Here is a 67,344-nt window from a genome sequence, read left to right on the forward strand (position 1 = left end):
CAAAAACAAACAAACAAAACTATATTAACCTGCTTGTGCATATGGGAATCAGAAAATTCTACAAGCTAAAAAACATTATCTAATTCAGGTACATAATTTTTTATGTACTCTTACTAAAGTCTTCCGGGCAGTATACAACTAAGGTATTTTTAGGTTCCTCTGCTCTCACTAACCATTAATTACCAGAAATTGTATTTTGAGATATTTCTCCTCAAGCATAACCACCCACAGATAAAAACTAGGTCATTTTGATACACATATTTTCGTAGGAAACTGGCCCTGTAAAGGACAAGTAGACTTCTCTGATCCACACTAAGTCTACCAGATGAACATGCATATCACTCATGTTGGCTGAAAACTACATATATTTAACTAATTATGGCGGTGTAAGTATCAAATAAATGCTATTACCTGACACATGTCTACATTTATTGATATTTTATTATTTCTAAAGAATAATTAAAAGGAAAAAGTTTTCATTTTGTCCTTTACATAACTCCAATAGTAGAATTTAAGTGTTACTTGTTTTCAAGTTTCTTTCCTTTAAAATTTATATTAGACATAAATTAGAAATATACTCTTGTTACAAATTCTTCTTTATTAATATGTTTTAAAATATTTTCTAGAATCACGACCAAAGAATGATATGGTTTAGCCACCTATGATGATGAGCATTGGAGGATAGGGGGAACTTTTATAAGACAGTTTGTTAAAAGAAAATTTAAGTATCCGTGTAGTAGGATGTCTAGTCTTCTGGACATATGCCAAGGAATGGTATAGTAGAGTCATACTGTAGATTTATTTAGTTTCTAAACAACTCAGGCTGATGCTTGAACATATAGTGGCTCTTGGAAACTGACAGTATAGGGTCATTGCCAAGAACAGCACTCACACAACTCAGTAAATGTAGAGAGGCAAGGTGTGCAAACATGGAGACTACACCCTATGTTCTAGTATCTTTGGCCAGGTACTCTACAGGCTATGTCTTTAGAATCCTGATTACTTACCTCACCAGAAAACCTTCAACATACATTCTGTTCTGTCTGTTAGATGTGTTGGGGCAATAGTGGCACAGATCATGTAGGAATGGCCAAGCCAACTGCTGTGTGCTGTAAATTGAACCCTAAGCCACAAGAAGTAACTGACACCTGAGACTGCCTGGATGGACAGGAACCATACTGGATAGCCAGGAGACCAAAGGTAGAAGCAAATAAAACTCACCCTCCCCCAAAAAATAATGAAATGACTTCTACTGCTATTATTCTACCATCGTGGATTTGTGCTTTTTCTAATCATCATCAGAGAGGCTTCTTCCAGCAATAGATGAGTATGGGTGCAGAGACACACAGACATACACTTTTTCAGAAAGGACTTTGTTGTGTCTCTCCCTTTGGAACTCAGGAAAAGGGAAGAGAAGAGAGGGAGCAAAGATTCTAGGAGTCACAATGCATGGAAGACACTAAGGGAATATGCCCCTCCAAATCTCCTAACCAGGGATCAGGGATCACAGAGACTGAAGTGGCCAGCACAAGGTCAGTATGAGTCTGCACCAGGTCCTCTGTATATTTTTATATCTGATACCTTGGTGGTTTTGTGAGACACCTAACAACAATGGTAGTTTAAGAGAAGCAAACACGAGATTAACATGGTACAAAATAACTCAGTTCATTTTAAGTACTTTATATAAAACAAAACTGTCCAACAATGACAACAACTCACTAAGTGAATAGTAAAAAATAAGCATCAGCAAGGAAGAAAGAGGATTAGATTAGGCTCCTCTGAGATGCTGCTGCTTCTTAAATTAATATAAAAGAGACAGGTATAAGAAAAGCATCTGAGAGGAAATAGAAAGTAAGAATACACTGAAGCAAGAATAAGGTTGAAACACTCTATAGGCAAAGAGAAGGCTGACTGATAGACTACAGCTTCATGAGTTTCATGTATCCTTGAGTTTATCAGGTATGCACCAAAGCAGCTTCAGAGGGTTTGCAGAAAATGTGTGCTTGTATGTAGAATGCAAAGAATTTATTGCAGGTGTTTAAATGTCCAATGTCATAATTTAATTCATAAATGTATATTTCCATTGTAATTATACTGGCTAATGTTTGAAAAATGGATAAGAATATGTTAATAGAATCAAAAATAACTGATTGGAGGCTGTGGAGTAAATAGAACTTCTCAAAGTGTCAGGTTTCAAATTAGATAAGCAAGACTATCCCAAAAATTGCCTACTCATTCCCAAGGCCAGGAATAAAAAAAAATCTTTGAAAACAAAACAAAATAAGGGTCTGTCCATAAATACAGAAAACGAAAGGGAAACCTGGCAGGCCATGATAGTGTAATGTAAAGGGGGAGATCATCTTCTGTGGGCTGAAGTTTAGCTGGACATGGACTCCTTTCCCTAGTGAGCTTTACTAAGTGCTTAAGCTTAAAGATGACGTGAGTGTTTAGTGAAGGAAGATGATAACCTACTAAATGGCCACTTTAGTCAGGTATGTACTAAAACGTATTTACTGCTTTTTGAATTAGATATCTAACTGGTTTCTTATTTAAGTGTTAAGTAGATTCACTTACGTTGATATCTGTCTAGTATGGTGTTTCTAGCATTGGAAGTTCTGTTACCCTTCTCATAAGTATCAGGTTAATTATTGATATTCCCTCCTGTCCTCTTTTCATCATTTCTCAGGACCATTTTTGTCAACCTAATCTTTCCCATGATTAAAACCATAAAACATGCTCTGAGAATACATCAAAAATGCTTCTGAACAGAAATTCTACCTGGTTGGGTACTAATACTGCCAATAGTTACTCAGATTATCTTTTTGCAGTTCCCAAAACATCTAAGCAAGATTTAGCAAAGACAGAGAAAAGGGCAAGTTCACAGGCATAGAGATTGGCAAAGATCAAGTGTAAAAAGCTTCAGCTGTCTGGAATTGAACATACTTATATTTCTCATGTTTACAATCAGGAATGGACACCTTAGCTTCTAAAAACCCTGATGTGATAGGAACTTGAGTTATGAGCAAATAGTGTGTCACAGGTCATCCACGAGGGGCTTCTGTAATCGTTATAGGGACCCTTGAACAAATACAAATTGTTACTCTAGGCTTGTATCCTCTTATACCTTAGAAGAAGACTCCAGAACTCCAGATGTTTTCATAATATTACCCTAGTATTAATGATCTGGCTGGATAGCAGTTCTCATCTTTAGCTCTACTCTAACAGGCCATATTCAGATGGCAGTCTACTTGTTTTTGTTTTGTTTTGTTTTGGGAAGGCATGGGCTTTGGTGTAGCCTGGGGTTTCTTTTGAGATTGAAGACTGGGAGGAAGCAGTGAATGGAGCCAGAGAGATTAAGAGGGATTGGTTTGTGGAATGCACAGTGAGGGGAGGGGTGACAGAAGATTGTAGCTGCTTAAATCTTGCAGAGCTAGGAATGAGACTTGGGGATTGGGTTTGGGAAACAGAAAGGAGAAGGTCTTTGGGCAGTCTACCAGTTTTGGCCTGTGGTTAAATTAATTTAATTTTTTTATTTGAGCCAAATATGTACTTATTTGGAATGTAAATGGCTTGGGGTCCACAGGTTAGACACTCCATAAGTTCTATAAATATATGTCTTTTTATGATATACATGTATTAGGATAGACATGGAAGAAAATCCCATCAGATCTATGGAACAATTAAAAATGAGAATCCTTAAAATATACCCAGAAGACTCTCTAGCACATAATAATATTTGTTCGACCATGTTCATAGCAGCCTTATTCATAATAGCCAGAACATGGAAACAGCCTAAGTGTCCCTCAGTAAAAGAATGAATAAAGAAACTGTTGTACATTTACACTATGGAGTTCTACTCAGCTATTAAAAACAAGGAATTTCCAAAATTTGTGGACAAATGGATTGAACTAAAAATGATCATAATGAGTGAGTTCACCCAGAAGCTGAAAGAGTCAAATGGTATATACTCACTTATATCTGGACACTAGCCCAAGGGGCATGTCCCATGAAAGTCTTCACTTACCAGGAAAGTGGGACAGAGGGAAGGACATCTTATTGGGACTGTAGGTGAGAGAAGCATGGGAGAATGGCAAAATAGAAGGATCCAGAGGGTCTTAGAAACCGACAAGAAGAACATTATAATGGGCAGATCTGGGCCCAGGGGTCCTATTCAATCTATGGCACCAACCAAGGACAATACGTGTAGTAAACTTCCATCCCCTACCCAGATTGAGCCAATGGACAGGACATTCTCCACAGTTGAGTGGAGAGTGGGGACTGACTTTCACACAAACTCTGGTGCCCCATATTTGACTACATCCCCTGGATGAGGAAGTCTGGTGGCACTCAGAGGAATGATAGCAGGCTACCAAGAAGAGATTTTGTACCCTATGAGCATATAAAGGGGGAGGAGGTCCCCCTCAGTCACAGTCATAGGGGAGAGGAGTCATGGGAGGGAAGGAGGAATGGGACAATACAGTGGATGGGATAACAATTGAGATATAATATGAATCAATTAATAAAATATATGTTGAAAAAGAGACAATAATCCCAGGAATTATTAAATGGGAAAACCATTTACTTTTGCATTAGTAGACGAGCAACAATGAGGAGGACCTCTGCTTTCTACTTTTAGATGAATGTAAAATTTAACAGGAAAGCAAACTTAGATTTTTGTACTCTCAATTAAGCAAAGTGCTAGTACTCAGTTTGTATTAATCATACTTGTTAATGCTTTTTTCATCTCATCTTTCCATTTTCTTTTCCATGTTATATAGCTATACTCCTGTGGTATTAATGCATATGTCTTAACACCTTGAATAGTGACTCATATGGCCTGTATATTAACTTTATATGCTTGGAATTAGAGTAAAATTATATGACAGCTTGTATATTTTAACACTTTAGGCTTTCTAGTAGCATCCAAGGAAAATTGTTTGCCATGTCATAAAAATCAGAGCACTTATTGGAAATTACTTTCTGAAAAGCATTTCTTCGGGTGTTTTGCATACATTACTTTTTCTTTCCAAAAGCATTTTCTCATATTGTAAAAGAACTGAATAATAGAGAGATATTTAAAAGCTTGCATGAATATTTAAGATTCAAGCAGATTGGTTGAGAGTCATCTTCTGCTGTGTTTCTTTCTCATTATAATATAAAAGAGATTATATTGTTGCAGTTACTTTCATTTAGTTAACATTTTAATTATACAAATCTAATCATAAAATGAATTAATGAAAACATCTGGACATAAACATCAAACCATGTTTAATACTGGTCATCATGGGAGCGAATTCTCTGAATAAAAATGCATATTTATTAAAAGATCTGTGTTTTCATTCTGACTCCTTAACATGATAAACTATGAATGATACAGAAAAATATTTGAAAATATACATCTAAATAAATATGAAGCAAGCATCTCCATAAAATATTTAGAAATTCTTATATTTTATATGTCTCTCACAGTTTTTGCTGTACATTAAGTATTACCTTAATCTAAATCACACTCTTCGTCAGCATACTTGTAATGCCACTTCAAATGATTTTTATGTTTGCCAGTTCCATCCAGGCAAACAAACATAAGGATCAAATGTTTTTCTTTCTAAGAGCTATAGCAGTGTTAATAGCACTGTTAATTATTAGTGCTAGATAAATGTTCACTGGTCAATCAGAATAATAACCATTCTTTTGTGAGAAAAACAATTGGAGTCAAGTACATGTTGATATGGAAAGTACATCAGTGAATACCTGTACATATACATCTATATGTATATATCTATATATATGTATATGTCCAGAAATGTAAAACAGAGGCTCTAGTTACTCTCTTTTCTATGCTTGAGTTGAATTCATGATTGTTAATGCATTATTTTAGGAAATAAATAGTATATTAAAAGAACAAATATATTTAAGACTCATCAAATAATAGAATTTGGTCTACTAGTATAAATGTATTCTTAGAGAAAACAAGAATTTTTTGCTTTGGGTAGCTAGATTGGCTCTGTAAACACTCATTCATTGATGATACATAAATTTGATTGGTTCTTCCGAATATACTAAGCCATTTAACTATGATAACATTCTAGAAGAGACAGGGTCATTTTTCCTAACTGAGCACCCACTACTTGGGCACATAAGCTCCCAATGATCTAAACCCACACTCACATATACAGCCTCAGCTAAACTAAGTGTGTTGCAAAACAGAAAACAAATAAGAATGTGAGATATAAATTTAATGGAATAGTAAGTATAGAGAGGATGTAATAAAGCCAAAAGAGCATGAGGCATGAAGATAATCACTGTATACTATATGCACTTAGTAATTTCTCTCTGAAGAAATATTTGCAGGAAAATATAACTTTAATATGAAAACATTTAAAGCCATATCCTGTAAGATGATGGCATTTAAAGAATCATTTTTATAGCAGTCTAATCTTAAAGAATAGGCTCTCATAATGTAATGTGCCTCAGAACAGTTCTGAGAATCTGTGAGTGTACAAGGGCTCTATCACATTTCATTAAAGCATAGATGGTACAGAGTACTTCTAAATAGCCATTCTTCTGAGGTTTCTTGTGTTCTACTATTTTTTTTTTTACTATAAACTGCTAAGCATTGATGCAAGACAAAACAAATCTTGAGTCAACCATCTTGTCATGTACAAAAGAGAGCAGCACAATGACACTTAGAATTATTTAGTTTTATGGTTGGATCCAACGTCAAATTATTTTGCACTACCAGCAAATACATTGCAGATCTGTTCACTTTTTACATGGTCTGTTGCATTATAATTCCTTCATGTCTGTAATGAGGTGACTGACTCATGATTACTGAGGCCAGTATCACTGTAACATCCATCCTTCAAGCTTCTTAGCATTCAAGTGTGACATTCTTCATGTAACTATTTAGTATAAATAATATATATATATATATATATATAGCAGTTTCAAGGTCAATACAACTCACTCGATGAGAAAAAAGACTGTTCTAAATTATGGCTTATTAAATACTTTGTTTTCGCAATGAGTTTTGTTTCTTTTTTTCATACAACTGTGGTGTGTTCTCTTCACAAATCTTCCTCATATTTGCATGTGGTAAGGTTGTGATTAGTAATTTTATCATGAAGGAATTGTACTTTTATCCAATCAGCCATATACTATTTGTTATCTTTTAATTTTTTTAATTCCTATAGCACAAATTCAATTTTAATGAATCACTGGCTTAGATAGATTCTCATGGAAAGAAAGTCTTCATCATCTTCAGTCAGGCTCTTGATGTTGAGCTCAAAATCTATTATGAGTATTTCTCAGTGAGAGAAAGTCTTCATGGTCATTGGTCATGATCATGACATTGAGCTGACAACCTTCAAAGGGTATTTCCAAGCTTGTGGTCCTGTAGATACTCCTGGTTAAAATTGTAAGGAGAAGAAAACAAAACAGAGTTTTGAAAAGGAAGTATTTAAGGTGTGTGTGGCAGCGATGGGGAGGACATAAGTGAGCTTGAAATGGGAGGGGGGAGAGTAGCCAGAATGGATTACCTACATGCATAAAATCATCAAAAAATTAATCAATAAGAAGATGAACTTTCACACATTTTGGCAAATGAGCTAAAATTATTTTACTTTTTTCTTTTTTCATACTTCGAAGCAAATCTGACATATTCTTATATATTCCGATGGAAAAAATAAAACTCCTAGGTTAGGGGTTAAAGACTCACAGCTTGAGATCTAACTCATGTTTGGGTTGCTTGCACCTCAAGTCCTGAGTGAGCTCTCGAGAATGATCAAGATGGAGGGTTTGCATAGAAGAATTCTACATTTATGAAATGAGTGTTCTGTTTTGGATTGTTTGTTGTTGGTTGATTGGTTTTGTCTTCATTGTTTATGAAAGTCTTCGTTTTGAACTGATAAATTTTATTTTGCTCTCAACATATCATTTGCCTTTGGAACTTTATTTTATTATGCTGTTGCACAAAGATTTTATGTCTTTCTTCCATGGCATGTTAAAAAAAAAAAAGACAATCCTCATTAAGAGAAACAAAACAGGAGGTTTCAAGATGGCTGCACTTAACACATACTATGTCTGATGAACAGAGCAGTAGTGACTGCTCAGCGACCCAAGGATGGAACTGAGAACTAGAAAACACAAGGTCTGGTGATTCCAAGGTGAGAGGGATCCACATTGTGTGGAACACTGTTGGGTCCAGCCTCTGGACACGCAGCTAATCCACATATCCCTGTGTGGGTATGCACATTTTTCAAGATCTAGCCACTTACCTGATTGCAATCTGTACCACACTCTGGGTGTCAGACTGAATTGAAAACAACAGAACACCAGTGTCTGGGTTTTCCTACCCAGAGAACTCCCTATAGGTTGGAACATAAATGATCTGACTTCAGGCTCCCCAGACTATCCACTGAAAGTTCCTGTGTCCGTGTAGACACAGGCATTGGCCCCAGGATTAGCCACACACCTGGAAGGGCAGACAGCATCTGAGTTATGCATGTCAGATGGAGCTAGTGGCCTACAAAACCACCAATATCTGAGTCTCCCTACCAAGAGGAGAAACCATGGTGTTGAGCACAGGTATATCTGAGCTCTGACCTTTGATCACCCATGTGGTTGATGGAAAATTCCAAGGTCTGAACTCAGGTCACCTACCTGATCCATCTGAAGAGTTCACTGATATTTGCAGATTAGAGGTCTCAACACATAGCCACTAATCTGAGTTACTCTGAATAAACAGTGAAGGACACAAGAAACTACCAACCAACGGCAGAGAGAGCAAGATGGCTAAAGGCCAGCATAAAAAACACAAACAACAAAAGTCTAAATATTCCCTTATCTCCAGAACCCACTTACCCCAAAGAAATCATCCCTAAAAACTCTAACACATCTGAGACACAAGAAAATGACCTCACATCTTTCCTAATGAGGATGACAGTGGAAGAAACAAATAAAATCTGTAAACAAAGACAGGAAGATACAAGCAAACAACCTTAAAGAGGCCATGACAGAGACCTATAGAGAGGAAATAAATAACTGATAGAATTTCAGAAAATGTTAACAATCAAGTGAAGGATATCAAGGAACTCAATAAAAATGCTTCAAGGTCTGAGGGTGAAACTGGAAACAATAATAAAAGCACAAACTGGGGAAAGCCTGGTTAAAAAAAATTACAGAAGAAAATAGGAACTGCAAAGGTAAGCATCTCCAACAGAATACAGAATATGGAAGATACAATGGAAGAATTTGATGCAACCATCAAAGAAAATGTTAATCTAAAAATTCGTGACACAAAACATCTAATAAATCAAGGACACCATGTGAAGATGGAATCTAAGGTTAATAGGAATTGAGGAAAGAGAAAATAAATGGCTTCAAGGCCCAGAAAATATTTTCAACAAACTAATAGAAGAAAATTCCCGTAATTTAAAGAAAGAGATGCCTATAAACACATAAGAGGCCTACAGAACACTAAATAGAATACACTAGAAAAAAAAAACCTCCCACCACATAATAATCAGAATGAACACTAAATGTACAGAGCAAAGAAAAAGTATTAAAAGCAGCAAGGGAAAAAAGTTCAAGTAGCATATCATGACAAACCTATCAGAAACACACCTGAGTTGTCAACAGAGACCATAAAAGCCAGAAAGGCCTATGCAGATGTCTTGAAAACTTTAACAGAACACAGATGCCAGACCAGATTACTATACCCAGCAAATTTTTCAATAACCATAGATGGAGAAAACAAGATATTTCATGCTGAAAAAATGTTAAACAGTACCAATACACAAATCCATCCATAGAAGATGCTAGAAGGAAAGCTCCAACCAAAAGAGGCTACCTATACCCAGGAAAACACAGAAAATAGATACTTTCACTTTAGCAAAAAATTAGACAAACACACAAATGTACAACCATGAGCAACATCAAAATAAAAGGAGGTAACAGTCACTGTTTATTAATCTCTCCCAACACCAGTTGTCTCAACTCTCCAATAAAGAGAAACAGATTAACATAATAGATACATTAAAAGGACTCAACATTCTGTTGCATACAAGAAACACACCTCAGCCATAAACATAAACATTACCTGAGAGTAAAGGCCTAGATAGAAAATCAACTTAAAAAAACAGTAGCTTGCCTGTATACAAATGACAAATGGGTGAGAAAGAAATTAGAGAAACTCCACTCTTCACAATATTCAGAAAATAATATAAAGTATTTTGGTATAACTATATCCAAACAAATGAAAGACTTGTATATATATATAAAGTAAAACAAACCATACAAACAAACAAAAAAACAAAACAAAACTAAAAACCTTCAACTCTCTGAGGAAAGAAATTGAAGATGATATCAGAAGATGGAAAGATATCCCACGTTCATTGATATGGAGAATCAATATAGTAAAAATTGTCATCTTACCAACAACAATCTACAGATTCAATGAAATCCCTATCAAAATACCTACACAATTATTTCCAGACCTTGAAAGATCAATTCTAAATTGGGTTATTTGGTTTGGTGGTGTTTAATTTCTTGAGTTCTTTATATATTTTGGATATTAGACCTTTGTCAGATGTAGGGTTGGTGAAGATCTTTTCCCAATCTGTAGGCTGTCGCTTTGTTCTCTTGACAGTGTCTCCTGCCTTACAGAAGCTTCTCAGCCTCATGAGGTCCCATTTATTAATTGTTGACATTAATGCCTGGGCTGTTGGTGTTCTGTTCAGGAAGTTGTCTCCTGTGTCAATATGTTCCAGGCTCTTTCCCATTTTTTCTTCTAAGTGACTTAGTGTCTCTGGTTTTATGTTGAGGTCTTTAATCCACTTGGATTTGAGTTTTGTACAAGGTGACAAATATGGGTCCAGTTGCATTCTTTTACACATAGACATCCAGTTAGACCAGCACCATTTGTTGAAGATGCTATCCCTTTTCCATCGAATGGATTTGGCTTCTTTGTCAAAAATCAAGTGACCATATGTGTGTGGATTCATATCTGGGTCTTCGATTTGATTCCACTGATCAACCAGCCTGTTGCTGTGCCAGTACCATGCTGTTTTAATTACTATTGCTTTATAGTACATTATGAGATCTAATGTTTATATGGGAAAAAGACCCAGAATACCTAAAACAATCTTCTACAATGAAAGATCATCTAGTAGAATCTCTGTCTCTGATCTCTAGATGTACTATAGAGCCAGATTAATTAAAACAGGATGGCACTGGCATAGATATAGTCTAGTAGACAAATGAAATTGCATCAAAGATTCAGAAATAAATCCATAATACCTTGGACACTTGATTTTTGTCATAGGAGCCAAATCCACACAATGGGAAAATATAGCATCTTTAACAAATAGAGAAGGTCTAACTGGATATCTACATGTAGAAAAATCCAAAGAGACCCATATTTATCACCCTGAATAAAACTAAAGTCCAAGTGAACTAAAGATCTCAACATAAAACCAGACACACTAAGTCTGTGAAAAATAAAAGTGTGGAAGTATTTGAAATCATTGGCACAGGAGACAAATTTCTGAACAGAACACTTATAGCTCAGGCTCTAAGATCAACAATTAATAAATGGGATCTCATGAATCATGAAAAGCTTCAGAAAAGTAAAAGACACTGTCAATATAACAAAACCACAGCCTGCAGACTAGGAGAAGATCCTCAACAACCCTATATTATACAAAGGGCTAACACCCAAAATATATAGAGAATGCAGAAAATAAAACAACACCAAACTATATAATCCGATTAAAATGAGGTACAGAGATAAACAGAAAATTCTGAACAGAGGACCACACAATGACCGAGAAGCACCTAAATAAGTGCTCAAAATCCTTGGGTAGCAGGAAAATACAAATCAAAATCACTCTGAGATTCTATCTTATACCTACCAGAATAGCTAAAATCAAAAATTCAAGAGACAGCACATGCTGGAGAGGATGTGAAGAAAGGGGAACACTCCTCCATTGCTGGTGGGAGTGCAAATTTGTACAGCTACTTCTAAAATCAATCTGGTGTCTTGTCAGTAAATTGGGAATAGTGCTACCTCGAAACCCAGACATACCACTCATAGGCATATACCAGAAAGATGCTGCACCTCAACACAAGAACATTTGCTCAGCTATGTTCATAGCAGCTTTACGCATAATAGCCAGAATCTGGAAATAACCTAGATGTCCCTCAACCAAAGAATGGATAAAGAACCTGTGGTACATTTACACAGTGGGATATTACTCAGCTATTAAAAACAAGGAAATCTTGAAATTTTCAGACAAATGGATGTAACTAGAATACATCATATTCAGTGACGTAAGCCAGACCCGGACTCACGGTACGTACTCACTTATAAGCGCATATTAGCCCAACATAGTTTTCCTCTGAGAGGCTTCACCCAGCCTGGCATCTGAACAGATGCTGGAACTTGCTGGTAAAGTCTAGGTGGAGTGCTGAGAGCGGTATGGCAGAAGGACCCAGGCTAAGCAGACTAACTGGATGAGAACTGATAGGTGTAGTCGTATGGTAGGTGTAGTCGTATGGTAGGTGTAGTCGTATGGTAGGTGTAGTCGTATGGTAGGGAAGGAGGTCCCATTCACTTAGAGGTTCAGGGGTGGGGAATAGGATTGAAGAGGGAGAGCAGGTGGGAATGAGAAGATACAAGTTAGGGGATAGCAACCATTATGTAACATGAATAAATTACAATGAATTAAAAATATCAAAAGTGAAACTAAACAGATGCTGACCATGCTTCTGCCCATAAACCACCCAGGTTGCATGATTTCTAATATTTGTGGCTTCCCCAGCATGAAGCTATTGTTTTATTTCATTGTTTCCTTTGCTTTCTTGTACCTCTTTGAATGCCGCTCATTGGCTTCACATATCCAAATGATTCTGTGTCTGCCAATCATTTTATGTGCTGGATTCTAGGAGCATTGTTATGGGAAATATTAAATTATAAGCACCATGTTTCCCCTGTGAATAATGTATGTTGCATGAATCATTAAGATTGTTTTTCATTAGTCATCAGTAATTTTAATTAAGCAGGTCTTAGTTTGTGTTGTTTTCTTTGATCTTGCCTGGACCTGTAAATTTCATTGAACATTGCAGTGCTTACTTTTTAATTTCCTCTGACATATATGTTAATTATTTTCTTCTACATATAATTCTTGTTTTAATTTACACTAATATTTTATGGTGAGTTTGTGTGTGTGTGTGAGGGGGAGACAGATGCATACAGAGGCATAGACACACGCACACACACACACACACACACACACACACACACACACACACACACACAAAAGAAGCCAGATAGTTTCACAGATACAATTTTTCAAAAGAAAAGTGACAAATAATCATAATAACTACTTGTTTCCCCCACAAAGGTAACTTATTTTCTTTATCTTTTTTCCAGAAAAAAATGTTCACTGAATCTTGTCTTAGTTCTTACTGATGAATCTAAATAGAAATGAATTTCCCCTTTCATTATGAATGCAGAATTCTAGATAAAGTCACATTTTTATGCTCTAAGATCATTATACCTTGTAATATTTTTTATTTATGATATATTTTACACATACTTGCTTTAGTTTGTGTTTTGATTTGAATTTTTATTGTTTATTAATAACAACAAATATCTTTCCTTGAGTTTCATTAACTCTCTTAGGTCAGATAGTAGATTGCATTTAAGTACATTCTGATAGTTCTTTTCTGATTACCTCCTGTTGGCTGTTAAGTCTCCATAAGTAGGTTCTAATATTCCTTATGGGCATCTATCAGGCACATTTTAAGAAAGGTTATTTTGTGTTAAATAGGGAAGTCCAAATACAGTGGCTCCAATTCTGTAGATTTGTATTTCAAGGCATACTGTCATCACTGTTAAGAAACTGGGATAAAAAAATGCAATCTCTAAATTCAACTTTTATCCTAATATCAATGTAACACAAGTTAATTCAGCACTTGTTTCTTTTTCCTCCAATTAATCCTCTCATGAAAAATAATTTCATGTTTCTCAACTGTATGTAATATTGGCTTTCACATAATTTCCAGTTTGTTGTTGGAAAGATTCTTCATTAATTTTAGATAATATTTGTTGGCCACCTATCAAAGTATTTATTGTACAAAATAGAGATATATGCTAGTTTTTATTAGTGAGTAAATTTAGCCTCTGGCCATAATGTGTCAGAGTCCCTATATATATTCCTAAAGCTTTCATTTTAATGCATATAACACTTTTAATTTAAGAAAATGGCATAGGTATACCAAATTTTGAAATAATAAAGCTCAGAAAAATATAACATTTCATTAGATATGAATGATAATGACAATACACCTAATTTCTCTCCAATATAAACTATTTAAATTTGGGTAATCCTTTGATCATCTACTTCAATAAACATGCCAGATCCTTTTCTGAAAGTTTATTTCTTTTATTTTTGAAATGGAATAATTTCTGTATATACTAAAGTAACTAATACATATCTCATTATGTACATTAAAAAGTAAGTAGCCATATTCTGTCATAAATTTCATTGATCTAAGTTCTTAATGAAAAGAATAAGTTTACCAATCTGTGGTGCTATACACGTTGGCTATAATGCCTTTTAATCTATTGTGTCTCTGAGTAATTTTGACCCAAACAAGATGCCATAAAAGTGAGAAAAACGTATACCCTGGAAATAGAATGCAGTACAACACAATATGGTTGTCTTTAAGATGACTATCTTTGCTGCGCTATGAGCACAATGTGCTTCTCACTCATAGCTGCTATTTTACATTCTAATATATTATTCTATCAGGATGTAAGGCTGGAATGCTGCATGGCATCCTTTATAAAAATTATATCAATTTTAACACCAAATGACTAAAAAAGGAGTAGGAAAGAAGTATCCCATTTAATAGAACTGTCATTTTTACATTCTCGTTTGAAGTTATATGATTTTCTTTATCACTATCAGTTACCTTTCAAAAGCTGTCAAAATGTTCTCTATTACTTCTTATGCAGAGAGAAAATAATAAAAATAAGAAATACAATTTTAGAAGTGGATAAGTTATAAAAAACGGAAATGCCTCTTTCTGCGAAAACATAGTGAATTAGAATTCCCAGTAGAATTTTGAAAGCAGCATTTACTAATACATTCTGAGGAAATGTCAAACACCGAGTATGGTATTTTTTCCTCCATTTTTTTTCTTAGTTGTTGACTCTATGTACTACATACAGTCTTAGAATTAACTAAAGGAAGGTAGCCCTGGCCACATTTCATAGCATCTAGAAGAAGGGAAATGTCGAGAGGAGACCTTCTGATGGCTGTTCTTTTATAGGTTCACATTTGTCAAAGATCATTAGAGTTTACTAAATCTAAACAGGAAGAGAATTTGGCAATTAGAATTATAGGCAATTGATGTAGGTGGAAACTTCCCTGTGAATTTGGAATATGTCTAAAATATCAACTCCTGGGAAAAATTCACTGAATGATTTTAAACAGGGTAGAGAATAAATACATAGTACTTTTCAAACTTTAACAAAAAGAAAACATTCCTCAAAACAGATATCAAGCTAGGAAAGATTTCTATCTATTATGCAAGTCCCATACTGTTCCTAAATGGTTTGAGATATCTTACAAGGAAGCAAAAATGGAATGATAAGAGTAGCATTTCAAAAACTGGGAACAAAGTAAATTCAAAAAAGAGAAAAATATGTCATAATAACTCACAAGTCTACTGTGTACCTCAAAGCTAGATTTGAATGATAAAAACACTTGTAACTTACAAAATTTACAATGTTCAGAAGATACAAACAAAATGATTTGCTATAGCTCACACTTGAATCAGACAGAATTTCCTCCTGAGGGTTCTTATGAAAAGGACATTCAGATACAGAAGAATTGGGTGTACTCATTGTGTCATACTCTCTTCTTTAAAGATGAAAATATCTTTGTTACAGAAACCTAAGCCTTTTAAGATACAGAATTGTTGTGTAGTCCATCACTTTTTATGCAAGACAGAATCACAAGAAATTTTCTTTTGTAAAAATATGCATCTATAGTATTAAAATGTATTTTTAAATGTATAAATTAATTATATTGTGCTTCCAGATAAAAGATTATATATTTAGCAAAATGTATCCCAATTAGTTCCACAACAAGACTTAATTTTTCCTAAGGAATTCATTTTATATATCAGCTTCTTTTACTGGTACATTTTCTTAGTTGGGTTGCTATTGCTGTGAAGAAACACCAAGACCAAAAGCAAGCTGAGTAAGAAAGGAAATATTTTACTCACAGTTCCATATCCTGTGATCCATTTATCCTCAAAGGCATCAAGGAAAGAAAGTCAAGCAGAGCAGAAATATGGAGGCAGAAGCTATCCAGAGGCCATAGAGACATGCTGTTTACCAGCATGCTCAACTGCTTTCTTATAGAACCCATGACTATCAACACATCGATGGCACCACCCTCAATTGGCTGAGAGCTTATCCATCAATCACTAAGAAAATGTCTTACAGCTATATCTTATGGATGTATTTTCTCAACTGAGGGTCCATCCTTTTATTTGACTCTAGCTTATATAAAGTTAACACAAAACAAAGAGCACAAATCCTTTGGGACTATTCCATGATATTTTTTGAAACTTGTCTTCTCTTCATGGAACCATAATTAACTGTCATTAAATTTTCCATACTTTACCATACCTATCTCTTTATGCTATAGCCTAATTTTAGCCTTGTTATTTATTATTATTGTTATATATTCTACTATATTATATTTTTTGTTAATATACTACCACAGTGTGATTTCCTCAAGCTACAATCATATTTATGATGAATCTTTGGTCAGTGTATTTTAGTAACTCACCAAGACATTGTTTAACAATTTGTTCTTCTCTTTCTTTTATAGCTTAGTTCTGAAACCTCCTTCACAAGTGCTTATGTTCAAATATCCAGTCACCATTGGGTATAGCTAATTTTAGAAATTTTGAGACTTTGAAAACCAAAGCAGACATCTAACAGATATATTACACTAAGAGGAAGAGTATGCCTACCTCACATTCTGACACATTATTTTGCCTTCTTGTCCAGCTACTTAGTAATGAAATTAGCCAAATGGTTGCACAGCCTTTGCCCATTGTACAGTCTGTCCTCCATGTCTTCCCTGTCATGGCAGACTTTACTCTTTATATCTCATAACCAAATTATGTTCTTTGGCTTTAACTTTTATCTGTGCTTGGATGATTATGACCTGAGACTAGATATGCCATATGATTACTTATTAATTATCCAAGCAGTGTGAGGTATGAATTGTATCTCCTGGACTTTTGTCAAATCAAGTGTTCGATGGTTGTATCATAATCTTTGGGCTTCTATTGTCCTAGCATATCTTGCAGGCACTACACCATTGTAGATCAAAGGATTTGTGGCAGACCTGGCATTTATGCTTCTCTTCTGGTAGTGCAGAGTACCTTCCTGTGCAGAAGAAACTAACGGGTAGGGGTGAAGGCTCTATGTAGGCACCAGCTCAATTTGTCCATGTTCAATGAATTATATTTGTGCTGTCTTCAGCAATGTGGCCTAGCAGTGAGTTTGTGGAGAACAGCTTACAATCTCACAACAACATAGTTTATTTGGAGGTTCCAATAGAACATCTTTCGTAAATAATTCATTAGATGCAATCTAATCTTGGTAATGGACACTTTAATGAATAACAAGAAAAAGCTAGTCAGCAGTCCGTCTCCCCCATTATGTGGCAATTAAATTTAGATAGATTTCATATATATGCATATTTTAAGAAGACTTCACTGTATTAGGCTATCCATATTGCTTATCAAATTGACTCTTATTTTAGCTGTCTCTTGCCATATTCCTTCCCTTATCCCCATCTTCCTTCCTTAACACTAGGTCCTCCCAATCCCACTGCTGTCCATCCATGTGTATACAGACTTTATGTATGTATATATAGAGAGAATATATCTTATATATAGTCCATTTTTCCATTCCTAATCGTATCTACCTATAGCTTTTATTCCTTATGCTACATCTAACATGTGTCTGCATATTATATCTCAGTAATCACTGTCTTAATAGCTAATATCCACATACATATCATCTATGTGTTTCTTTGTCTAGGATACATTGCTCATTATGATTTGTTTTCTAGTTCCATCAATTTACAATGGTATTTCATTATTTTATTTTAGTTTTGTTTTTATTAATGCTGAGTAATATTCCACTGTGCTAATGTACTACATTTTTTATTTATTCATTTATTGAGAGACGTCGATTTTCTTTTTTCTTTTCTTTTCTTTTTTCTTTTTTTTCTTTTTTTTTTTTTACAATTTCTGGCTACTATTAATAGTGCAGCAAAGAACATGGTTGAGCAAGTGTCCTTGTGGTAGGATAGGGTGTTTTTTTAATATTTGCCCAAGAGTAGTATACCTGTATTTTATGGTATATTGATTCCCATCTTCCTGTGGAATACCACACTGATTTTCATAGAGTCATGGCGGAATAAATTTGCACTCCTACTAGCAGTAGATAAGTTATCCCTTTGTTCCACATCTCCTCCAAGAGTACTCTCCCAAAGTAGACTTGATTTGCATTTCCCAAATGTCTAAGGATTTTGAACATTTATTTGTTTCTCAGCCAATTGAATTTTCTATGTTGAGATTTCTATTTTTATCTGTACCTCATTTGTTCTTAATCAGACATTTTTTATTGTTATTACTATCCTGTATTCCTTATGTATTTTATATATAGTCTCTCTATTGGACATGGAATTAGTGACAAATTTTCTCTACCACTTTGTTCAAAGAACAATGTTCTTTGCTTTTATGTTTTATGAGTCCTTGTTTATTAATTGTTGCTCTTAGTGCCTGTTCAGAAGATCTCCTGTGCCAGTGAGCTTAAGGTAATTGCTCTCTTTCCAGTCTATCAGATTTGTAATATTTACTGGGTTATGTTTAAACATTTGATCTATTTACAGTTGAGTTTTATGCAGAGTTATGCATATGAAGCTATTGTCTTCTTCTACACACAGATATAGAATTTTCCCAGCTTCATTTATTTAAGATGCTGTCTTATTTTCCAGTGTGTACATTTGAATTTCTGACTTCTTTATAAATAATCAGATGGCCATAATAATGTGGACTTCAATTTGATTCCACTGTTCCATATTTCTGTTCTCCTGCCATGCTGTTTGTATTTCTATACAAATTTAAAGTGAAGATAGTGGTAACTTCCTGATTTTTCTGTTTTAACAATCTTGTTTTTTGTTTTATAATATTTTAAAATATGTGTTTCTATATGGATCTGAACATTTTCCTTTAAATATCTGTGAAGAATTTTGTAGGAGGAATTTGATAGGAATTTTTTTGAATCTGTAGATTGCTTTTGGTAGGTATCTTAGTGTTTGTACTGCTACATTCAAACACCATAACCAAAAAGCAAGTTGATGTGTAAAGGATTTATTTGGTTTACTCTTTTTTACATCATCAATGAAGCCAGGACAGGAAATCCAACATGGCAGAAACCTGGAGGCAGGATCTGATGTGTATGCTATAGAGTGGTGGTACTTGATAAATTGTTACTCATCATAGCCTGCTTAACAACTTTCTTATAGAACTCAGGACCACCAGCCTAGGAAGAGCACCTAGGCTAGGCTCTTCCCTTCCCCATGAATCACTAATTAAGAAAATGCCTTATCGGTTTGTTTACAGCTTGTACTTATCAGGGCATTTTCTTTATTGAGTATTTCTCCTCTCAGATAACTTTAACTTGTGTCAAGTTGACATAAAACCATTTAGCACTGAAGGATTGCCATTTTTGCTTTATTTGTCCCATTTATCCATAAACGTGGGATATATCTCCATCATCTGATATTTTCTTCAGTGTCTTGAACTTTATAGTCATACAAGTGTATGCATAAGGTTGTTGTGAAATTAAAATAATGATTTCTGTACTCCTCATATCTGGTTGCAATCCTTGTTCTGGGAATCTCCTGTCTCAATGTTGTCTAACATTTCCCCCTGATATGCCAATTATTATCTTACAGCCAATTACTGAGCAGAGGAGATAATAAGGCTAGATTTCCTGCCAGCCAGAGGAGGAAGACTGAAAAGAGGAAGTTGGGGATTGAGCATGGGAGAAGTGCAGATGACATCAGGAGAGTTTCCTAGATCATCTCATTTTTATCCTTCTTATTTTCATACAGCCGTCTTCTGTGTATTACTAACTGAATCCAATTATTGTAGAATAGTTATAAACATCTAAAAAGATAAACCTGTTGTTAGCACATTTCACTTAAATGCATCAATGTAAAAAGGCAAGCTTATCTTCATTCTTCCTAAGTGAATTTAGTAGGTAAGACAAAAAATATTTGCCTAATAATTCAATTCAGTAAATCTAACTTGGAGAATCTAGTCTGACAGGCATTGTTCTGGGTGCTATGGGGGATCCCTGTGCCACGCAGCCACTGCCAGTCTTTAAAATTAAATCTGCATAATTAAAGTTGTAATGACCCTCCTTTCATCTCTTAATAGTATGCTTATAGTAGACAGGTATATCAACCTCATATGAGTTCTCTTCTGCAAATGACATTTGGCATGTTCCTACTGGCACCTATGAGTTTCAGTGATTTTCCTTGACTCATACCAGTTGCTTAGTAACATGGAAAAGTGCAGCTGCAGTTTTACTTCCTTCAAGCTGCTGCTCCTAAATATGAATAAAACCATAGACATTCTATTTTTGTTCTCAGAACTCACCACTTTCAAAACTGTATGTCAGACTCTCTGAAGCATATTGGTGAAGGCAATAAAATTACAAATCAAATAATGGTTCCAAAATATATTTTCTTTCATTCTTTATTTTTCCTCAGATGAAGTCATATTGTATTAAAGATATAGAATTCAATTAGAGTCCTATGGTGAAATAATTGTAGTTAGGACAAAGAAGCCTCTGTGCTTGATTTTAGGAAATTACTAACTTCTCAAAAAATGTATGTTTTTCTTAATCTATAACACAAAAAGCTTAACCTTGGAGATTGCTCTTCCTTATGATAGACTCCACACATTGTGCATATAACTAAATCACTAAATATCATTATTGGTAAATGTACTTTCTATGTATATTCTGTTATATTTTATGTTTTATCTTTACTCCAACTGCATTGACCAAAGATATATATTTTAAAATGAGGAATAATTCAACAGCTAGCTAGCCCCTTTATAGGTCCCTGTGCAGTAGGGATAAGTGAAAATATTTGCATAATGACAATGTGAAGTAATGACCCTTTGTCTATGCTCTAGGTCAGCTCTCTTCAATGCCCACATTAAATCAATTCCTCAGTTTATTTCACACTTTAAGGAATAAAGTAAGCTCACATAGTAACTTGTATTACTTTTCTCTGATCTCCAAAATCATGATTGCTTTAGCTGACATCTATTGGTTCCTGTAGAGTGATAATTTTCCAATAGGATTTTTATCCTTCTCCATTATAAATATGAATACTAATATGTCTTCTAAAAACTGTGATCTCCTGAAACAAAAAGTGTTTTCTGTATTTTACTTTTATATTTCTGAGTTCTTGGAACATTGAATTTGTTTCATTGTTACTGTTTAAGATTATTTATTTATTTATTTATTCATTCATTTATTCACTCACTTTACATCCTGGTCAGAGCTCCATCGCTCCTCATCAATCAGTTCTACCACCCTTCTGCCTCCCATATTCCTCAGAAAAGCTGAGCCCCTCTTCTCATCCACTCTAGCTCATCCCATCTTATTAGGACATGCCAGAGAGAGGTCCTGATCCCTTATTAGAGGCCTCACATGAAGTCTGAGCTGCCCTTCAGCGTAGGTCCAGTCGATGCCAGGTCCTTCGTTGGTGCTTCAGTTTCAGCAAGGCACAAAGACAAAGTATGGGAATACCGCAGAAACTTGTAGGGAATGGAAAAATAAAGAAATCACCTACACCTCTTGAACAGAACTTAGACATCAAATGCATGAAATACAAATCAATCATCAAAAGAGTCCCTGAATGTAGAAGAAGAAAGAAGAGGGGAAAATAAAATAAAATAGGGAAAATAGATTTTCTTTCTTGTTTCCAGACTTTACTACTCAAAATTAATATAAAGCTAAATAAATGTATTATCATGGATATATAATTTAGCAATATGTGATATTATATAAACTAAAGCTTTTCATAAATTAGGGAGCTTAGAAAACAGAGTCTCATCCCACGTTTACAATCAAATGCTTCTTCTTTGATTAAATTGTATTCCCAGTCTGATATTCAAGAGTAATTTTGTGTACTAGCCTCAGGCTGATTTGTGTGTATCTCTGTGTCTTTCTTGGTCTGTATATTGTAAGATGTCTCGTGCAGATCCCCTTATCTTAGACAACGCAGATTTTCTTTCTTGGCTCTTTACTGTTTAAGATAATTGTTCTAGCATATTTTAGTCAATAATGCAGGTCATGAGGGGAAAGGTGGAAAAGAGTCACATGAGCTTTTTTCAGTTCTTTAACTGCGTTGGTATGCTAATACAGATAGCCCTGATATTTCCTGTTCCAGTATTGATTAATGGACTCTATGATGATACAAATAATATTCATTCACTGAAATCATTTTGTCAGAATCATTAGCTTTTGGTTTAGTATTACCATTTGCACTTGTAAGAAGAGAGTGAATTATCAATCACTCATCAAATCTCTTGTGAATTGCACATATTCCTCAGTGGACTGTGTTTTTAAGGTATAAATTTCTGATGTTATGTCTGTTCAACATAGTTTCAAAATACAATGGAACCTTCTCTAACTAAATCTCTACATCTTTTTATTTTTCTATTTCTCATACTAAGTAATCTATCTAAACTCAAGTTATTGTAGAAACAGAGTGCATGTTAATTAGAAAAGTCTGTTCTAGCACTAATAGCATTAGTAGGTCCCAGCGAGTAACTGCTCTACCTTTTAAGTGTGTGGAAAAATTTATTTCAAAACAAAAACATATTTTTCTATAAAAATGGCATAGATGTAAAAAGGTGTTTCATTCCTATTCCACTCCTTTCAAACAACTTCCCTTGGTCCTGACCCAGTGTATATCTCCTTTCCAGTTTAGTGCCATATGTACTGTCTCAGAATGTATTCCTCAAGGTTTTTTCTCTTTCCATAGTGTGCAAAAAGTGATACTCATATGCACCTTGATATGAGGTCATCCACTGTGGAGAGCCAAACAACGAATGGATGCTCCTCAAAAAAAAAATCTGTATCCTACAAATAGCCATTAGATACCAAATGACTTTCAGCAAGATGATCCTCGTCAGGTACAAAATAAATTCCACTTCTCAAATTCCTGCATCACTTCTCTTCTGCCAAAGGAAACGTTTCTTTTCATCACTGTCAGAAGAGACAAGTAAACAGTTAAGACTGGCCCTCTGCTCTTTGTATGAGAAGGAAAAAAGACATCTGCAAATCTTCATCCACACCATATAAAGAATGGCATCTAATAATAATTTACAGGGATTCCGTAAACAAAAAGAAGCATTGTCTGTGCCTAGACATTCATGTTTCAGCCAGTCTCAGAGCTACTCCCATATAGTGGGATTAGCAATATAAGTTACCTGCTTGTTCTGCCGTTTAAATTCTTCACATCCTGATTTTTATTCCCCTCCCTCATCCCCTCTCCCTTCCTTCCCTAGTCATCGGAAAGTGGAGCCCTACTCCCCTAACATCTGATCTCAGCCTATCAAGTCTCATCTGTGCTACCTGTAACCTCTTCCTCTGTAGCCTGGCAAAACTGCCCTGCTAGGGAAAAGAGATTAAAGTTTATTGGTGGCCAAACTCTGCCAAGACAGGATAAGCAAGTCCTGAATAGTTCCTGTCTGTCACATATATTGGGCCAGAAGGCTGAAGATGATGCTCCAACATTATAGAGAGTTTTGGGTGACTTCTCAAGTAGCAAACTGTCTCTGTCTTCTTCTCATTTGGCAAGCTGCTAACCTGCACCTCCTGTACACTTGGGTAATTAATTTTATTCCTTCTCAAGTCGCTGATGGGATTGAAGACCAGATAAATTTAGTTTTTCAACTAAGGTTAGTTGTTTAGGGGTTAAGATGCTTTTAGGTTTGCATAGATGTTTTAAGTTGATAGAGATGTGATATGATAGATATTTATATTCAGAATTTTAGACACGGCAAGATAGGAGAGATGTTTTATTCAAGGCTGTCAGATAAAAATGGTCAAAACACTAAGAATGTAACATTTGTATAATCCCTGGTTTTCTTTTTCATGGTTCTTCCTGCTGTAGGTAGTTTATTGTATATATATTGTGTATATATATATGTAAAAAATTAAAAAATATTAAAAAAAAAAAGAAGAGACAAGTGACTATCTGTTGTGCCTATTAGCATTCCAAAGTGCAGTCTGGCCTCCAGATGTCCTCAGTATCACATGTACCTATGGTTCTTTTCAGATTCTCTCATTCTGTGCCCACTCTTTAAATTCTCTAGCTCATAGATTTCCATCTCGCAGCTTCTCATCCCCTTATAACCCAGGAATTTTGACTACACACTCTCTTGCACCCTTCCTCTTGCTCCCTCCTCTTATTCATCTATTTCTGTGTTCTCGTATTATCCATCTCTCGCCTCTCATAACCAAGTCCAATTTGCCGGGGAAATGTTCAATCTATTTCTCTCTCTCTCTCTCTCTCTCTCTCTCTCTCTCTCTCTCTCTCTCTCTCTCTCTCTCTCTTTCTCTCGATGTCTCAAGCTGTACTTTCCCTCATATATACAATAAACTTCCCTCAGCTTATATATTTTGTCCTGAAACACTCATTTTATAATGTTCATATTCCATCTAAGCTGTAATTTTTAATAGCTTAACCTTGTTTAATTCCTATACAGATAACCAGAGTTTTTTGTTGTTGTTATTGTTTTTGTTTCTGTGTTTTTGTTTTTGAGTTCATGTGTGCCACATCAAGGTCATGTCCAGAGGACAGCATTTCACAGTACTCCTGTGGCAATGGATTATTAATGAGGTTTAGTTGATCAATACACTCTTAGTTACCAAAATACAGCCAAGCATCTCCTTTTCAGTTTCCTGAATTTTATTTACTGAATAATACTCAAAGTTTGACATGGGAGGAATCTTATTGTGATTTCAATTTTCATTTCATTTCAGTCACCCATAAAGTTCAGAATGCAAGCTTGTTGCTCAAAAACCTTTTTTGATAAGATACAATCAAATCTTTCAGGATAGAATGAAATAGACAATTTTTCTCTCAAACTTTATCTTGACTTGGGAATTTAAAGCTTAAGAAATGGAATTCATTGAGAACTGCAAATGTTCTTAAAACAAAGAAATACATGAGACCCTGTGTTTTAAGAACACTGTAACATGCTTTCCTTAGAGTTTACCTGACCATTGAAATATTTCAGACTTCTGTTTACCAAGGATAGCTTTGTTTTTAGAAAATTGAAAAGTATCAGATTTATTTACAGTTTGTAAAAAAAAAAAAAGAGAGAGAGAAAGAGAAAAGAAAGAAACCTTAAGGCTAACCCTCCTACATCAGTGGTCATTAGGTGTCTGTAACTTTTTTTCTTGATGTAAGGACATGTGAGATTTCCCTACTCATGTTCACATTAATATTATTTTCCTGTCCCTCAGTTTTTATAGGTGTATATTGTATATTTGGACAACCTATAATTACCTAGTCATTGTGTTTTCACCAGGTGGGGCTTTCTGCAATTTATTTTTTTCTCCTGTTATGAGAATCTGCTTTACACAGGGAATCAGAGCTACACTCATTTGTGAGTATAAAATTAGCACTTAGAATACAGTTAGGAAATATACTGGTCTAGAAAAGTGGCCATAATTGTAGTTATTTTATAATCATTGACTTCATTATCCTTGTGTAGTTAACTAGATTTAGAATAGTAGACAGGATTCTTTACCTGTTGAGAGGCCTACAATCCACTTAGACCATCACTATATGAGTGGTACTATTGTATATTTAATAATATTATGAATATCTTATTTTGCTGCTTGTGGTATGGTTAATACTCATAACAACTGAGAAGGACTATACATTGCTTTTCTCCTTTGGCAGATTATATATCACCTTGTGGTAGTGTGAAGGTAGGTCTTTGAGGCGGAGGCTTTCAAGTCAAATCCAGCTCACATCTCACAGATTTTATGTGAATTGTAAGGTACCATCAGCAATAGGGGCTTGCCTCTACAAGGAAACCAAAACACAAGAAATAACCTATATTCTTCTTTTGAGACTTTTATATTTCTTTGACTAACACTCAAACAAGGTTTTTATTCTTAACATTTTATTCTCTTCTTCTTTGTCTTCTTTTTCTTTTTTTTTTCTGTTAAAAGCAGCTTTATTATTATTTTGTTTTGTTATGTTTTTCCGTTTTTTTATTAATTTATTCTTGTTACATCTCAATGGTTACCCCATCCTTTGTATCCTCCCATTCTTCCCTCCCTCCCATTTTCCCCTTATTCCCCTCCCCTATGACTGTTCCTGAGGGGGATTACTTCCCCCTGTATATGCTCATAGGGTTTCAAGTCTCTTCTTGGTAACCTGCTGTCCTTCCTCTGAGTGCCTCTCCCCCTCCAGAGGACATGGTCAAAGGTGAGGCACCAGAGTATGTGAGAAAGTCATATCCCACTCTCCACTCTACTATGGAGAATGTTCTGACCATTGGCTAGATCTGGGTAGGGGTTTAAAGTTTTATGGCCTGTATTGTCCTAGCTGGTGCCTTAGTTTGAGCGGGACCCCTGTGCCCAATCTGCCTATCATAACGTTCTACTTGTAGGCTTCTAGGACCCTCTGGATCCTTCTACTTTGCCATTCTCCCATGCTTCTCTCATCTAGAGTCCCAATAGAGTGTCCTCCCCTCTGTCTCAGTTTCCTGGTAAGTGAAGGCTTTCATGGGACATGCCCCTTGGGCTAATATGCAGATATAAGTGAGTATATACCATTTGAGTCTTTCTGCTTCTGGGTTAACTCACTCATTATGATCATTTCTAGCTCAATCCATTTATCCACAAATTTCTGGAATTCCTTGTTTTTAATAGCTGAATAGTATTCCATAGTGTATATGTACCACAGTTTCTTTATCCATTCTTCTACTGATGGACACTTAGGCTGTTTCCATGTTCTGGCTATTATGAATGAGATTATAACCTAATTAAAACATTAATCCCAGGCACTGGTTGGAAATTCCCTCAGTTTCTACCTTTATCCCTGTCTTATAGACAGGGTGAATTCTGAGTTAAAGTTTTTGTGTATGGGTTGGTGTTCTCCTCCTTCTATTAGGAAACTTCTCTAATTAGAAGGTGCCTCTTCAGACTCTATGGACATTGCTATTAGGATTCTCTGCTAGAGTCCCTCTCATAGCACCCCCATCCCCGGAACCCTACCCTGACTTAGGTCTCCAGCTTGTCACTGAGATGCCCCAACTTACAGTTTCTATTTTATCTATAGGCCTTTCTTCCTACCACAACTGCTCTTCCCACATCTGATCTCCACCCCCAATATCTCACTTTGTTTCTTCTTCTCCCTTGTTTTCTCTTTTTAGCCACTACCTCTCTTTGTTCTATTTCTTCCTCTAAATGAGATTTAAGTATCTTCCTTTGGAACTTCCTTGTTACTTATCTTCTTTGGGTATTTGCATTGTAATATGTTTATTCTGTATTATAAGTAAGTGCATACCATGTGGGTCTTTCTGGGTCTGAGTTACTCACTCAGGATGACTAACCCAAGACCCACCCCATGATATAGAACCAACCCTTGACATTATTAACAATACTATGCTATGCTCGCATACAGAGGCATAGCAGAGCAGTCCTCAGAGAGGCTCTACCCAGCAGCAGTTTGAAACAGATGTTGAGGTTCACAGCCAAATACTGGGTGATCCATAAGGATTCTTGTTGGAAAGCAGGGTAGAGGAGGACCTAAAGGTGACAAGAGCCTCATAAGAAGACCAACACAGCCAAATAAATATGGCCCAGAGGGGCCTGCTGAGACTGAAAAATCAATCAAGGACCTAAGCCCTATACAAAGATGTAGCTGAAGGGCAGTTCATGGGGTCCTCTAATAAATGAAGGGGAGACTTTCTATGACATAGATTTTTTTTGCAGCTGTTCCATTTTTTTCTCCCTGGAGGTACTGCCTTGCTAGGCCACACGGGAAGAGGACATGCTTAGTTGTGATAAGACTTGGTGAGATGAGGTGGAAGGGAGGGGCTACCCTTTTCTGAGGAAGAGGGGAAGGGTATGGGGGAAAAGATGGATATGACTGGGAGACGAGGAGAGATGAGGCTGTTTACCAGGATATAAGGTGATTAGATAGTTAGATAGATTGATAGATTGATAGATTGATAGATAGATAGATAGATAGATAGATAGGTAGATAGATTTAAAAATAATGAATCACCTGGCATGGTGGCGCTCGCCTTTAATCCCAGCACTTTGGAGGCAGAGGAAGGTGGATCACTGTGAGTTCAAGGCCAGCCTGGTCTACAAAGCGAGCCCAGGATAATCAAGACTATACATAGAAACCCTGTCTCAAAAAACAAAACAAAACAGAAAGTAAAATAAAATAAAAATAATGGACCCCTTCCCATTCCTCTTTCCTAACACTCCTATATACCTCTTCCTGCTTCATATTTATAGGCTCTTTACTCAATAATTGTTATTGCACACATAAGTTTTTATAAGTTTGGGATTTTTTAGACAGTCTATTGAAGGAAATATTAATCTAATATTGTTGTATAATTTAGTGTTCATTTTTCATTTTTAAAAAAATATTTACCTAATTTACTTCTTTACATTTTTAAGAAACATAAAATCACTTGTCAATTTGTATTCATAGACAGACACACATAAACAGTCCCACTCTCATATTCATGTTTATATATAATTTTTAAATTCTCACAGAAATTAAATATAAAAATAACTTTTAAGTTAATTGTATTTTCCTTTTTCTTTAATTGAAATGAAACTACGTCTACCATCATGCTTTTGTCTCTCCTACCATCTAGTGTACTTCATCCTGGATCCATAGGGAATGGGAGATTGGGAGGAGCTGGGAAGGCTGGAGGGAGTGGGGATTATAATAGGAATGTATTATATGAGAGAAAGATGCATTTTCCCTTCATTTATTCACTTTTGTATTTATTTATTATTTTTAACTATCTGAGAATCTCACATCATGTACCCCAATTGGGCTTGCCTCCCAGTCTTGACGTGTCTTCCACCTCTTTTGTGATGCCCAACCCCCAAAATAAAAGCAAGACTATAGACCATGGTCAAATTTGGTTTTGCCACTCCCCCACCCTGAGGAATTTTCTTTTTTCACCTGCATCCTCCAGAAGACATCAACTGAAGAGTGCTCTGTAGCTGCCAGTGTAGGATTGGGCCGGTTCTCCTGGGATGGGCAAGTGCAGCTCTCCCAGTCTTACAGACATTAACAGCTCCTGAGGCCACAAGCATTTTCATGGTCCTGGGTGATGACAATGATCACAGACATCAACATAGTCTTTTACCTAACAGGACCATCAACACACTCATGGCCCTCAGTAGCTTCATGGGCCACAGGCCTCAGCATTGCCTCAGGTAGTTACACGTGCCATTCACATCAGGATGTCCCCCTGCTCAGGCAAAGAATCCCTAGGACATCTCCAAGGCATCAGGCAGCTGCAGAAACTGCATAACTACATGTAGATGTCAGGCTTCAATGCATCCTGTCTTTATTGCCTCCAGGGGAAGCAACATGAAACAGTCACCAACATGGCCTCCAGTAACTTCACGGATCACAGTGGACCTTATAGTAAATCAGTCCAATCCAGAAAAAGGAACTCTCTTAATCTCCATCTTCCATTGTTGCCCAGAACTACGAAATCCTTTGGCCAGGTGCTGGGTCTGGTGCCTGAGTCTGCATCTGCAACTACAATCCTGCCAGGTCTACTGGGCAATGACAGCATGTCAAATTCAGCCCTTTCTCTCACCTGTTACCTCCACAGTATTTCAAATTCCATCACTCTCCATGCAGATAAACTACTCCATGTTTTTCTATTTTTCTGAACTCTCTATTACATATGTGTCTATTGTGATAACATCTACCTACCTTAGGTTGCAAAAAAAAATTATTTTTTTGAGCTGGAAGACCATATGAGATACAACCCCAGCCTGGTGTCGCATGGCGCAGGAGGGGCAAACAAGCCTGTGATGATCCTTGCTTGGCTTTCCACTACTTAGGCAGGACAAGGTACTTTTGAGAGGACCCCAGATATCTAGATGCTCCAAAAGCCATTAAGCTGAGTAAATATTGGTTGAGGAGATGGAAAAGAAGAAGAAGCAGAAGGGTGTGTCCACAGTGAACTAGAGACTCAAGGGCAGTGAAGAACAACCTTATGTGAATAGCTAACGATGTGACCTAAGGGCATGGTGAGGCCTTGCTTCAATAGAAGGGCCATGTCCGGGACAGTGGCCCTGCAGTAGCAGAGGGACCTTTACCCTTCAAAACTAGATGGACTTCCCTCATATGGACTACATCCAGAGGCCATGATGATGTCTAAGGACTGGACATATCTGGCCCCATTCCTTGCCTGAGCACCTTGGGAAAGGTGGCCCTGCCCCCTGTCCACCAGAAGTACTCAGGAAAGTAGGCTCTGCACCTTGCCTGAGTAGTACAGTAGAGCTGACTCTGGTTGAGGGAGCACAGGTAAGCTGTCAGATCTGGTCCGGCCTCTCATCATTGGTCTGCTGTGAGGTGGCATGGCTCAGGAGAGATGTCATCCCCTTATATTCCTTGCTACCTGTGGATATCTGGGCCTGATGTCACAAAGCAGGAGAGCTGTTCCCACCCTTCTGGGCCAAAACACTCCAGAGAGCAATCACAGTACTTTGCCTGGGCAGTAGAGTAGAGCTTTCTCTAGTTTCAGATGCTTGTGGGTAAGCTTGCCCTAAGTGTATGAAAATGGAAGCTATTGTCAGTCACTCACTTGCCTAACTCTGGGCAGCAGGTTTTTTAACTTGTCTGAGCAGCACAGTAAAACTGGCAGTGTTGACATGGACATGGATGAGCTGGCCCTGACGGCATGACACCAGGAGAGCTAGCCCAGCTCTTTCTGGCTGTAGCAATGGGTGAGCTAGCAGGGGCAATGCTGGAGAACTCATTCTGGAGGTGTGTGTGTGGGCCGAACAGCTCAGCTTCCACCCAGCCCAAGATCCAGGGCTTAGTCCACTCCGTCATCTATTCTATGAAATTGAGCAATGCCTGAAGAGGTAGGTCTTGCAGATCGAAAGCTTTGAGAGTTCCATGACACAGTGCAACAACAGATATATGAGTGAGGATCAATACTGGTAGTTTAGCAACTAGGGAACTTGAACAAGACCAATGACTCATTGCAATGAACATTTGCACATCAAAATATGTGGACAAATGGTGTACTATTAGACATACTGTAATACACTATAGCTTTCACAATGAGATTCTTTTTTCTTTTGGAGGGGAATTTGCCAAGGTAGAGGGCACATATAAAGGGACAGGGAGATGAGTGGGATTTTGGTACAAGTTGTGAAAATTACAAAGAATAATTAAAGTTAAAATTACATTTTCAATAAAAAGTCTCCTATTGATCAAAAAAATACATGCGGATCTTTGTATGTTTTTTCCTAGTGGTAAATATTTTGAGTTATATTGAAATTTTAGATTTTTCAAAGATTTGTAGGTTTGTCATGAGAATTTTTTTTTGTGGTCTATTACATTTTGTAAGCAGGCAATTATGTGATTAAATTATTACCTGTATTTTGTTATCTCTTTGCTTACAAATATTGATATGGTCCTAAATTTGTTGTTTCAAATAATTCATGAGCAAAATATTGTTATAAATAAAGATCTTTATTCTATTATTAAGTCCAAAGTAGAAAGTATATTCATGGCCAATGTGTTATGATATTAATTCTTTTCCTTTCTTCTCTTCATAATCTTGGAATAAATGAATTTATTTTATTTATTTCCTTATTTTACATTTTTTTTATTTCTTAAAATAAAGACAAAAGATTTGTACTATCTGAATAGGAACCAGAGAGTGATTCACAATGTCATTTCATAATCACAGAACAGCTATGACCTGCCACTGAATCCACTGACAACTTGATCTTTGGTGCCTTGACCTCAGAAATTTATCTGTCATTCAGAAAGAAATGTTTTCTTAGAAATAATTCTGCCTAAGGTACTTTGTATGGTGGGATCAGTAGATTCAAAACTACTTGTTCAGTTTGAATAGATTTTGCAATATTCTAATTATTTTTCTATATTGAGAGCCTTGAGCCATTCAAAGCAATAACACTTGAAATTAAGCCTCCTAAAATTGTGAAATTTTTACATTTGTTATATATACATGTGCAGAATTTTGCATGTAAATATTCTTAATATATTCATATATATGCTATTTATAATTTAATATGAACTAAATTCGTGTCAGCAATTTTATCTCATTTTTCCTGTAACAATTTTGTTATTCTCAATTTAGTACCATAGATGAATTTTCAAATACAGTACTTGGGTTAGAATGAAATAATCTACTTTTTTTCTCATATATATACATGTATTGAATGGAAATGCTTCATTTAAGTTTTTAAAACTCCCAAAAATGAAAAATGATAATTTGGAGACATATGTGTGTATATTTTTAAGAACTATATTTGGGTACATAGGTATATTTGCTTATATAAATATTTCCATCCATGCTTACACTTGCATAATTTTGTCCATAGCATTGAACAATATTACACTTCTACATTAAAGTACAATAGAAAGATACATACAGTTTTAAACTGTGTGTGTGTGTATGTATGTATACTATGACTAAATATATTTATTTTAATTCATATAATCTTTTCAGTTTATAATAACTGTAAGTCATATTTAACAGGAAGACAGTGTACACTTACATTTTTATACTTTAACTTTAGTAAAGCATCTTTAACTCAACTGTGCATTTTTCTGACTTGTAAATTTTGTTTTGCAACAAATTGATTTAATATGATCATGCAGAGGAATAAATTGGGAAAACTACACCCTTCACGATAACTTCAAGCAATATAAATATCTAGAAGTAACTCTAACCAAGCAAGTGATGGATTTGTTTGAAAAAAACTTCAAATCTTGGAAGAAAGAGATTGAAGATGACATCAGAAGATGGAAAAATCTCCCTTGTTCATGGATAAGGATAATTAACATAGTAAAAATGGCCATCTTACCAAAAGCAATAGATAGATTCAATGGAATCCCTATCAAAACACCTACATAAAATTTAAAGACATTGAAAGATCAATTCTCAACTTTATATGGAAAAACAAAATACCTAGAATAGCTAAAACAGTCCTGTACAATAAAAGATTCTCAGGAGAAATCTCCATACCTGATCTCAAGCTGTACTATAAAGCATCAGGAATTAGAACAGCATGGTACTGGCATTGCAATAGGCTGGTTGATGAATGGAATCAAATTGAAGACCCAGAAATGAATCCACACACATATGGTCACTTGATTTTTGACAAAGAAGCCAAATCTATTCAATGGAAAAAGGATAGCATCTTCAACAAATGGTGCTGGTCTAACTGGATGTCTACATGTAGAAAAAAAATCTATTAGACTGATATTTATCACCATGCACAAAACTCATGTTCAAGTGAATTAAAGACCTCAACTTAAAACCAGTGACACCAAAACAGTTAAAAAAAAAAAAACTGGGGAAGAGCCTGGAACATATTGGCACAGGAGACAACTTCCTGAACAGAACACCAACAGTCTAGGCCTTAAGGTCAACAATTAATAAATGGTACCTCATGAGGCTGAGAAGCTTCTGTAAGGCAGGAGACACTGTCAAGAGAACGAAGCCACAGCCTATAGATGGGGAAAAGATCTTCACCAACCCTACATCTGACAAAGGTCTAATATCCAAACTATATAAAGAACTCAAGAAATTTAACACCACCAAACCTAATAACCCAATTGAGAAATAGGGCTCATAAATAAACAGAGAGTTCTCAAAGAGGAATATTGAATGGCTGAGAAACACTTAAAGAAATGCTCAACCTCCTTAGTCATCAGAGAAATGCAAATCAAAACCACTCTGAGATTCCATCTTACACCCATCAGAATGCTAACATCAAAACCTCAAGTGAAAGGACACACTGGTGAGGATATGGAGAAAGAGGAACACTCCTTCATTTCTGTTGGGAATGCACACTAGTACAACCACTTTGGAAATCTATCTGACACTTTCTCAGAAAACTGGGAATAGGGCTATCTTAAGACCCAGATATTTGACTCCTTGGGATGTACCCAGAAGATGCTCCACCACACAACAAAGACATATGCTCAACCACGTTCATAGCAGCCTTATTCATAATAGCCAGAACTTGGAAACAGCCTAAGTCTCCCTCAGTTGAAAAATGGATAAAGAAATTGTGGTACATTTATACTATGGAATACTACTCAGCTATTAAAAACAAGGAAATCCTGAAATTTGTGGAAAAATGAATGGAACTAGAAATGATCATACTGAGTGAGTTAACCCAGAAACAGAAAGACTCATATAATATAAATGCACTTATAATTGGGCACTAGCCCAAAAGGCAGGTTCCATGAAAGTCTTTACTTACCAGGAGATTGGGATAGATATAAGGACATTCTATCAGGACTCTAGGTAAGAGAAATATAGGAGAATGAGCAAATAGAACTATCCAACATGTCCTAGAAATTTACAAGAAGAATATCTCAATGGCTGCATCAGGGTCCAGGAGCATCTGCTCAAACTATTTCACCAACCAAGGAAAATAGAAGTAGTAAATATCAAACCCTTCTCTGATTTAGCCAATGGAGAGGACATTCTCCACATTATGTGGAGAGCAGCGCCTGACTCTGACATGAACTCTGGTGCCTCATATTTGACCACTTCGCCTTGGTGGGGAGGCCTGTTGGCACTCAGAGAAAGAATAAGCAGGCTGCCAAGATATGACTTGATAGCCTATGACCATATAGTGGGGGAGGAGTTCCCCCTTAGTCATGGACCTAGGAGATGGGAATAGGGTGGCAGCGGGAGGGAGGGAGGAATGGGAGGATACAAGAGATGGAATAACAAGTGAGTTGTAATCTGAATAAATTAATAAAAAAAGAAAAATAATAATTTACTGCCTCATAACTCATAATTCAGAGAATGTTGTTAGACAGTCTCATATTTAGGTAGGCTCTCTCTTAATGTGCACCTGAGACTCAACTGTGTATTTTGATCTCAATCCATGTCTTTTCCTTTCTACCAGAGGTTCTGAATACTAAACTTTTCACATGTTTCCACCTTTCATACTGAAGGATGGCTTCAGAAGGAATCAATGTATACTTCCTGGGTTGCGTTTTATTTTCAAACGTTGCTTTTATTATTTTCCTTGAGATACATGCTTATTTGAGTTGATATGTGTAATATATCTAACAGTAATGACAAAATACTATAAACTTACACCCCACATTTACAACAAAAGAAATGGTCAATTCTAGCCTTCAGTGTTGGTTTATTTTCTAACACACAGAAACCTTATATATTGGAAATGCCTGAAATTTCATGGGTTCTCACCAGCCAGTTGGATTATTAATATTTATTCTTTACTTGCAACTGTTTCAAGTGGCCTTGGGACTTAGCCTAACTAAATTTAGGATGTTTGTTTTCTTGCATAATATTTAACTACTAAGTCAAGAAATCATCCAAACCTGGAAGACATTTTAATTGATAATTTCTTACTCATAAATTATCTTGATTCTAAATAAGTCATTTAAAAATAATTATTGATATTGTGTAACTCCTGCATGTTAATTTATGTACTTATTTCATGGGTTTTTAACAAAATATATTGATGATTTTAGAAATAAAAGATACAAAAGACTCTTGCTATATCTTAAAGTGGTAAAGAAGCAAAGAATATGTTTTAAAAGAAAGAAATAATATAGAAGGCCATAGAACACACTATTTAAGACTTGTGTCTGAAAAAAAAAAAGACTTGTGTCTGGATGCTCACTTGACTTTTAACAGCCTGACCATGGGCAAGTTAATTTTCTGGACTAAATTTTCTTCATTAATGAAAAGAATGCAGTAATTTAAAAAAGAAAGACAGAAATCATAATATTTAAATGTAATATAAAATAAAGTTAAATACAGTTGTTAAAGGGGTTAGGTGAGCAGAGATTCCAATTGTGAAATGAAAGAAGGAATTGAAGGCATGACAAACATAAGAACAGAATCTCAGGGATGAAAGAAAGAATGTCACAAAGGTGAGGAGGAGGTGTGGAGGGTGGAGATGTTACTGTCATAGGTCCCCAGTGAATAAAAGAACTGTAATTAATCCTGATATCAAATCACTGTGCATTAGTCATCATTCAGTTATCTTCTTTAGATAATAATCAGCTAATTTTTCTGAATCATGGAATCTTCATGTATGAATGTTAGTGTTTTTAAGCTTTTATAAATTTAAATATGGTTCATAATCGTTTATACTTCTTGTTATACAATTACATATAATGGTGTTGGTAAATTTGTTGTACACAAATTTCAATTTTAATGAAGAAAATAAACATAAGAAATCATAATAATAACATAACTTACTTTATAGTCTATTTATTTGTCGAAGAGTAATTTCTTGTGTTGATATATTTTTAAATATTTGCTAATATCTTGTGTTTCTTTAAGTGAAGATGCTCTACTATTATGTGTACTGTACAGATTACTGTATATATGTATTTGAAGATGTATACTTTTTATCTTCGTGACCATTGAAGCTGGTTTAAAATGAGGTAGCTCTTGCAAGAAATTTAGTATATATATTATACCTCAGATGTCTAATATTTTGCAATTCAAAATTTAAAAATATATTCTGATACACATGACATTGACAGAAATGTTTTTTAAAACCTGGTCTCCCTTAATTTTCTATCATATGCTGAAGGAAAGGAAATCTTACTTAAAATATCTAAGATTTTTAATGTTATTCAGCACTGAAGTGCATACAGTAATACACTTTCATCTCAGGAGAAACTTCTCTGCATTAGGAAAATGAACAAGGCTCGTTAGAACAGAGCAAGATGGATAGGGAAGCAAGGACTAGTAGCCATGGCTGGTCCTGGACACAGGTAATGCTCTCAGGGATCTTACAGAAGCGCCTCAAAGATAGCACTGCAGCAGGGAAAAGTGAGCCATCTCAATTTTCTGTTAAATATTCAAGTAAAAGATCAACAGAGTCCTTAGACCAGCATCATAAATGAAAAAATCAGATCCCTATAAATTGTGTAGGGTGTTTTTCATGATAGGAGTAATCAGCAAGAACAGTATACTGTCAAATGAGTGGAGATGAAATGCGTATGACATATTGCTAACTAGTGAAGAAGGAAAGTGCTTATAATAGTGGCATGGCTACAGAACATGTGTTAGTCTTTTTATGGTATTATCTATATCACGGTGATCCCACTTCTCTAACCTAGCATTATTTTAATTGCATTGATTATGTTACCTATTATTTTTACTTCCCTGACTTAGTTCTCTTATGCTTATCTATTTATGAGAGAATGTCTTAGACCACCCTCTGATTACAGCCAGATTTGCATATTTTTCAAGCACCTGAGTGTGGATTTATATTACAACCTTTGACAGAGTCTAATGCTTCCTCTTGTACACAGTGATAACATTTAACACCATTTGATATTTATAAAAACTGCCAAATCTTGACACATCTCTGAAATATTATTTTTCTCCGAGGCCTCAGTGATAATTTTTTTTCTGACTTAAACCTGTAATGTTGACTTAGTGTGTTTGGGTTGTCATAGGAAAAATATGCTAAACTGGAGTGCTTATACATGGAAAAATCTTCTCCACTGTCTGCAAAGAAGCTGCACTGACAAAGATAGTACTGTTTTCCTCAGTCTTCTCATCGTGAAATCCTACAGGATAGGTTTGTTAATCCCTTCCCTGAGTGCTTCACTATGCTCTCACCATTTCCCCAAGGATCCTGCCACTTAAAGGAATACTCGTTATGAGTTGTGATACCTAGGTTACATTAACATGAGTATTCTATGCACCAACATTTAGTATATTACACATGTAAAAAAATTTCAACTCCTCTACTTAATAGTGATAATAGTCTTGATCTTTCATCTTCCTTATCTGTCTCCAGTTTCTGACACCTTTCAAAACCTTTCTAATTCTTTAACAAATAAATTTAAATTCTCACTACTTACATTTATGATGTTCTAAGTTTGCTAATATTTATTCATATATATATATAATTTTACATGACTATCATATATAACATACTATAAAAATTTTATTTGGTATAAAATATAGTTCAGATAAAAATAAAACAGTTACAAAAGGTCTTTCTATTTTATTTTTGTTTAATTTGGAGAATAAATTTAAATTATAATACATTTTATTATAAATAATATGTAAAATATGTGATTTCTCATTTGTACTTTTTATATGTGTGTCTTTTTTAATCCTTGGCTAACCTTTGTTCTAGTATAATGAACAGTGAATTAAACATTCTGAACTTGAGGCATTATATGTTTGTGTTTATTTTTGGAATTACATTTTACTTAAAGTATTTCTTTTTCTTCCCACTAAAGCATTCCATATGCCTCATCTCTTTCTTCTTTGAATTCCTGGCATCTTTTTTCATTAGTTGTAATTGCATGTACACACACACACACACACACACACACACACACACACACACATGTATGTATGTATGTATGTATGTATGTATGTATATAAATATAATGTTATATATATATATATATATATTTTTTTTTACATATAACCTGTTAAAAGTATATAATGTTACTTGTATATATGTTTGCATGACTGTAATTTGCAATTACACAAACAGCTGGTGTGCTCTTCTCTTGGGAAGTCATCACTTCCTCTCCCAGTTTTATTCAGTTTGCCTGTATAGGATTGATGCTGCTTTAGGATTTCCTTGATGTTTGGTACGTTAATTAGAGACATTTTTATGTGACTAGATTGTCATCTCAATTGCCAGTTTCTATGGATTTTAGTGGTACCTTGATGACATCATTACCTCCACTGGCAGCACCAGAAGATGATACTTAATGAAAGTATAATTAGTATTTACGTATTAAATCTTTTTATACCTATACTTAAATTGTAATATGTTCCTCATCATATAACCTAATAATATAATGTGTGACACTGCTAATCTTTCAAAGTGAATCACCATCATTCCTTACAAGTATATAACTTCTCCATATTATCAGCTTTATGTATTACATTCATTGTTTGCTTGTAAGAAAAAAAATTATAGTAAAATGTTCTTTTTTCAAATCTTCTACAAACATGGATGTTATGATATCTAGCTATAGCTATATCACCTATATATTTTTCTCATGGAATGCAAGATACTTTATAGTGATATTATTAAAATTTTTTCTCATTTTTAAATATTTGTTCTTATATACAGAATTGACAAAGTAGAGTCTTGTTACAAAAATAATTTATGGATCAGAGTCCTTCTTTTCCATTATTCACATTCAAATGGTAGAAACTCACAGATATTTAAGTAAGTTTGCAAAATAATTGAAGTCTCCTTTTAGGATACACTATCTTAATTTCAAGATGGCCACTATTATGTTTATAATCTCATCAAGACCAAATGCCCACTATGTAGATAAATTATAGCATAAGCCTCAAGTAAGTTATTCAGACAAGAATAACAACAGAAGATATATAAATAGCTTTACATATCAGTCCCATGGAGATAAGTAAAAGACATGAGAGGACATGGAGGGTTTAGATCATTAATGGCATTTTGTATTTTTCTGAAGATATTGAATTTCATCCTGGGGATTGTGGATGAGAGGTGACCCTATCAGTTTATGTCTGAGAAAAACTCAGGTACCACCAGCATGAAGGATAGCTCTGACAGGGATCTAAAGCAGGAAGAACATTTAATAGGTAGGAGAGATGCAAAGAGCAGACAGGGCATGTTGGTGAGCCTTCAAAAATGTTTATTGAGTTGAAATGAATTGAAGAAGTTTGTTGAAACTTTCTTTTTTCACGTCTTATTTTTAGAAAATGTCAATAGTCTATCTTCATTGGGTTACTTCAAAGTTCCTCCAACCAAAACTCAGTAAGGGTGACCCAGCTGAAGTCCGGGTGAATGACCCGTCTCATCACAGATGCTGTAAAAATGTCATCAAATGCTACCCTGCCGATACCCCCATTGTTCACAGTGATCTTTACTGGTTCTGATTCCTATAGTGCAGTTAAGATGCACAAAATAGTATTATGTGAGGGATTTCAATATCTACCTTAACAATTTTCTTTCCATCAAGACAAACAATTTGGTCACGATTGTGTCCATTTTCATAATAAACACACATCTTATGTACTTCTGGGCTGTTAACCATTTTTATTCTTTCTTATTCTATGTTATTTTTAGGAAGTTCTGCCTTTAGAATACATCATTTGGCAGTTTATTGTCAATAATTTAAAAAGTTAATATTATATAAAACACTTATCAATTAACAAATGATTGAAAGCTGTTTGTAGTATTTTTGGTTTCAGAACACTTCCACATCCTCATATATGCATTATTATAGCACTGTCACATGGAATAATAGAAATATCTTTGCCAATCTGATAAATGAAATTAATAACAATATATAGCTCAAGAGGAACACAAACAGGTATGTTGGTATATGCCTCTCAGAATCTGGGAGGCAAAGACATGAATATCTCTGTGAATTTGAGGTTATCCTGGTCTCCATAGTGAGATTTATACTTCTGGACATGGTGTATTGAGGACCTCCATTAATAAAATAAAAAAAGAAGAAGAAAAATAATGTCAATACTATGTACTACTATTTCAAGTAAATATATCAATGGTACTATGTCAACACAATTTTTTGAAATGGAAAATATTATTAGGCAATCATAAATTTTTTCCTGTATATGGCTCTGCATATCTTTATATACAGAGTCAATGGAAACACTGAAAATGCTGTAGCTAGTCATACTTTGACACATAGACTGTAATGGTTCTAATGCCACTTTAGAACAAATCAAAGCCCCTCAAAAAATAAAGATTTCTGATATTGAGGAATGATAATGTATAATTTTGGTCTGGAGAAGCTTCTTTGTACTTCTTTTTCCTTTTTTTTATTAATTTATTCTTGTTACATCTCAATGGTTATCCCATCCCTTGTATCCTCCCATTCTTCCCTCCCTCCCATTTTCCCCTTATTCTCCTCCCCTATGACTGTTCCTGAGGGGGATTTCCTCCCCCTGTATATGCTCATAGGGTATCAAGTCTCTTCTTGGTAACCTGCTGTCCTTCCTCTGAGTGCCACCAGGTCTCCCCCTCCAGGGGACATGGTCAAAGGTGAGACACCAGAGTATGTGAGAAAGTAATATCCCACTCTCCACTCTACTGTGGAGAGTGTTCTGTCCATTGGCTAGATCTGGGTAGGGGCTTAAGGTTTACCGCCTGTATTGTCCTTGGCTGGTGCCTTAGTTTGAGCGGGACCCCTGTGCCCAAATCTGCCTATCATAATGTTCTACTTGTAGGCTTCTAGGACCCTCTGGATCCTTCTACTTTGCTATTCTCCCATGCTTCTCTCATCTAGAGTCCCACTAGAATGTCCTCCCCTCTGTCTCAGTTTCCTGGTAAGTGAAGGCTTTCGTGGGACATGCCCCTTGGGCTAATATGCAGATATAAGTGAGTATATACCATTTGAGTCTTTCTGCTTCTGGGTTAACTCACTCATTATGATCATTTCTAGCTCAATCCATTTATCCACAAATTTTGGGAATTCCTTGTTTTTAATAGCTGAATAGTATTCCATAGTGTATATGTACCACAGTTTCTTTATCCATTCTTCTATTGAGGGACACTTGGGCTGTTTCCACGTTCTGGCTATTATGAATAAGGCTGCTATGAACATGGTTGAGCAAAATTTCTTGTTGTGTGCTGGAGCATCTTCTGGGCATATTCCCAGCTTCTTTGTTTATAATACGGCAACCTGAGCAATACAATTTGAGCTCTACTAAAAATTAATATTGGTAATGTCATAAATCAATTAAATAGCACAGTTGCTTAAATATGATCTCCTAAAGGATGTTTGGTGAATAATAGGTGATTGATACCATCTCTGAATTAAGAAATGGGAAATATATAGGATTCTTGTGTACACTATACCTGAATAATTGATGCAATAAACTCTGAAATGAAAGAATTCCAATTAATATAGATTGCATGTTCAGCCAATTATTAGTTATATAATTTATCAAAGCTATCAAAATATAAACAATGTAAGATTTTCAATTTTATTAACATTATTTTAAATATTTGAATGTTTACCATTTAAAAATATTGTACTAAATCACCTTAAATGGAAGTTCTTCTTCTAAGATACAGAACTGATGGCATAAATCATACATCTGTGTCTCTAACAGAAATGTAAGTTACCATACTTCATTCATACTTATAATATGGTTGTATATTATAATAAAATCCACAGTAGGGAAAGCATACAGGAGAGTATAGGCAAGTTGTAATACAGAGATGACATCAGTACTTACCTAATGATATCAGCTATTTTTGACCTAACATCAATTTTGAGATCTGTCTCTGAATGTTAGCAATATGACACAAAAAGCCATTGCCACATCCTTTTTATTATTGAAAATGTTGATATGCTATCATGCATTTTGCAATTTCAGGAATCTACATTGCTGCCACACATTCTGTCTCTAAATAGGGTTTTATTAGTGATCGGGGAGACATACACTATACATGGTTTTGTTGGAATTCCATGAAGAATAGTTTCTGGGGCCAGAATTCATCACCTAGAGATTATGGAGAAATAGTTTTTTTTAATATTTATTTAGATTAAAAAGTATGATATTAGGCAAAGAACTTGAAATCTGTATCTATCACTGTTTATCCCATGGGTCACTCCTGCACTTTGGTAGCGGTGGATAGATTCCACATAAGATAAGGGAGCTAGATTTTTGTATCTATAATGACAAGTCATTATATGTGATAAAATATGGACACTATTTGAGATGAATCATATCCCTTTGGATGAAAGCATCCATTTGTAAGAGAGTCACCATTGGGGTTATAGGATGTTATTGCTGGCATTTAGGTATTTAGAGCATTGAGCTTGAAAACACACAGAGGCAAAAACGATGCTCATGGGTTTGGATGATCTTCCTAGCTATGCATGTAATCTGTATGCTCAGTGGTCTAGCATGAGTAGCGTTTGTATGAGTTAAAAGAGGTAGTCTCATGCTTTTACTTTCCTGATGAAAATAGTTTAAATGCTACACACATATTTGCCCTGGCCAATATAACCTTGGAACTCTTTAATTTATTCAAAATTATTTCATGAGTTAAAAAAACATTTTTTTCCTTAACTGAAAGTGAAAATGAATCATCATGTGTTGCAGAAAGAAGCCTTGAAACATTTCTAGATGCTACTCTTCTGAAAATGGAAAACAAATGCTTCTCAGTTCCTCTTTCCTTTGAAGATTACAAGTGACTAAATCATGCATATAGGCAATATTGGCTACATAGCTGGCAAACTGCCTTTGCAATATAATTTATGCTGACCTTCCAGGAAGAGAGTGAAAAGGGAACAAAAGGTGTGAATGCAATTCATCATATCTCAAAATGAGGAGGAAGAAGAGGAGTGGAGAAAGGAAAGGAAGAAAACATGAGAATAAAACAGGACAAGAAAGAATGACACGAGGTACCCAGTAAGCAGTATGACATAGCTGGTATGACACTGGGATAACTGTGTTTGGTCCAAAGTTTCTCAACAGGAGAAAGTTGTGGCTTAGTTAGAACCCAGGTGGAAGAAAACCCTTCGTACAAACTTACAAGCTAGAGAAATTAATTATTCTAGTAACTTAAACCACCCATAATTTTACAATCAAAAGTTGCTACATAATTCCTTTCAGTGGGCACTAACTTTTGGTACATGACTCAGATGGCTTTTGGAGTTATGTCTGGGCATAAGCAATCCAGTAGATGATGCCAGTGAAATAATATGAGAAGAGGTGTCAAAAGAAAAACGGCATGTTGAAGAATATTCTTTAGAACTTTGAGAGGAATCTAAGCAATAATTTCATGGGAGCGTTGACAGGAGTCTATGATGTAGAGAAATCAGTGATGCCTTTTAACTGACTTGGGCTGCTGATAGAACTATTAAGCCCATGAAGGAAATCTATGTAGCCCCTGCTGTTGATCCATCTGCAGAAAGTTCCCTATGCCAGTTTTCTTAATTAGGGTGGGCAGGGAAGGACATCCTGTTGAGATGAAGTCCATAGCACAATAAGAGAAAGAACTGCTTTTGTTTATTGAGCTGCTACCAAGAAATGTGTTAATTAACAAATAGAAGAACACTTTGTATATGTGGTGAGAGAAGTTCTTAGCAAATGCAAAAGAAAAAAAATGAGGTGAGCTGAAATGTTTAATTTAACAAGAAGCATGCAGCCTACTGAGAAGGCTGATTGCACTCACTGTTCTGAGTATATTTATTTGATCTCCAATTGTGATTTACCTAGAACATCACTCTGTTAAAATATATGATGAGAACTCTTTTCCTTTGCAGACTAAAAAAGACATTTATATTGCTTTCAACTAGATAGACATTATTCTTGAATTTTTATTATGAAATACACATCATTTATGCTTGTAAAATTGAAGCATATTGTGAAATAGAAGAGAATTTGAATAACCAAGAGATACGCAATGCCACTGTACCAAATACAAAACTAGTATAACCTTTTTGTTTCTTCGTCTTCTGCTTTTTAATTGATTGGTTGCTGTTTGGTTTACCACACACATGGTTTCCTTGTAGTTTTATGATCTCATCCAAACTTTAAAATAAGCAAACATTGATAGTATTAATTAAAATTCTCATTAAAGTCAATAATATTTTAATTATTAAGAATTTTATACAATTTGACCTTATGTAAAATATAATCATTGACATTTGTAATTATATCTGACTGCCTCTGTGATTTAAGTGAGCAACAATGATCTTTTGTTGATATCTTAAACATTCTCCTTTACTACTTAAATTTCTAATTGCTGTACATGATATGTCAAAAGATACCCTTTATAAAATTACTTCACTGAAGGATACTCACAAGCTACATTTATGTTTCTACTTTCTTTTTGCATCTGAGCAGTTAAAGTTTCACTACAGTTGGGAGAAAAAATTATCTAAGTAATTTTTCTTAAATTTATACAATTAAATTATAATTATTTATACACTATAAATTATACATTGTAATAAATACAGGTTATATTACAAGCATTTATTTATATTGGCTATAAAGTAAGTACCTATAAATATATAATTAATGCGTTGCTATAAAAATGATTTTAATACTATGTGTTTATAAATATTAATTTAAATTTATTATGAAATTATAGTGGATTTCTAAACCTTGACTTATGTAAGAAAATATAGTTCAATAGACTAGATACAGAATAAACATGTAACTATGGGCTACATATATTCCCCAGTGGTTGTTGATGTCACTGCCTTATGTTATGTCTATTCTTCATAGAACTGAAATAACACCAGAATTTCATGGCTCACACTCACTTTTCTCATCTGGTATGAAAAACAAAGTCCACTTGATTTTGATGATCTTTACTCATCATTTGAGTGTAAAGTAATATAGTACATTAATCCCTTTTTCTACCACAATAAAATAATCAAATTTCAGGTGTGCCATTTTTATAATATATGACTGTCTCTTCTGAATCTTCACACAATCTTAATTTAGTAATTACCACTTTGAACTTTGATAATAAAAATACTCATAAACTATGAATATAATATTGAGTCACACAAATTGTCACAGAGATTAAAAGTTGGTATGTAGATGTAACATTGCAATACCTTTGGTATTTTCAAATGTAGTAATAATACAACAGCAAAATTTTGGTCTTTGTAGCTTGCAAACTAGAAAACTAAAACCAGGTTTCTTGCATGATCAGATTCTGCAGAGAGAGTTTTCAGTGTACTAGTGTACCCAGTATACAAAATTGTGGTATTAAGAATGTTTTTATGTGGGAAATAATTTGACTTCTCAAATCATTGCTCTTAGGGTATAACTACTTCCTAATGGCTACTCCACCCTTAACTGTAATACTAAAATTAGATTGAAATCCGAAATTTAATACAAATATTAAATAAACAATGTTTTCTTTTTTGTTTTTTATATTTTTATTAAACATATTTACATATACATTTATATTACTAAATATGTATACAGTAAAGTACCTACAGCAAGAAGAACCACAAAATAATCAGGAATTATATAACTGTTATACTCATAGTGTTTTGGCTATTTGTATTAGACAGCCTTGAAGAAAACATCTTTTCTATCTTGGTGCATCTAAAATTCTGAATGTAAATCAATCTCTGTCACTTCTCGTCATTATCAACTTAACATATATCTAGACCTAAAAAAATCTTAATCCCTAATCTACTAAGCTTAATTGTAAAACTAAACTATCTGGTCTTCAACCCCATCAGAGACTTGTGAAGGAATTACCTGAAGATACAGTAAGTGCAGGTTGTCAGCTTCCCAAATGAGAAGATGACAGAGGCAGTTTGCTGCCCCAGCAGTCACTCAAAATTCTCTATAATGTTGGAGTATCATCTTCATCCTTCTGGCCTAATATATCTGACAGACATATTTGTGAGGCAAGGAACATTGAGGACCTGCTTTCCTTGTCTTGGCAGAATCTGGCAGTTGACTCTGCCTTGTCATTTCTAGGTAGAATTCTGTCTGTGGCCATTTTACATCATGATAGCAACCCCCTCTCTGGTCTCACTCCCCCTCTCTCCCCTAGTCTCCTTGTGAGTCTCAGCACTTTCTTACTGGTTTTGTTGCATGGATCTTTTGCCGAATACTCCTTTCCTCTCTTATTCATTACCTTATTTACTTTAAAGACCTTTTGAGTTTGAGAGTTACAAATTGTTGTAATATTAGAAAAAAAAGTCAATCAATACATAGTCCAACTTAGGAAATAACAATAATAGCCTTAAAAAGTGCACAAACTACCCTAACATGGCAAAGAACACAGGATGCTTGAGAAAGAATAGATTCTGAGGAAAATAGAGAATCCACCAATAAATGTCAAGCCTTGGCTTGGTTGCTACTTATTTTTCTTTTCTTTTCTTTTTTCTTTTCTTTTATTTCTCTATTTCTTTCTTTCTTTCTTTCCTTCTTTTTTTCCCTTTTTCTTTTAAGGGATGTGGGTGAAAAAGATTTTCTTGCCATCTCTGTACAGAAAAAGAAGCCAGAAGTAATATGTCCACTGCACTAACACAGCCCTTAAAGCGGGAACTGTGGTTCAGTCCATCTACTGACACCGGCTAGCACCTCACATAACAGTAATGAGATGGGATTGTCACGCATCATGCAGCCCCAACTGTCTGCACCTGATCTGCCATGGACATGTGGATTCATGCCCTCTACATGTTGTAAATAAATGGTATATACTAAATTATAATTGGACACTAGCCCAAGCAGCATTCCCATGAATGTCTTTACTTACCAGGAAATTGAGATAGATGTAAGGACATTCTATTGGGAATCTAGGAGAGATAAGTATGGGAGAATGGGGAAATAGAAGGATCCAGAGGGTCAAGAAGAACATAATGATAGGCAGATCTGGGCCCAGGGGTTCTGCTCAAACTATTTCACCAACCACGGACAATATATGCAGTAAGCATCGAACCCCTACCCAGATCCAGCCAATGGACAGGACATTCTCCACAGTTGAGTGGAGAGTGGGGACTGACTTTCACAAAACTCTGGTGCCTCCTATTTGACCACATTCCCTGAATGGGGAGGCCTGGTAGCACTCAGAGGAAGGATAACAGGCTATCAAGGAGAGACTTGATACCCTATGAGCATACAGATGAGGAGAAGGTCCCCCTCAGTCACAGACATAGGGGAGGGGAATAGGGTGAAAGTGGGAGGGAGGGAGCAATGGGAGGATACATAGGATGGGATAACAATTGAGATGTAACATAAATAAATTAATAAAAAAGTAAAAACAACAAAAGACATTTTAGATGTCAAAACTCTTTCTCTTGGGAAGATTTAGTGACTCAAATCTTTCATAAAGTAAATACCTGGGAAAAAAAGGAATCAGAAGTATTTAGATAATACTGAAACATATGAAGTATTAAATGGTATTTTAAATGAGGTATTTTAAATCTGTGGGTCATATCTCAGTGACAAGTGTAGAGTAAATAATTTGAGAAAAAAACAGGAGAACATGGGAACAGGAGAGGCAATTCATGAAAAAGGAGGAAAAATATCAGAGATACAATTATTTGGGTACTGAGATATTTGCCTCAGAATCATTCAGCTTAATTTTTATTTTACATGAATGAAAATGATTAACTCACAAAGATTGAATATTGATTACAGTACTCTAATGATGATTTATTCATCCTCAGAATTTTCAGGAATGTTGGCTGCAATGGATCACTTGCCTAGCCTTTTTCTGTGATATTTCTCCTTTTCAATCTAATGGAACTCAATGGATGTTTGGTGAATTCAATCAAATTTGAGGTTAAAAAAATTAATGTATTCTGGCTTTTGTCATTCTGTGCATTTATAAATATTTCCTGATGTAGTCTATTGTCCTGATTTAGATCATATAAATGTAATGCAAAGTTGATCATTTTACTCTAAAATGATTAAAATTATTTTCTATCAGTAATTTTGTAATGAAAAGATATTTCAAGTGAAATTTCAGCAAATATAATAAATTGCATGTATTTTTATCACAATAGCAATTATTTTCTAATCTTTATTCATATAATGACATTATGATAGATTTCAGTTTTTAGGCGTAGTTCCAGACTCTGGCAATCCCTGATATTAATGAGCAACACACTGCACAGGCTTCAGTGTTTTCTGACATAACAATGTACTAAATATAATGACCTAGATTTCATGTAGTCCTTTCACTAGGCGATTCTAGGTGTCTGAAATTTTCAACAATTAGTAGAAGTACTTATATTCATTGACAACAAAATCATACCTGGTGTGAGCTACCACCAGCACAGGAGACCATAGGCTATACAAAGAGGTTGCTAAGTGGAGCCAGACCTAAATGGATACTGCTTTGTACATTGAAATAATAATGAAACAGATTGTTGCAGTCAAGAGACAGATGCTCCTGCTAATATTTTTTTCTTAGCTCAAAATATTCAGAATACATGTTGTGGAAAATGGGAGAACAACTTGTGAAATTATTAATACCAAGTTTTGTTACATTCCAATAGTGAGAAGTCAGAACAAGAACTAAAGAAAAGGACACTTGCAAACTTTAACAACAGCAATTAAGACTGGCTAGCTACAAGTGTGTGTGTGTGTGTGTGTGTGTGTGTGTGTGTGTGTGTGTGTGTCTGGTAAGAGAGATAAAGAGAGAGACAGAGACGGAGAGAGACTGAGACAGACAGATAACATGTATGAGGTAAATGTCATCATTCTATTTCCAATCATGTTTTATAATTGTAAATGCCCAGAAGAATGTCACTGGAAATTTCATTTCAAGTGTGTGCTTGTTACCCTATAATAGAAAGTTTACTTCCTATACACTTTAACAAGAATATTTAATGGTCATAACAAATTTTTACTGAATCCTGTCAGTTTGATTTAAATTGGAGTTAATGGACATTCAGTGTTCGTTACATAAAATTGTATATGACACTGCAGCAGTTTTCTGCCAAGATTTTGCACCTTTAGATTGTGAGCTATATTATTATTCCTAGTAGTTGCTTATCTGTTTGGTAACCAGTATACCCAGTTTACAAAGGAATCTCAGAATAACATCCTTAATGATTTTAAGTAAGTCACTGCTAAACCTACTACAGATAATCGAGGGATCACGTTCTAAGATGAGTGGATTGCCAGGTACAATGGTTCATTTCCTCCTTGTCTTGTTCTCTTTGCTCATCTTTTCCTTGCCAGCTTTCCCTCTCCTTTCTTTCTGCTTCATTTCTGCATAGCTGCCTCCAAGACCTTCTTTCACTGCTCTCTGGAAGTCTCTTCTCACGTCTTCCGAACTAATCACTTGGTGTTTCTATTCAATCTTATCAGAACTGTTGTCATTTCTTGATGATTACACATCTCGTATTTTCAGAATGTTTTATTTCACATTTTTTTTGTCCATTCCAATTGTGCTCTCAATTTATTTTTAAACTCTCACATATTCTCAGCTTCATCTATTACCCAATAAAATTAAATAAAAAGGGAATTAATAGTTTTTTCATTTGTTTTCTCTAATGTTTTTTAATTATAATGTGATCTAATTCTTGAGAGATTCATGAATTCATACAGTAAACTATGAAAATTTCTCTGCATGAACATCCAAGATCCTCCCTACCATCTTAGGATTTCACTTCTGTAGTTGTTTTTATTTTGTTTCTAGTCTTTTTAAATGTAGAAAAATGCAAATCGATCCATACCTATCAACCTGCACAGAACTGAACTCCAAATGGATTAAAGACGTCAAAATAAAACCAGACACATTAAGTATATTATAAGAAAAAGTGGGGAAGAGCCTTCAGCTCATTGGCACAAGAAACAGTTTCCTGAACACAATATCAGCAGCTTAGGCTCTAAGATCAACAATTAATAAATGGGGCCCTATGAAACTGAAAAGCTTCTGTAAGAAAAAGGATACTGTCAACAGATCAAAATGACAGCCTACAGACTGTGAAAACATCTTCACCAACCCTACATCTGACAAAGGCTACTATCCAAACTATATAAAGAACTGTAATGCTTGTATTTTAAATTATTATTGTTATATATGAATAAAAATTTAAAGACAGACTATTGAACATTTTTAGTGTTGTTCTTACATCTATGTTTTTTTGGATTGACCATTTGATATTGACAATTAAATAGACGGCTCATCCTTGGGCAAAACAATCTTTCTTTCCTCAGTTGTCATTATACTAATGGCCTGTATCTCTACATCTAAGGTTGAAGTATATTACGAAGGAGTTGAGTTTGTTTAAGCTGCTATTATTGAGCTACTCTGCCCTATATACAAGACAAAATCTTTTAGCAGATATGTGGTTCTCTGAAACTTACAAACTTAATTTTTAAAATTTTTTACATATACATTTATATTATTGCACATATATACAATAAAATACCTACAGCAAGAACCATGACACAATCAGGAATTATATAAATGTTACATGCATAGAGTTTTGGTTATTTGTATTTGGCAGTCTTGAAGAAAACATCTTTCCTATCTTGGTGTATCCAAAATTCTGAATGTAAATCAATATATATAACATATCTCATCATTATCAATTTAAAAAATCTATCTAGATCTAAAAACATCTTAACTTCTAAACAAGTAATCTTAATTGTAAAACTAAATTATCTGGTCTTCAACCCTATCAGAGAATTGAGAAGGAATAAAATTGATTACCTGAGTATACAGGGAGTGCAGGTTATCAGCGTCCATGGTGCATGCCCCTTGGACTAGTGTCCAATTATGAATGAGTATATAGCATTTGAGTCTTTCTGCTTCTGGGTTAACTCAGGGCTTCCTTAATACCCAGCTATTCAGTTCCTTGTAATATACCCAGAAGATGCTCCAGCACACAAGGACATATGCTTAACTGTTGAAAACTGTTAGGCTTGAGTCCCCTGGGGCCGTGCCCTGGCTGGTATGCAATTGTTATTCTGTCCTGGCAGCTTCCTGTTGTGAACATTGTGCCTTGCTGAGCTGACCACAAGTTCCTGTGTTGCACCCTGGTTACCTTGGTTACATGGCTCCTCTTGTCCTGGGGTCTTCCCATCTACATCATCTTGAATTTTTCCACCTGCTTCTGTACTGTATAAAAGGCCTTGGCCCCCCTCATTAAATGGCATTCTCTTAGAATGGATGACCCGCTGCCTTAAGTGTTCTTCAACACACAGTCCCTCGCTCGATAAGCGGGGGTTATTGCAGTGCTGCACTCAACCAAGTTCATAGGAGCCTTATTCATAATATCCAGAACCCAGAAACAGCCTAAGTGTCCCTCAGTAGAAGAATAGATAAAGAAACTGTGGCACATTTACACTATGGAATACTACTCAGCTATTAAAAACAAGGAATTTCCAAATTTTGTGGTCTCTGATGTTTTTGAAGACATTCTCTAACTATTTTACCTTTTCCTTCTATAGAATCATATCTATCTGTTACACCTAAGATGTATATATACTCTTATGATAAAAATAGACTAGTAATTCATATGACCATGATTTGATCATCTAACAATTAACTTGTAAAACTTACTTTTCCTAAACATCCTGCAGTAGCACTTTCAAAGTATTGGAAAAAAAAAACCTGTATTCTACTTGAGTTGTACCAGTACAATACCTCACATTAGAGTGGAAATATATATAATGTGTGTGAAGAATAATTTTACATTTGGATTCTATACTACTGTATCTAAAATTAAACTTATTTTGCATCTATATACAAAATTCCATACCAGTGAATTAAAAATAACCTTGTGGGTAACAATTGAGGCATTAAGTTGAGGAGTAGATTCACTAATCAACTTTTTTTTATCTTTCCTATATATTTCTATATCCCCCCTCCTTCCTCTTCAACCCCTATCTCCAGACCTACAAATGGAAGATAAAGTAAAAGAGAAGCATCCCTGAGTCTAAACGTGTTTGCTGTCTGAATAAGACCAATAATACCTTGTAACCAACTCCCATTGAAAATAACCCTCTATAGCCGAAGAAAGCAACCAAAAAACCTACCTGACTCCCTTAAAGGAAATGGGGAGGGGGGCTAAAATCAATCTCAGAGGGTTTCTTCCAGCTGATTTGGGATGAATAACACCTTTTTAGGATCCAAAAAAAATTGGGAAAATTGTTAAACAAAGTTAGGAAAAGCATTTGAGGTCCAGATTCTAAATGTGGAGAAATTCCATGTTTAGTTAGAGTCCTGTGTGGGACAGGATGAAATGCTGGACCAATTGGGATTGGAAGCTTTCTTTGAATGTGCCCTGGAAGCTGTTTTGTTCTGAGGAGGAACAGTAATTGAAGCACTTGGTGCTGTAAATTGTTTATCCCACTATATGGAAATAGCTCTGAGACTGGCTGAGCCATGAATGTCTATGCATAGACAATGCTTCTTGTTGGTTACATAATCCATGTAGTTTATTATTAGATGTTATTCTTCCTATGGCATGAATGAAGTATTACAAATGTCTTTGTTCTACTCATGTAAAGAGCATAGAACCAGCCTTAATTGTTGTGTGCATCACACACACCTCGTGTATTTATAATTTTACTACTGTATAAAGCTTTTGAGAAATTATGTTTTCAGAACAAAAGAACTGGGCACTGATGCTGGATCAGATCTGACAGGATTCATTTCTCTCAGTATGCTGGACACTGATATTCTGCATCCTTCAGGTTCCAGCACCAAGTGTGTCAATTGCTGTTCTTCATCAGAATAGCACAGCTCTGTGTACAGCTTTGAAGAAAGCTTCTGATCTCAATTGGTCCAACATTTCAGACAGTTTCACACAGGACTCCAATTAAGCCTGGAATGTCTCATCATTCAGAAAATGGACCACAAATGCTATCCCTAGCTTGTTTAATCGCTTCTCACAATTTTATTAGGGACGATACAAAGGTATTTTCATCCCCAATCAGCTTGAAGGAACATTAAGAGAATGACACCTTATTTCTCTTAACAGGGATTGGGTAGGTTTTTGGTTGTTTTCTTTGGTGATAAATCTTTATTTTCATTGGGAGTTAGTTAGAAGTTGTTATAGGTCTTATTTAGATAGAAAACAAGGTTGGATTCAGAGATGTCTCTCTTTTCCTTCATCTTTCATTCTTAGGTTTGGAGGTAGGGACTGAAAAGAAAGAAAGGGGAATATTCAAATATATAGGGATGTTAGATCAAAAATTAGATCAATGAACCTACTCCGCCATATCATACCTTAATTGTTATTAACAACATCAGTTTTAATTCACTGGTATAGAATTTTGTATATACATGCAAAATAAGTTGAATTTTAGATATAATGGTGTAGAATTCATATGTAAGATTAATTTCACACATTTTATATATTTCTATTGTAATATGGAGTATTGTACACATACAATTCAATTATAATACAAGGTTTCCTTCCAATAATTTGAAAGTGCTATTGTAGGCTGTGTCGGATAAGTAAGTTATACAAGTTGTTAGTTGATCAAATCATGGTCATATCAATTACTAGTCTATTTTTATCACAAGTATATACAGTCTAGGTTTAACAGATAGGTAAGTTTCTATATATAGGCAAGGTCAAATAGATAAGGTCTTAAAACCTGAGGCCTACAGAATATGGCATTTAAAGAAGTTTTTATTATTTTAAAGATTCTTTGACAATAAGACAGGTTAACATCTGGCAACACCCAGCCTACCTCAAAGATGATGAACATTAACAAATGTCATGATGGAGATGGTTTCAAATGTGGCCAACCAGCCACTGAGCAGGATATCCTTGCTTCTACCACTGATAGAATTCTGCCTAAACATGGGCAAGCTTGGATGCAGGCATAGTCAATGGCCAAACTCTGCCAAGTAGGGTAAGCAAGTCCTCAATAGTTCCTGCTTCACAGATATGTCTGTCAGATATATTGGGCCAGAAGGCTGAACATGATGCTACAATGTTATAGAGAATTTTAGGTGACTATTCAGGTATATATATTAGCCCTTTGTCAGATGTAGGGTTGGTGAAGATCTTTTCCTAGTCTGTAGGCTGTCGTTTTGTTCTGTTGACAGCGTCCTTTGCCTTCCAGAAGCTTTCCAGTTTCATGATGTCCCATTTAATAATTGTTGATCTTAGAGCTGAGTTGTTGGTGTTATGTTCAGGAATTGTCTCCTGTGCCAATGAGCTTGTCCCCACTTTTTCTTCTAATAAATTTTGTGCATCTTGTTTTATGTTGAGGACTTTATTCCATTTAGACTTTACTTTTGTACAGGGTGATAGATATGGATCTATTTGCACTTTTCTACATTTAGCCATCCCATTAGATGAGAATCACTTGTTGAAGATGCTATCTTTTTTCCATTGTATGGATTTGGCTTCTTTGACAAAAGCAAGTAAACAAAAGTGTGTGAGTTCATTTCTTGGTTTTGAATTTGAACTTGTTCTTTGCATTGATTTAATGTGAGGTTTGGGGTTTCATCATGATATTCCCCATCTGCTGTGCAAAGAAGCTTCTTCCAATGATGACTGAACAGCACACTGACCTGTGGTTTAAAGGACAAATATTTAGCATGCATTTAGAAATAATACTGGTTTATCACATGGTAGTGGTAAGTCTTTCTCTGTGGTCCATGGTCTCACCTGCCATGAGTAGTTGTGTGGCTTATAGCACATGGCATGAAGTTCCACCTACTGAATGGCCCTCAATTCTAACTTGACACCTGTTTGTTGACATCAAGATGTATGTGCAACTATTGCATGATTGAAAATATCCTGACATTCTAATTTTTGTTGAATTCTTGGGGATCACAGGTAGGTAGGACTATTCATTACCTTTCCTCCAAGGAATCTTTCTCAGTATCTTGCAGTACCATGAGAGCTACTTTTCATAAAAGAGATTTAGAGGTAAGAGGTAAGTTTCATCTTGATTCCTCCAAGCACTGTGCCTGAAGTGACTGGTATCTTTAGCAATTTGTACTAAGGTTCAAGTTCAGAAAGCTAAGTAGTACTGCATTTACAAAATGTTTATTACTTTCATTTTGTTAAATATTAACTAACTAAAGTAACATTGACTTCTCTTTTAACAGTGTATTACTTGGCATGTAAATTGAGGATTTGGTGGTTCATCCTGATTGTCAGCTTGATATGATTAAAAATCATCTAGAAGAAACAGCTCCAATATACTTCTGAGAGCCTTTTCAGGAAAATGATTAACAAAAGAAGGAAGCCCAAACATGGATGTAGGTGGTGCCTTTCATGAGCTGAGATTACAGGCTGAATAAAAAAAAAGAAAAAAACACTAAAGCAAGTGAACATTGCATTCATCTCCCTTCTTTCTGCATACAGAAAGAATTTGAGCAGCTTCCTCAGGTTCCTGAAATCATAACTAGAACATGTCTTTACTATAAGCCTGTGAGCTCAAATTCAGCATCCTTTTTTGCAATGGCTATTGTTAGACATTCTTTCAAAACAGCAAGAAACTAATCCAATATTTCCAGCAGGGAACATTATTTTATAATAGTATCATTCACTTCAACATGTGTTCTGATAATGGAGAGAAAATGCAATAGGTTAGATGTCTTTTTTCCTAAAAAGAATTAGCTTAAATGAATCTATTTACATGACTTTTATGCAGAAATTATTAAATCCATATTCTATGCTTGTAATTTGGATACAGTTTTGCTGAAAAATTTAATCACAAAATATTTTGTATTCACATTTTTAAATATTTTTTATTTTTACATATATATTTATTTATACATCATTATATTTATATTATATTATTGCACATATATACAATAAACTACCTATAGCAAGAAAAACCATGACACAGTCAAGAATTACATAAATGTTACATTATTAGTGTTCTGGCTATTTTTATTTGACAGCCTTGAAGAAAACATATTTCCTATCTTGTTGCATATAAAATTCTGAATGTAAATTAATCTCTATCATATCTTGTCATTAGCAATGGAAAACATCTATCTAGAAATAAAAACATCTTCATCCCTAGACAATTAAGCTTCATTGTAAAACTAAGCTACCTGGTCTTCTACTCCATCAGAGACTTGAGAAGGAATAAACTTGATTACCTGAGTATGCCGAGTTATACTCACCTTTCTACTAACAGCTTTCTAGTAAACTTTTAAAAAAATATTCTTCAGAGTTTTAGGTCAGATATAGAATCTATAAAATGTCATCTCCAATCCTAGTTAGCATTATGCCCATATTTTGACCTTGAGTTTTTACTGATTTTTACTGAGTTTCAATATTATTTGGTATTGGTGGATATATACGGCATTGTAAGTAAATTAATTTTCTAACAAATAGAATGTGTCTTCTAAAGATCTTCTCTAATGAAATTGTGGCACTCAGAGGAAGTACAGCAGGTTACCAAGAAGAGACTTGATACCCTATGAGCATATACAGGGGGAGGTAATCCCCCTCAGGAACAGTCATAGGGGAGGGGAATAAGGGGAAAATGGGAGGGAGGGAAGAATGGGAGGATACAAGGGATGGGATAACCATTGAAATGTAACAAGAATAAATTTTAAAAAAAGAAATGTTGACACCTGTGACAAAAATTTTAGTCCAGAATAAGCTCAAGAAACTCCTTGAAGGATAATATTAGTTTTTAAGTTGAAAGAATTGTTTTACCTTCTGTTTAAAAATTTGACCTACAAACTCATGTTTTCAGTCTTCTTTAAAAAAGCAGTAACAGTTATTCTTTATTCATATTGCTCCCAATTCTTATTCAACCAATTATTTTAAAAAGCACTCAATATAAATGTGAATGGATTAAACAAAATATCAAAACCACAAAACAAGGTCAGAATATGATGTAGCAGATAATCTTGTGTACTTTGCCTAACAAACATAATAGTGGAGTAGATGAGGAATAAAATTAGCTATCTCTAGGTTGGCCTGTTTATAAGCTTTAGCCTTTATATTAGGCAGAAAAGAGACCCATTCATACATGAAATGTCCCTCAAAGTTTTTTAATTGCATTATAGCATCTGAAACTGTCTTTTGAAACCACAAGCTATGACCAAGCCTGTACTAATTAAGGAGGATTTGGCAGCTAGAAATACACTCCTACTTTGAACCCAGTCCAGTCTTTGGGATCTGCCACGCATGAAGAAACAGACCCAGCTGCAGGACTTACGGGTAATTTGAGTTAATCAGAAAGCTCACAGTATTTAGCAGATTCTATCAAACAAGTTATATTTCAAAAGGTGATAGTTCAAGCAAGACAGTAATATTCAGTACCAACTAAAGCAAATTGCTATTGTTGTACCAAAATAATGTAGTGTAAAGAGGGTAATGACTCTGTGAATTGGACAAGCACGGAGTTATGAAGGGTTCAGCCATCACTCTCCGATACTGAGAACCCCTGCATTCTCATCACCAAGATCCAATTTAGGTGGTAGTTTAAGGATAATAGGTTAAAACAATATATTTCCAAATAACCCAGTGAGGTGGCTCATCAGGTTAAGATGAATTTTTTTCTGAATCTGATATCTGGAGCATCTGTAGAAATTAGAAAAAGAAAAGCAACTCCAGTCTTGTCATTTGCAACCACATGATAACCATAGCATATGAGACCCTTTCACCTAATCATGTACACAAACACACACTAAGAGCAGTATTTTTTATTTTAAGTGACACATAATAAGAAGCAAAGAGTAGAGTATCTACTAAAATAATCTAATTAAATTTAGGAGATTTGAAATGAATAAAAGAACTACAATTGGGGTTTTAGTTTCACTGAGTTTTTAGACATTAAATTAAAATTACAGAATACACTGTGATTCAAGTTGTTGTAAACAAATGAATTTAAGGTGAAGGTTATTTTATATGTATATCTAACCTGTTATTGTTGGACTGGAAATAAAAAGGAAACTATAAATAGATAACCATCTTTTGGTGAAGAGCAATCATCTGTCCTCCATGGGATGACTGCTTAACATCTGTGAAGGAGTATGGTGTGTCATTTCCAAACTGAGTGCGTTCCTGAGAATACAGAACGCCTGCATGGGTTCCTCTGTTGACTCTAGAATGGTGATTACCATTGAAGCTTTAGAATCACTGCTCCAACTTGAATTGGCAATGACCGGAACACCATAGTGATGTTCTCGCCCCAGCACTCTATCTACAGTACCCTGTTTCAATTCTTCCACTCTTCTAGTTATCATTATCCGTCCTAATTTTCCCATGTCACCGTCCATCTTCTTGAGTGCTATCTCTATCAGCATCCAATTTCTGTCTCCAGGCACTATGGTTCTATCCTCAGTTTAGCTAATTGAACATTTATCTTTGCAGGTTCTATGCCCCAGTAAAAATTCTTCATGGATTGCATATTGTGACTTCTGGAGAGAAGTCACAATAAATCCTTTAAGTAAAATAGATTGATTTATGATTTTATGGATTAAAATACTTAAAATTATCTCTATATAATACATTATTATGTTAAATTTTAATATCTTTAACAAATATAAAACATATATTTAAAAATATTTCGATACATTTAAAGATAGGGTCCTATTTCTAATCATTATAGCCAGTGATATAGTTATACACTGAAGACTAAATTAAAAATTATAACCTATATATGAGAAAATGAGTGTTTATAGTGTCAACATTCCTGGTTCTGGTTTTGTTTGATCCAAAGAGTAAGACAACTCTCTCAAAAGACAGAATTCTTTTAAAGCTGTAGTTCATGTCATCCACCATTTCAAATCATATCCTTTATTGCACGTAATATATTATATGTACATTTTGCCACATGCATTATGTTTGCTTGTCATTAAACCTAAATAATTAAAGTGTTGGAATATCACATGGCACGAAAGAGAGAGAAAATGCTCATTTTAGAAGGCGAAAGCAAAAGACTGAAGGCCTTTAGCATACTGAATAATTCTTTTCTCTGTCTTCTAAGAGAAAAACAAAGTGACCATGATCTCCAGAGCTGCAAGACTCCAGGAATCAGCACTATTGGGACAGGGGAGAGGACTTACCAGACTAAAGTGTAGACAGAAGAAGATGTGGAAACAGATGTCCAAAGCTGAGCAAACAACTTCTAATTGGGAAAATGAAGAAATGATTTGTCAACTTTTATTTTCGAGATTCTTGGCATAGATGTGACCTGTTTTCTCTCTAATGAAGGTTATTACTGTATCATCTCACATAATATGCTGATTTAGCTATGCAGTTTGTGATTCTTGTAGTCATGAAAACAAAGTTCAAATTAAGTTTTGTGTTACAGCTGTGGTCTAATGAATGTGAAAATAGCTTAATGACCCTACCATTGTATTCTTAGGCACTTACAAGCTTCAATTTTCGTCAAAATTGTTGTTTATTTGTCTATACTGAGAAAATTACATTACCTTAAGGGTCTATACATTGCACCATATTGAATGCAAAAGAGAGTGTCTATCATTTGTACCTTCTTAATGTATATTTAAGAATCATTTCATTGCAATTCTCAAAAATAAAGCAGGTATGCTATAAGCTCATTATTCTAAGGCAATTATTCACATTTTTGCACAAACATACATTATTTCACAGAATGTTATGCTCTTGTAAATTATCCATTGTATTTAACACTCTAATATTTGAATCACATGTTACTTAAGAAAATAAAATTTATTTTCCTAGGCATGAAAGAGACCATTAGTTTTAATTTACACAGCTGTGTCCATTTCCTTGGTATGTGAGTCTGTATTGTACTAGTAGTCTTTTGTTTGAGTGTAAATTTGTTTTTGTTTTTTTAAGACAGGGTTTCTCTGTGTATAGGACTGACTGACCTAGAACTCACTTTGTAGACAAGACAGGTCTCAAACTCATACAGTTCCTCTTGTCTCTGTCTCACAAGTTCTAGGATTAAAGTCATGTACCACCACACCCAGCTGTCTTCTGCACTCTTGAAAACAAGTGGGGTTTAACTGTTATTACAATGTTTCTACAGATAAAACAGATTTGACTGAAATTATGCAAGTTAAAGAAGTTTTTTTAAAAGTATTTGCCAAATATAACATTTCTAAAGTTAATTATAACATAACAAATCTGCTATGAAAAGAAAAACAGATTTCAAGTTGTATACAAGAAATAATAGATATATTCCTCCATATTTTTTTTACTAAATATATAAAGCAACATAAGAAAGTGGGAGGTATGTGGCAGGTTCAATAAGGGCTTCTTAAAGAAGAGTTACATAGAAAGAGCTTCTGCAGACATCTTCATTTGACCTCACTTGCTCTGGCCCAAGTGCTCAGAAAGAAGGTCTGCAAACGAGAAATACTAAACATCCAGTAAGAATCAGAGTGAAACAATATTTTGACCTACAAAGCTAAAGAGTAAGAGCTAGAAAAAGAAGATATTGAAACAATATTTTCTAATGGATGTCCTTCTCCAGGTCAATGTCATCTGAACAAATGGCGAGAGGACACATTTGTACCAAGATAACTCAAAGGAGGTACTCCTATTCTGCTCCTTATCATGGTGGCATGAAGCAAGGCAATTGGGAAATCAGTAGTTTCACACATAATCCATGGTATTTCCCATATCTCACTTCCTCCTCTACAGATATAACAGACCCAAATATAAACCTAAACTTATCACATTGTGTAGAAGTTCCAAGGGAACACTTTTCCAGTCTCTATAAGGTTTATGGGGTATGGAGAGAAAAAAGTAAATATAGATTTTCAATGGAATTTGATTTCTTTGTGCCATAGATAAATATTCTATTAACAAAAAACAAACCAAAAAAAGGTTAAAGAGAAAAACAAAATACAAAGTATTCTTTCAGATTTATTTCATTTTATATGTGTGTGCTTTAATTACATATATGTATGTGCACCCACAAGAATTTTGTGTGTATGGTGTCTCACATAGTTCATAAAAAGGACTCAGATATCATAGGCATGGAATTATGATGGTTGTGAGTTACCATTTGGGTACCTGAGAGTGAACTTAGGTCTTCTGCAAAAATAGAAAGTTCTCTTAACCACTGAGAAATCTTTTCTGTCCTAAGAAAATGTTTTTTTTTTTGATAAAAATTACTTCTAAGAACACTCACAACCAAAAACATATAGGCTGTTAAAACAGTCATAGGGGAGGGGAATAAGGGGAAAATGGGAGAGAGGGAAGAATGGGAGGATACAAGGGATGGGATAACCATTGAGATGTAACAAGATAAATTAATAAAGGAAAAAAATCTGTACCTCTAGTTAAAAAAAAAAACATAATAAAGCCCAAAAGAAAGATACTAAAAAAAGATAATGAATGTGGGCAAGGAAAACAGCAGTAGATGCACTAATGTGATCTCTTTACTGACGTGTGTGCTAGGAAAAGTGTTTATCCACGTGCAAAAGAAGGCAATTGGATCCTGATCTCAACTTCTCCTATCTCTCTCTTTTTCTCTGTCCCTCTGTCTGTCTCTCTGTCTGTCTCTCCCTCTCTCTCTCTCTCTCTCTCTCTCTCCTCTCTCCTCTCTCTTCCATTTCTTCTTCTGACTACACACACACACTGAAGACAGCAGGTTCCTGTACACCTGAGCTGAGTTAAAGACCAAAGAATGAAAACTGACTCCATTGAGTCTTCAAGCTCCTGTAAGAAATAATATTTGACCAGCGTAAGTTTCAGAAGCAACCCTTTGTGAAAACAAAACAAAACAAAACAACAACGATATCTTGTAGAATAGAGCATTAAGAAAAAGTACTTTCATTAACATTGACTACATTTTCATTAATATTACACTAAGACAAATATATAAATTATTAATATTAAAAGAACTTCAGTCATGTATCATTATTTACTTTTCTTGTGCCTATGATAAAATTACCAGCCCACAGCAACTTAATGGAAAGGTTCCATTGTCTCAGAGTTTAAGGTACAGTTCACCACGGCAGGGCTGTTGTGGCAGGAGAACATTAGGCTTTCCTCACATTTCATAGGAAACAATGTGTTGAAGGCTGTGCTCATCTTACTGTCTCCTATTCATTCTGGATTACATCCTATGGACTGATGATATTTTGCCTTAATTAGTCTAATCTAGATAATCCCTAAAGACATTCTCAGAACCTAACCTTATCTTTACTATCCTTCATATGTGTGCCTCGAGGCTTGTCTCCTAGATATTAGCAATTGGATCAACTTGACAAACAGTATCATCACATTTCATTGTAGAAAAGAAGTGTCCTGTTTATGATGAAAAATATATAGTTTAACCCTTAATTTATTGGACTAAATATTTCCTTAAGAAATCGATACTTTTATCTATTTGGAAAATAATCTAATATTTCAATAGCTTTGGGTACTGTAATAAAGTTAATAGAATGTAAAATTCAGTAAAAGGAAAAAAGAAGCAAAAATATCTATCTACTGACAAATTATAGTTTAATTTTTATTAATGGTACATATAGACTGAGGGATATACCAAAGTGTCCTATAGTTGTGAAATGAAGTATTCTCTGTATTCTACCAAGACTGTGTGAAAAAAATGTTCTTCAATGTTCTTCAAGTCTCCAAGAAAAGACTGACAAGTGGACAAGATTTTTGATAATATATTGCAGGGATGTGTCCTGTTGAAACAGAAAATAAAGAAGGTACTTAAAAATGATAAGACCTGAACAAAACACAGAGTTAATGGTCAATTGCATACATCTTTAAGTGAAAGAAAAGGAGTCTAAATTGTGAAGAATACAATGGATAAGAAATAATAGCTGGACCATCAGGAGACAATGTCAGTCTAAGATGCTGCTTGGCTTCATGCACACAGACTCACATTACATTCACAGATAAGTGTGATGATATAAAAGAGCAGTCATTTCCATAAAATTCTTACAGTAAGTAATGTGCATACACACATATGTTTATGATAGGCAAAACATACTTGAAATGATCTGGGATTAGAACCATACTATAATATGAGAAGCATTTATTCACAACCAAGGAATTAAGTTAGTACTGAAGATTTAAGGAAAAAATAATTACAGTATAATTTTATATTATTTTACTGTCTAAGGGATACATTTCAGCTCTAAATTTAAATGTTTGGTCACTAAAAGATTAATGACACATTCTCTATTCCAGAGATCTGAAAATAAAATCAGTGTAGGAAACTTACTGTGAAAGAGAAATGGAATCATGGAGTGAGAACAGAACAGGGAAACAAAACCTCACCATGCTTAAATTCAGCAAAGAATCTGTGTACCAAAGTGACTCAAAACGTTTCTACTTACTGTATATACAGAGTTGGTCAAAAAGGTTGTTCACAACTTGTTTAAGGTAACAAATTCTAAACAATGAACAACCAACCAAGTTGAAATTTATAAATGGTTTAAATTAAATAAAAATGTTAGTTTAAGAAAAATTGAATTATATTTAAAATTATAAAGATTTAAGAATGGGAAATTACACATTAAATTTTCTGACATGAAAGCTTCCAGCTTGAACTTACAGAAAAAATGAAAAATAAAATATTTTAATTCTCATATTAGTCAAGCTAAATACTTGTATCTTCTATTTTGAGGCACTCTTTGCAATCTAGAAATAGAATTCTTTCAGAAAAGGTGCTTTCTATCAACAAGAAAAACCATAATGACTCCTCTTTTTATTATATAAACTTATATAATTTTCCTCAAATAACTAAAAATATGTAACTTAAAATGATATGCTGAAGTGTGACATAATTTTCTGAAGTAATGATTCCATATTACTGAGTGAAAATGATAGGGAGAGTATCAACCAAAGAGAACCAATAACTTTTGGCTCATTATGTAGAAAAGAAAGGATGTGGGAAAAGACTGGTGCAGAAAACTTAGCTTATAAATTTGGCACCTGTATTATTTTACATTTGGAATGCGCTTAACAACTCTCTGAAACAGTTCCTACTCAATTAGAACTCAATTATATGTTAAATGAACTAAATGCCATTTCATTTGCACAGAGGAATATTTAATGATAATTAATGGAAATTTAATCAAATATGAGTGGAGACACAAATGTATTCCACAATAGAATATGAATGAGTTATATCAGTTATAACTGGATTCATTATCTAGATTATGATGATGCTGAGGTCAAGTTTGAGGGCTTGTTGCTTCTACACCACATCAAACAAAAGAGCGTTTTGTAGAGTAACAGGCAACGCCTCATACACAGCACTTCACCTTTTCAATGTATCTTTTTGGTAACAATAGAAGAAAATGATTATAAATGAGGAAAATTACTGAGACTAGCTAAAAATATGTCAGGAAGGATTTTGGTGTAAAATGTGAAAAACAATACTTGAAAGGATTTATTGGCACACACTGTAACATGTGAAGGGTTGCATAAAGTACTATCCTCACTATTCACATAAATCCATTTTCACAAACTTTAGCTACTTGACAACTATTTTTATATTAAGACATAGAAATATTTTTACTTTTTATATTTAAATGGAAATGAAAATTTTATTTTCATTCTTAGTAGGATTTTTGCATATAACATCCTACATTAAATTTAGTAGTGAACCTATCCCACTTATTTGTAAACAATGTATTACTGTATTCCACAAAATGTTTTATTCATATTCTATTAGATTTTATGTTGGGTTTATATTATTACAAGTGATTGTGCACAGTTGTTTTCTAAAATTCATGAAAAGCTGAAATATTTATAAGGTATTACTCTATTATGTCCTATAAATAAGTCATGTTATCCTATAAGATACAAAGCTTTTTTACTATATATTTTAACTCTGATCTGACCCACTTATTTATCTGTCTAATTATGCTGGATTTCTGATGTTCTAAAATTTTTTATGGAAGCAAATTTTAATGTTTTTATTATACTTTCTTTTTTATAATCTTTGTGTTGGTGAAAATGATATTCTAGTAATATGAATATTCACTTTATAGGTTTAAAATTTCTGCAAAACAGAGCCAAAAATAGAAATTCATTTTGACTATTATATTACAATAAAAATAAAGTAAAGCTTACAGGTACTTTTTATTCATGAGCATATGTAAAATGCTTTGCTATTTACTGAAATGAGAATTCCTAGGATGGTTGCATAATATCATAATGCCCCCTTGGCACTTGTGCCAGTACACATGGGAAAATCATTGCTAAATTATTTGGCTCTATACAGCTCACAGCACAGCAATATTCTTCACAAAGTTTATGTCCACACTCTACCAAATGCTGTGGTACTGAGTTATTTAGGCCCCATCTGAGTCATCCACAGTGAGAACTTGGGCTGTGCTTTCTCTATCCTAAGGGCACCAGATAGGGCACTGAGGAAACTCCGAGGATGTATCAATAAATGCTAGCTGTGCCTGGTAGGCCTTATGGTGAAATGAAATGTCACTGTAACCAGAATGACATGTGAAGTGTTCTTTTATTAACAGTTCCATTTTGCTAAATTCTCCCTAGTGTATTCGTTTAATTTATAGTCTATAACTGAACCTATTATCTTTTGAGACTGCAAAATACTATAATTTAAAAAAACATTATGTCAAATAACTATAGATTAATATGTGATACATACATAACCATTAAACTTATAACATTAATATATGTGCATATTTAAATATATAATTTGGAAAATACGCCTCAATAAATAGAAAATAAACAATGAAATAATGTTTAAAAGTAGGCAATAATGTTTCTACTTTAGTACTGCAAACTTTGTTTTAGGTCACTTTCTGGAAAACAGTAAATAACAGAAGTTATTATTATAAATAATAGTAAAAATAAGAAGTAATAAATTTTTCAGTTGTAAAACACATTATAAATTTGACTAAGGAGTATTTACCTTTTACAGACATGCACATTCTCTCAACAGCCATAAAAGTATATATGAAGCATGTATTGTCATGTATAGAAAATATCTTCATGTTCCTTTATTGCTTTCAATGGAAAGTTATATTTCCTTTTCATATCATTACATTCACACTTCTGTATGCACATCGTCTGATATTCGATCTCTGTTGTAAGAAAGCATTTTATATAAAAACTCTCCTTGACGAAAGGACACTGTTCAAGATTTTCACTAGCCTTAGTAGGCACTTTGTTTGCATTACTATAAAATAGTTTTTTACACTTTCACATTGATCTCAGGTTTTTATATAGTATACCTAACTCTGAGGTATACTATACTTTTAAGAAATATTTTAAGACAGCTTTTTCCAGTGACAATAACAGAGCTGATATGAAACTGAGCTAGCTCCTCGGCATACGTGCTATAGTAATATTGGTTGGTGTTCTTGAGTTGAGCAACTCATATTGGTGGGAATGGGACTTATCTCTGACACTTTTTTGTGTGTCCTTTGGACCCTTTTTGTCACACGGGTTTGCCTCTTCCCATACTGATATGAGGGTTTGTGCCTACTTTATTGTAACTTGTTATGCTATGCTTGGTTGATATCCATGGGAGGTCTGCTCTTCACTGTGGGAAACAGTAGGAGTAGTGGATAGGGGAGTG

General features: G+C 34.7%; 2 long non-coding RNA genes across 2 annotated transcripts; one reads left to right on the forward strand and one right to left on the reverse strand.

Moving 5' to 3' along the window:
- Positions 1-44,553: 44,553 nt before the first annotated feature.
- Positions 44,554-51,790, reverse strand: LOC311589438. The gene is made up of 3 exons (XR_014776554.1): positions 51,593-51,790; positions 47,678-47,717; positions 44,554-44,973 (listed from the first exon to the last, which is right to left on the reverse strand). It is a non-coding gene; the product is annotated as an uncharacterized lncRNA (long non-coding RNA).
- Positions 48,597-59,999, forward strand: LOC311589437. The gene is made up of 4 exons (XR_014776553.1): positions 48,597-48,705; positions 55,961-56,113; positions 57,887-58,040; positions 59,812-59,999. It is a non-coding gene; the product is annotated as an uncharacterized lncRNA (long non-coding RNA).
- Positions 60,000-67,344: the final 7,345 nt, after the last annotated feature.

This window comes from Acomys minous (assembly GCF_964271855.1).
Source record: "Acomys minous genome assembly, chromosome: 18".
In the NCBI taxonomy this organism is placed as follows: domain Eukaryota; kingdom Metazoa; phylum Chordata; class Mammalia; order Rodentia; family Muridae; genus Acomys; species Acomys minous.